Source organism: Ricinus communis, chromosome 6 (genome assembly GCF_019578655.1).
Source record: "Ricinus communis isolate WT05 ecotype wild-type chromosome 6, ASM1957865v1, whole genome shotgun sequence".
In the NCBI taxonomy this organism is placed as follows: domain Eukaryota; kingdom Viridiplantae; phylum Streptophyta; class Magnoliopsida; order Malpighiales; family Euphorbiaceae; genus Ricinus; species Ricinus communis.
The window spans coordinates 9098259-9170347 of record NC_063261.1 but is presented as its reverse complement, the minus strand read 5'-3'; the positions used below and the strand labels follow the sequence as shown (position 1 = coordinate 9170347).

Here is a 72089-nt window from a genome sequence, read left to right as displayed (position 1 = left end):
AGGAGAGTTTAACACTTTGGTATGATACAGGCACTTAGGTTTTTCATTCTAGCCAAATAGCCTTTATTCGTTTATTGATTCTGTAGATAACCCCTTCTTTCACCATTTTTTTATCATATTCCATTACCACTTAGTTTTATTCTGCTTTGGGTTATGATTTTGCACATGAGTTGTTTTTATTGGGAATTTTTATCTTGGGAATAGCTTTGGAATCTTGTAGCAGCTTACTTCAATCCAAAAAGAAATTCACTCTATTATGTGAATGTTCTTCCCTTATGAAAAAAAGAAAAAAAAAGAAAAAAAAAGGAAAGAAGAAAAATATATAAAAAGAAGAATAAGAGGGAAAGGTGATGAAAAGAAAGAAAGTAAGTGAGCTAAACATTTTGACTTGATTCCTATGTCTCACCTTGGACTACTATCCATTGTTTACCCCTTGTGATTATTGTGACTTGTGTGCATGTCATGTATTTCATTACAGAACACCATAGGTTCAACTCTTACCAAATTTACCTACCCCTACCTAATCCCCATTACAACCTTTATAAAGACCTCTTGACATGGTTGTTGACTCTCCATAAGTGGTAGGAGTAGGATTTAAGAGCAAGCATATAGTAAGTAAGGCAGTATTTGATGCATTGAGCGATTAAACACTACCCTTTAAACACTTTGAGTGATTTAGAGTGAATCTGGTGAGGAGTTGGTTCTAAATAATTTTGTTGAGACAGTATTTTATGAATTATTGGCATCTTGGTTGTGATATTTGAATTGATTGCTTCATTTCTTTTTGTTTGACTTACGCTTGTTAAGGATATGTGCAGGAGCGCTCTAGCTTGTCTGTCAGCTTAAGTGTTGTTCCTTAGTGGTTTATTTTTCTTATTTTACTTTTAATTGCTTGAGGACAAGCAATGAGCTAAGTGTGGGGTTATTTGATGTGCGTAGAATACACACATCTAAATAGGGATTTTAAGGCAGAATTTATGTACATTTGGATGTGAATTGGTCCCAACACTCACCCTATGCATTTGTTTGTGTGCTTTAGGTCCAAAAGAAGTCAAAGAGTGATAAAGGGAAGAATTTGACGTCAAAGTTGCCGAAACAAGTCGAGTTTGCGCATCCCTAATCTGAACAAGGCCGTGTTGGTTTCAACACTAGCTGTGTTCCCAACACGTGCACCAACACGGTCGTGTTGGTGCATCAAACATCAAAGAAACAGAAGTTTTAGGGAGCACGGCCATAAAGAGTGACACGGGCATCAACACCAGCCCATGTTGGGAACACGGCCACCAACGCGGCCGTGTTCGCGGCGACAGGGGGGAATTAGTTAAAAGAAAGAAGAGAGGAAAGAAAGAAAGAAGAGCGGCGGAGAAAGTCCCAAACCCTAACTTTTCTCTCCCTAAGGGTTTTCTGAGCTAGAACCAAGGGAAAAGGGGATCAAGGTTTCAATCGGTTTCCCTTTAAGGATTGAAGATTGGGCGAGGTTCGTTGATTGGTTTTTAAATCGAGCAAGAGGAACAAGAATCGATTCAATTCAAGCAAGAGGAATTGGGGCTGTTTACTCTCATCCAAGGGTGTAATCCGGTTTCTCTACCTTTACTCTTTGTTGTAATTGTATTCTTGTGTATTTTGATAATGAACATGATTAGCTAGATTGATTAAATCCATTGGGATTTCTTTACTATGTTGGCTTAGTATTATATTGCTGGATTGCTTGGGTTAGTTTTGTATTCTTCTTGCTTTTAGTATTAATAAGATAATGCATCATTCATGAGACGTTGTGAATTGTGTGTTTAGATTGCTTTGTGTGATTGAGAAGTCCATTTGGAAATTGGAATTTTGAATAGCAAGAACTGGTTAATAATCGCTTAGAGATAAGGATAATTAACTAGCCGAATTAGGAATTAACAAAGCTTAATAGAGGCGGATTAAAGCTTAATGCTAATTTAAGAATCAATCGTTAGGAAGAGATTCCAACTTTAGGTTATTAGGTTTAGGAATTCGGTTGTCTCGAGAGAGAAACCGAATTCGGTTAACTCCACGAGTAGCATAATTAGACTCACCAATCCTTTATCTTTTGTTTGATTGCCAACTAGTTTAGGTTCCCTTTGGGTTTGCTTTCTTGTCGTGGTTATTTTAGTTATCAATTACTCCTGCATCTCCCTTAGAACTTAGCTTGTAGCTATTAGTTAGTTTATAAATTATTCATCACTAATTTTAGGTTAATATAACAAAGAACAAATGAGTAACTCTGGGCTTTTATTTTCCCGAGGAATACGACCTTGATACTCGCCATTAGTGCTAGACTGCATCGATAGGTACACTGCCTTAGATTGTAGCTAACACAAGTAGCACACATAACACAACAACACTTTGAAGAAAGAACATACAAAGGTATTAAACAAAATTCACGTACAAAAAGACTCTAAATAGGTAAGTATAGCATTTATTTATTGATGTTTTATGTTAAAACGACTTAAAACCCAATTTCAGCCTGCGTACAGTCGATTCAGACTGTGTAGAGCTAAATTGACACTACGCGGAGCCGATTGGCTATGCGCACAGTCAAATCGGTTCTATCGGTTAGGGCACACGATTTTCTTCAATTTCTTCATAGTTTTCATGCATTTTGAGTAAATAACACGTTTATCTAATATATATATGACAGGAAACACAGTTTAAAGCTGAAAAAGTACCTCTCTAATGGCTAAAAGTGATCGGTGTGTGTTTAATTTTTCCAAGAGAGGAATTTTTTCTCCTTTTACAAGCCCTAAGTCATTCTAGCGAGAAATCGATGGTTTGAACTCCTAATTGGGCGCAATTGGAGTACGCCTAGAGAATCTAGAAGATGAGGCCACCATTTTAAGACTGGTTTCATAAAATATGGCTAAGCGTTAGCTGAGAAATCAAAAAAAAGGCGAAAGAAGGTTTGAGAGAAAACAAAAAAGGAAATTGGATAAGGTGATGAATGAATAGGAATGAGGGTATATATAGGCCTTAAAAGGGGCAGAAGTGTCATTTAGGCCCTTGGCCCTTTGAAATTATATTTTAGTCCCTAAATGGACTGAAATCCAACACGAGTTCCCAAAAGGCACATGGAGGGTTAGTGTGCATCCCGAGGCAGAAAGTTTTGAAAAATTACAAGTTTGGTCCCTGACCTATCAAAATTATGTTTTAGCCCCTGAGCAAGCCAAGTACCAATACAGCTTTTGAAGGACGTCAATTAAGCCAGATTGCACCCTAGGGCGGGAATTTTTAACCAAAAGCACCCAAAAGTGGAAATTTATTGAATTGACCTATAATGGTAAATTATATCCTAAAATTGAAAAAAACCAAAAAGTAGTCTCTGTAAAAGTAAAACGGTATCGTACCCATATCGAAGGGCGTGGCTCCCATATCAAAGGGGCATGGTACCCATATCAAAGAGCGTGGTTCGCAAGTCAGCAGGCATGGCTCCCACATCAATGGCTGTGGTGCCCAAATCAGCAAGCGTGGTCCCCAAATCTATGGGTGTGGTACCCAAACCAATGGACATAGTGCCCAAATTGACGGGCATAGTTCCCAAATGCAAGCAGGCAAAGTCCTCAAAAGTTAAGCAGGCATGGTCCCCATATTAACCCAAATTCCTTTCTCGACCTTACAGAGTGTGACTTCTACAGCTCACCAAGATATCCTTTTTTAACTATATCCTTGATATTATAAATTTCGACAAACGAGGAGCAACTATCAATACCCATTTCCGAGATCTAGATATGGAAGGAATTACGGAAAATTCGATGATGAAAGTTACTGCCTTTCTCAAGTCTCAGAGATTGAGAAGGCGTATCTTAAAGAAGGCTGGGAACAATTGGACTTAAAATTACTTCTCTAAAATTAATTTGGACCCAATTGATTGGAAAAATAAAATTCGAGTGGTAAAACGGCAGTTTTCACAAGTTCAAGGACTAAATTGTCAAAATTTCTAGAACTTTTGCTTCTTACAGGAAATTGGCTCCATGCACAGTCCAATCAGCTCGAGAGAGAGTCGGTTGGCTTAGCATATAGCCGATTGGCTCTACACTAGGTGATTAGCTATTTTTCGAATTTGACACTGTTTCATGTGTATTTTCGATATAAAACGCTAAAGACTAGTAAAAATAAGTTTCTAGAAGGTATTTATGATAATTATTGGAATTTTTATAAATATTTTTTTATGATAATTGTTTGAAATTAAAAGAATAAATCCCTTTTCATTTGATATTCTCGCAAGGAATCAACAAGCTTTTGACATTTAAAGAGCAGCAACTTCCTGATCAAGAAAGAGTTGAGAGTCGAAGTCCTCCTCGTCTTGAACCCATATATGGACTCATTCCCGAGCAGAGGTAGCCATCCAGATCATTGCAACATCGGAAAGGTCACCAGCCCAGGCAAAAGCAAACCCGGACCAACCAATAAAGGGGAAGAATAATTGCAGCCTATTATTTTCATTGAATAATTATTAATATCTCCTAGGATTTTCTAAGCCTACTCCTATAAATAGAATAGTGTGGTCTAGATCTAGAGTTAGCATATCCGAGCATAATAACTAGAGCAAAAAAATTTCATCAACACATATAAAGAAGAAACCCTTAGCAAGCCACTAGAAAAGAACTTCCAAATTAGGAAACCCATTAAAGAATGACAGAGACTTTCCTCAGATTCCAAAAGTAAAACTGGATTCTCATCCCCTTTTTGATTCAACATCTTCTTTATCTCCCGAGACTCACAAAACGACAACTAAAATTGACAACTTGTGGATTCCCCTACACCAACATCATCAATATCTCTTCTCTTATTGCTTATGTATATCTTTTTATTTATGAGAATATATTAGGAATGTCTTTTATGTGTATTCTACATAATTCACATTATTAGATTAGAATTCTTTTATATTAGCATGTTGATTGTATTGGGTTTTTAAATATGATAATAAGAACACCTAGTGTTTTGAATCTCATTTAATTAGAGTTTTGAATTTGATTAGTTAATAATAGATATAATTAGCTTATATTTCATTTTTTTGTTAATTATAGATTTTCTGACTAAATTTGTTCCCTCTATACATGTAAAAATCGTTTCTAGGTGGAAAAATTGAGGAAAAACCGCAGAAAGCCTCTTGAGCCGATCGGCTCAATGTAGAGTCGATTGACTCTTCACTTTGAGCCGATCGACTGTCTATAATATTAGGTTGATTTTGAGATTTTTGATGTATTTTTGCCAATTTCATGCATTATAACTTACTTTTAGGGTTTTCCTTTTTTTTTTAGTTGTAGGTGAATTGTAATAGCTAGATTTATTTCCTGCCCTTTGTTTTTTGCTTTTATCTTTGATGGATGCCAAATATATATTGTATGATTGCGTAATTAAAACTGGTCAAATAGACTTGGGCTTTAAAATTGGACTTGGCATTAAAACTTTAGTCCATTAGTTTAATTAAGATGGTAATTAGGCTTTAACTTAAAATTCATATAGACTTAACGGCTTTACCATGCTTTAGTTAGCTTAAATTGGACCATATTAGATTTAGGATCATTGAATTAAACCTTTTTATAAGTAGTCAATTAGGCTTAAAGGCTGAAAATTAAAGCATAATCTGTAAGTGGGCTAGACTAGGTAGGGCCCTTGTATATAATTAATTAGTAAGTTATGTTAATAACTTTAATGTATGGGTTGGCTTTAATAAAAATGGGCTAGATTTAGGTGGATCTCACATGTTGTGACACTTAATGTGTAGATATATTTATGTTGCCTTTATAAGGAATAACTTGTTAGACAATAAAATTAAAGACAAATATACAAAAATAAGGAAGTTGGCTTCCCGATCCATTTATGGATTTATGACATAAGCTTCCTTATGGAATCAAGAAATGCCACTTATTAGTAAAAGTGTCCCTTTTACCTGGGTGGCGACTTCCATCTCCATGCTAGTCTCTGTGACTAGTTAGCATATTCCCGATTAGGTTGAAAAAGCCTTACAGTGCCGTAGTCACTAAAAGCACTTGGGTATGCACCCGAAACAGCCACCCATACTCACCCTTTTAGAGACGCATGACAACAATTTGTCTGTTATGCGTACTTTTGTGTTTTAAAAGAAAACATAAGACTTTTTAGAGTTTCCTTAAGTTAGAGAAGATAGAAAAGAAAGGGGGCAACCATCAACAAGAGAGAAAAGTCTGAAGACTCGACTTGGAGATCAATACTCAAGACTTCATCTAGAGTAGAGATTTCAATAGAGAAACATATCAAAAACTTCTTTTTAGATTTTTATACTTTTTACTATAACGATTTTGTTGTTTCTCTATTCTTTTGATTTAAATTTGAATAAAGCCATCAATGGCTTATTTCATTAAGTTCTAGGGAATGGGTGAACCACCCTGAACACAGTTATGATTGTCTTGCAATAAACTATTGATGGATGAGTAAATAAAGTATGATTTAGCAATTTGGTTTTCTATTGTTCTTGTGAGTATTGTGGGTAGATATTTACATGTTTAAGATATTAGGTGATGGATTGAGAATCAAAATCTAGTATTATTTCATGAATTACTCGACTTACGAAAGTAAGAATCAGAGATGATCTCAATCCTATATGACTTTATCATTAACCATAAGGCTTAATGGGTTTTAATTATTTTCATGATCATGAGAGTATGTCTGGAATTAACTTTAATACTTCTATAATATCTTGGGTGTAAACATCATAATATTGAGTCTAAATATCGAGAAAACTTTAAAAAGCCCGATGATAAAAATCGCTATTCCTCTCAGATCTGATAGAAGTGTGGAAGGTCGAACTCTCGGTTAGGGTTACATCCGATTGAGCCAAAATGTTATTTTTCAAAATAAGAATAATCAAAATTGGCCAAAATTGACTGGAAGAGTCAAAATTGATTGAATAGTCAAAATTAGGGACTAAATAGGAAAACTTTAAACTTCTGCTAGCCTCCAGAGTCAACAGCTCTGTACAGTACCGATTGCCTACAAAATTGGGTTTTTACGGTAATTTGTGATAATTTTTATATTTTAAACATCCGTAATTATCAAAATTAATTTTCTAAAGAGACTTTTATAGATATTATCTGAGTTTTTAATCATTTTCGATAATAAAATGGATTTTTATTGATATTATCTCAAGTTTTAAAGCTTTGTATTTATCGCTTGAAAGACGATTTTGATAAAACCAATTAATTATCTTTAATTATTCCTAGAATTTTTTATAATTAGTTGGGTTCATATCCTGGCTCCTAGGGTTTCCTCCCATTTTGGTAAATGCTAGGTAGAAAATACCGAAACGTACTAAGATTTCCAAAACCTAAACATTATAGAACCCTATCTTTAAACCATTTCCCCGTCCTAAAATTCAAAAGACTGCACAATACGGTAACATCCTGAGGGTTTCTCCATCCATCATCTGATCATGTTTACTTTCTTTATTTTGATTACTATTTGCTTATTATTTAAATGTGATATGATATTTTTTACATGCTTGATCTAGTTTTAACATATGCCTTCATATGTTTAGATTCATTGTTCACATGATCTAGATTTGCTAGTTTTATTCACCTGACTAGGTTTTTTCTTCTGAAACTTAATATGATTAGGCTAGATCTACTCGATTTTTCCATAAATATGAATATTTTAATCTAATATATGCATGATTAGGGTTTTCAATCGGATTTTCCATGATAAGGTGTAATACCCGAGATTTTCTTTTAGTAATAATAATATAAGTAATAGTTGATAAATGAGTTTACTTTATTTTTATTTGATTTAATTGGAATGATTTAAATAGAATTTTAATGCTAGACAACATAAGGGAGTTATTTTGTATATCTAATCTGTTTCGTTTTTAAATGAATACATAAATTAATTTCTATATTGAAAGTTATGAAAGAATTAGTAAAGTCATATGTCTGTTTATATGTGTCATGCCAAGATTTTATGAAATAGTTCTGATTACATGATTTCATATTTTTATTATTTATTTATTTACTATTTATATATGTTTCATTTTCTGCATTATGATTTTATTGATTTCATGTTGACTCGGGATGGGACGGCTATAGAGCATGCCACCTGGTGGGTAGCATCAGGACCGCGTGTGCACCGGTAGGAATCTGAGACAGATAATAAAAAAAAGGGTAAATTTAAAAAGGTAAATTTAGGACTTGCCCTGGTAGAGCATTGCTCTCTGGGCGTCAGCTTATTTGGAAACCTAAGTGACCTCTGTTGAGGTACTCCGTCCCGTGGTATGAAATAAAAAAATTATTTTATTTTATTTTGCAGAAGCATAGCATGACATGACATGTATTTTTATTTTAAATTAAGCAAATATTTTATTGAAGTGTTTATATTTGTTTTTGGGATATATGATTTTAACTCACTCTCGAGACTGACAGTCTCAGTTTCACTATTTTTCAGGTGATTGTTAGTCTTCTCGCAGTTCTTATCTAGCAACCCGACTCCTTCATCATCGAGTTGATGTAATTGGTTTTGGTATGTTTGACTTGTAAGATTTTAGATTCTCCACAGTAGAAATTTTTAGACTTAAAAGTTCGTAATTTTATATAAATTCAAGTCTCGCCTAATTATGATGGCGGACCGAATTTAATTTATAGTACCCGTTGATTTAAGATTAATTGTGAAAAAAGTACTTTGGATTGAGTTTCAGATTTTAATTTGATTGAGTTTGTGAATAGTTAGGCTTACTACAGGATTTGGTGGCCTTAGGCCTACCCATTCCTTAGTGCCGGTCACGGGCCCACAGATCAGGTCGTGACAAAGTTGGTATTAGAGCCTAGGTTTAGATTTCCTTCAACCTAGGTTAAGATTCTTGGTACTGCGGAGCTAGGATCAAGTCTATCTTGTTTGTTTCCATTGACTCTAGTGTCTCAGGTTTCACTATTAGAGAGTCTATCATTCTTTTCTTGTGAGCTTGTCTTTGATGCTGTGTTGAGAATGAGAGTTGTAGCGATAGTAAAATCAGAAGCGCGGTAGACTCGTGCCATTTTTTCGAGTGATTAGTGCAGACTGGCCTTGGATGCTTCGATTGTTGTTTCGGTGATGGGCACCACAGTCAAAATTAGTGCAGAGCGTAGTTGTAGTCGTGTCATGAACTGCCTCGTCATCGTATCGGGTATCACCTCAATGAGTAGAATCGAAGTTAGTACATGGAAAGTCGAGTAGAGGTCAGAGCATATATGGTTGAGTTTTGTGGTTATAAGAAGCTCGAAATCTGGAGAAGCTTAAGCAAACACTATTTATTTTTCTAAGTAGAACAAAGTGTTTTAAAATTCAATATTGCGCCCAGTCCCGCAAGAATTTATTATGGCATTTCATTGTTAGGCATGCATAATTCCATAACTCATTTTTAGGGCATGCATCATACATCATGCATTGCAACCCTTGGTGATAGGGGGCATCATCACCCTAGTGCGCGACGTTGTGGAATTTTATATAAAGAAAATGGCTAGAGATTTTATGATTTTATAGAAGTGTTTTTCAAGATAATAATAATTTATATCTGTGTTGATTATAAAGTAAGTAAATAAGTAAATCTTTCAAAGTAAATTGTGTTAGCTTGGAATTCTCTAGATGACAAGTGTAGTTGTTGTGAGAATGGATCTGTGGCGTAGTCGGCTCCATGTTGGACTGTAGAGGAATAAAGAAGATTTTCTAGATTCCATTCGAGGAGGAATTTTATGTCAAGATGGCGTGATTTCAATATCCATTTGGTCTTGTATCAGTTATCGCAACCAGATGGATGATGTGACGTGGATGATGTGGTATGGATGATATGATGTGGATGATGTGTTGTGGATGATGTGATGTGGATGTTAAGGATATTCTGTACGTGCAAGGGACACGTCATTAGGAAAGAAGTTGGCGAGTGGATTTTGGCAAGAACAGAATTAGTACAGATCATTTCAGAGAAGACTCTTTTTCTCGCGAGCAGCTAAAGACAGCTTTCAGAAGGCATAGGAGTTATGCAGGCCCGAAGTAAGAGTGCGTGGAGATTTGTATTAGAAAAGTATGTATTCTTAAGGTCTCTCTTATGCAAGAAGTAATGCGGTGTGGTAAGGAAGGCAAGTTAGCTCTTATTGTGTGGAACCCTTAGAATTATCGGCAGGATTGGTAAGGTGGCATGCAAGTTAGACTTGCCGCCAAATGTATTTTCTAGCAGGTCAATCCAGTATTTTGTAGATCTGTGTTGAGGAAGTGTATTTAAGATCTTTCACTTGTGTTGCAGTTAGTTGGTGATCGCAGATTCTCAGGTTCGCTAGTTTTGATCAAGGGTTTTATCGATGGGTCTTGTGGTTGAATATTTCTGTCAAGGATAGTACCCGTGAAGCTGAGCTGGAGATGAGAGGTTCTTACTCTCATTAGTTTCAGTTTTAGTGTGAACCCCTTTTTTTCTGTTAAAAAATTCGAGGACGAATTTTCTTAAGGGGGAGAGAGTGTAATACTCGAGATTTTCTTTTAGTAATAATAATATTAGTAATAGTTAATAAATGAGTTTTTATTTAAATTTATTTTACTTTATTTTTATTTGATTTAATTGGAATGATTTAAATAGAATTTTAATGCTAGACAACATAAGGCAGTTATTTTGTATATCTAATTTGTTTGATTTTTAAGAAATTAATTAAGTAAATTCTTTAGAAAATGGATTGTATTTTCGGTCATTCAATTTCTTTTCCCCAATATGAATATATAAATTAATTTCTATATTGAAAGTTATGAAAGAATTAGTAAAGAATATTTTATAAAAGAATTATTGAAAAATTACATTTTAATTAGCTAATGGTGTTAATTTTAATTAAAAAATATTTAGCAAATTGATTAATTACTTAAATGTGTGTTAGGATTAAATTGAAAATTTATTTTGGAATAAGGATTAAAAATATAATTTTATTATATGGGATTTTAATGAAAATTTGTATGTTGGGTATTTTTATAATTAAATATGTCGGCAAGGGCATTTTGATAATTTTACATTTAAAAGCAAAGATAAATAAGTAATTCTATATTTTCAATAATTCTATTTTTGGCCTAAATTAAATAGTTAGGGGCTTAATTGAAAAGCTAAAGAAAAGTTTAAGGGTTAATCAGAAATTTTACAGGACGAAATTGTTGTAATTAAAAAAGTTGAATGACTAAATGGTAAAGAAGGAAAGTTCAAGGACTAAAAGTCGATATAGAGAAGAAAGAAAAGAAAAGGAGAAGAAGGAGATTAGGGAGGAAGAAGAAAGGAGAGAGAGGCGCTGCGTCGACGGCGGAAGAGCGAGGGAGGTTCGGCTGAGCATGGTGGCGACGACCGAAGGTGTAGCGAAGGCCGGTGAGTGCACCGGCAGCGGCGGCAGAGGCTCCAGCAGGCGGCGATAACGGGAGAACACGAGGAAGCGGCAACAGCTTTCTTGCCGCCGTTTCGAGCGTCTCCGGCATCCAATGGTGGCCAGAGGAAGGAGTTCCGGCGAGGCGATGGCAACCGAGTCTTCTAACTTTTTTGACAAGTTCCGGCGAGTTTTGGCTGATCTGAGGATATATCCGGACTCCCCCCAGCTCAAGCTTTCTAATGGCACCGGTTTCGCGGCGATCGGGCTCCGTTTGAAAATTGAGATCGTCTGTAAATCTTTCTAGATGATCGGGGGTCAGATTGGAAGATCGGAAGCTGGGATCGTCATCAACGGGTCGTCTCAAGTCTGTAGGCGCGCTCGAATCATTGATCGGACTCTGGCAGCTAGAGGTGAATCGACCAAGTGATCAAGTATCCCGATAATCCGTCAGTTCGACTCGCTCCACCCGAGGCATCGGAACAGAGCTAGGAGGTTGTTAGAACTGTGAGTTAAAGTCATATGTCTATTTATATGTATCATGCCAAGATGTTATCAAATAGTTTTGATTACATATTTAATATTTTAATTATTTATTTATTTACTATTTATATATGTTTCATTTTTTGCATTATGATTTTATTGATTTCATGTTGACTCGGGATGGGACGACTGTAGAGCATGCCACCTCATAGGTTGCATCAGGACCGTGTACGCACCGGTAAGAATATAAGACAAATAGTAAAAAAAAAAGGTAAATTTAAAATGGTAGATTTAGGACTTGCCCTGGTCAAGCATTGCTCTCTTGGCTGAGTAGAATGAGTTTGCCGGAGTAAAGGTCCCTGGTCGAGCATTGCTCTCTGGGCGCCGGCTTATTTGGAAACCTAAGTGACCAGACTGGACTTAAGGACCCTAGTCGAGCTTCGTCTTATTAGAGTAAGAGAGCCGAAAGGCTAAGACTTATGGTGATAATTAAGTGACCGGACTGGAATTAAGGACCCCGGTCGAGCTTTGCTCTTTGGGCGCCAGTTCTGTTAGAATGAGAGAGTCGAGATGTTAGTGTTGGGATTAGCGTTTTGCTGAGGTACTCTGTCCCATGGTATGAAATAAAAATTTATTTTATTTTATTTTGCAGAAGCATAGCATGACATGTATTTTTATTTTAAATTAAGCAAATATTTTATTGAAGTGTTTATATTCATTTTTGGGATATATGATTTTAACTCACTCTTGAGACTAACAGTCTCAATTTCACTATTTTTCAGGTGATTGCTAGTCTTTCTGCAGTTCTTATCTAGCAACCTTACTCCTTCATCATCGAGTTGATTTAATTGATTTTGGTATGTTTGACTTGTAAAATTTTAGATTCTCTACAGTGGATATTTTTAGACTTATCAGTTCGTAATTTTATATAAATTCAAGTCTCGCCTAATTATGCTGGCAGACTGATTTAATTTATAGTACCCGTTGATTTAAGATTAATTGTGAAAAAAGTGCTTTGGATTGAATTCAGATTTTAATTTGATTGAGTTTGTGAATAGTCAGGCTTACTACGGGATTTGGTGACCTTAAGCCTACCCATTCCCTACCGCCGGTCACAGGCCCACAAATCGGGTCGTGACATAAGGTTTGTTGATATTTTAATTATCTATCCAATGAAACTTTTATTATGTTAAATTTTTTTAGAAAGTTTCCTTATTTGCATTTGCCATATGATGGATTTGCCTACTTTTGTTAATTTGTTCACTTGAGATTGCCAATATGTTTAGGATCTATTATTTCCTTTATTTCTTTTTTATTTTCATGATTAATGATTAATTTGGTATGATGATTGATTAAATCTCACATATATTCTTATTTTGCAAAAATCACAATAAGTTTATTTTGAAATGTCTTTTTCTACATGTTTGGACCTAACCTTCCTGTTCTATTATTTCTTGCCTTATCTGCTCTAATTTTAATTGTTGCTAAACTTGGATTGGGTATTAATTTTTTCCTCTTTTTACTAAACTACTTTAAAAGGCCTACCTATACATTGGGAATTCAGCTTGCTTAATTGAATCCATTGAACAAATCACACTCTTCTTGTTTGATTGTGTTCTTTAAGTAACTTATAAAGGCTCAAAAAGAACAATTGAAAGGTAAAAGACAAGAGTGGTGAGATTAGCATCGAGAAAAGCCAAAAAATAGAGCGAAAGACGAGTGTAAGTGATTTCAATTATAGAGTGAAACACGTGAGGGAGTGGTGAGGATTTTCTAATCTTTTCCTTCTTTAAAAGTTCACTTGACTTTGTGATCATGTCTAAAACTACAATCGAAGAAGCTAGCATATTTGGAGGGGGAAATGATGCAAAGCAAGAAGCTTTCAATATGGAAGGACTTAGAGGAACATTTGCAGCCCTAGAAAGAAGATTTAGTGAAGTGGCTAGTAGAATGGAGAGGTATGAGAAACAGAACCATGATAGAGCGCAACCATAACAAAGGAAAGCGCTTAAAGCTCCTAGAGGAATGAACGCATTACTTGAATTTGAGGATGATCATTGGACGAAGATGACGAAAATGAAACTGTCCTTAACTTAAGAAGGCAGAATAATAGGAGATATAATAGAAATGACATGGGGGACTACAACATTGGAACCATTAAGATGAAAATCCCACTGTTCAAAGGAAAGAATGATTCTAATGCTTATTTGGAGTGGGATAGAAAGATGGAAATGTTCTTCGAGTGTCACAACTACTCAAAAGAAAAAAAGATAAAACTAGCTGCTGTTGAATTTACTGACTATGCTATTATGTGGTGGGATCATCTAGTGAAAGAAAGGTACAAAAATAGTGATAAACTAGTGGAGACATGCATAGAAATGAAAAGAATCATGAATCAAAATTTTGTTCCTAATTATTACTACCGGGAACTTCACAATCGCTTATAAAGATTGACCCAAGGAAGCATGTTAGTTAAAGAATATCATAAGGAAATAGAGATGGCCATGATCCATGCAAATGTGGAGGAGGATTTTGAGGCAACCATGGCAAGATTCCTTAGTGGTTTGGACAAGAATATAGCTGACCAAGTGGAGTTATAACACTTTGTTGATGTAGAAGACATGTTGAGTGTAGCCATGAAGATTGAGAAACAACTTAAAAGAAAGGGTTTGTCTAGGTATGATTCAAAACCTTACTTAGGAGGGGCTAATTCAACATGGAAATCTAATTGGAATAAAAAGGATGATAAAACTACACCTAAAGTCAAAGATGAATCTTCTAAGTTTAATAATGATAAAAGTAAAGGTAAAGAACTAGCGGCACTTAGTAGGGAAATCAGATGCTTCAAATGCTTAGAAAGTGGATACATAGCATCTCAATGCCCCAACAAACGGGTAATGGTCATGGTGGATAAGGATATAAAGTCTTTTAGTGAAGGATGAAATAGTAATAGTGATGAGAATAATGATGTGGATTTTGCAAAAGGGGAGGCACTTATTTTGCAGCATACATTAAACGTTCACGTGAAGCATGATGATTATGATGATACTAAGTAATATGAGAATTTATTTCACACACGTTGCCTGATTTCTAATAAACTCGCAATTTAATTGTTGACAACAGTAGTTGTATAAATGTTGCTAGTACACTTCTTGTGGAAAAACTGAAGCTACCGACACAAAAGCATCCTAGGCCATACAAACTACAATGGCTCAATGATACTAGAGTTTAAAAGATAACCAAACCAGCTATGATCTCATTCTCAATGGGGAAAAATAAGGATGAGGTTCTTTGTGATGTGGTACCCATGTTTGCTAGTCATTTGCTTATAAGAAGACCATGGCAGTATGATAGAGGAGTGTTGCATAATGGATACAAGAATAGATATTCCTTAGTGATAAATGGATGCAAGTTCACCTTAGGACCATTATCACCTAAGGCTGTCTTTGAAGATCAAATGTCCATTTGACAACAATATGAGGAGCTTTCTGGAAAAGAAAAAGGCAATTGGGGATTGTAAGTGAGCATGAGAAAAAAGAAAAGGGGGAGATGAGAGATTTCAGTAAAAATGGAAAACACAAGGAGGAAACACGTAAAGAGAGCAAGAGTGACAAACACTTGAGCTTTTATTAAGTGGAAGTGAGGTTAAAAAGAGCTTTAGCTTGTAGGCAGTCGCTACTTGTACTTGTGTACAAGAAATCATTGCTTAATACTAATGACTTAACAGCTTCTGTTCCAAGTGTTGTTTCAAAACTTTTATAGGAATATGAAGACTTGTTTCCTGAGGAGATTCCAAAAGGCTTACCACCAATTCATGGGATAGACATCAAATTGACTTTGTTCCTGAAGTGAGCATTCCTAATAGGCCAACCTATAGGTGCAATCCGGAGGGAATAAAAGAAATTTAAAAACAAGTGCAAGAGTTGATGGAAAAATTTTATGTGAGAGAAAGCATGAGTCCATGTATTGTACCTATACTTCTAGTACCTAAAAAGGATGGGACATGGAGGATGTATATTGACTATTGTGCAATTAACAAGATTATAGTAAAGTATTGGCACCCTATTCCTAGACTAGATGACATATAGATAAGTTACATGGATCGTGTGTATTTTCTAGAATAGATCTTAATTCTGGGTATCATCAAATAAGAATGAGAGAAGGAGATGAATGGAAAACGGCCTTTAAAAATAGTCTTTATGAATGGTTAGTGATGCCTTTTGGCTTTACTAATACACCAAGTGCTTTCATGCGATTAATGAACCATGTTTTACGTGCTTTCATTGGTAAATTCATGGTAGTTTGTTTTGATGATATTCTTGTGTATAGTAAATCTATAGATGAGCATGTTAAACAGTTAAGGATTGTTTCTACTGCACTTAGGACTGAAAGTTTATATTCTAATCTTTAGAAATGCGCATTTTGCACTAATGAAATAATCTTCCTTAGTTATATTGTTAATGAACATGGAATTACTGTGGACCAAGAAAAGATTAAAGTAATTAAGGAGTGACCTACACCTACAACTGTTCATGAATGTGTAGTTTAATGGTTTGGCTAGTTTTTAAGGAGGTTCATTAAAGATTTTTCCACTATAGCCACACCATTAACTGAATGCATAATGAAGAATGTAGGTTTTCGGTGGGATAAAGAACAAGATGAAGCCTTCAAACTGCTAAAGAACAAATTAGTTCTGCACCTTTACTTGCATTACCTGATTCTAATAAAACTTTTAAGATTGTATATGATGCAAGTGGTATAGGTATATGAGTTGTCTTAATGTAGGAGAGAAGACCAATTGTGTTCTTTAAAGTTAAGTGGAACTAGCCTAAAATATCCAATTTATGATAAAGAGTTTTATGCCTTGGTGAGGGTACTTGAAACTTGGCAACATTACTTATGGTGTAAGGAGTTTGTCATCCATACAAATCATGAGTCCTTGAAATACCTCAAAAGATAAGGAAAGTTGAGCAGAAGACATGCCAAGTGGGTAGAGTTCATAGAATCTTTTCCTTATGTGATCAAGTACAAGCAAGGTAAGGAAAATGTGGTAGATGATGCTTTATCGCGCAGGTATACTATAATATCACAACTTGATAAAAAAGTGTTAGGGTTCAAACTTATTAAAGATGTTTATGCTTATGAGCTTGATTTTGCCACTATATATGCTGCATGTGAGAAAGGGGGAGCATATAGGTTTTATAGGTATGATGGATTTCTATTTAAAGAAAATAAACTTTGTGTGCCTCAATGTTCTTTGAGGGAGTTGTTAGTGAATGAGGCACATAGTGGAGGACTAATGGGGCATTTTGGTGTGAAAAAGATTTTAGACATACGAGATGAGCATTTCTTTTGGCCTCACATGAGAAGGGTTGTAGAGAAATTGTGTGAGCAATGCTTAACATGTAGACAAGCCAAGTCTAAGGTAATGGCTCATTGAACGGGTTGTCGAAGCCCTTCAAAATAAATTACTAATTTTCCTAAACTAACTTGTAGAAATAGTGAAACCAAGTCGAATCCCAAGGGAACCAATGTGGATAGCTTCTCAAAGTAAAATAAAAAGGGGGGATTTTGAATGTTTGAATCAAAATTATAAATAAGTAGAAAATAATGAAGGCTGAATATTAAAGTAAATAAAAATCAATCTAAACAAATTTCCAATTCAAGAGTGCTACTTCCATCCAATTGTAATCATGATCATAGGCTAAAATATCAATTCTTCTATTTAAGTACTTAGTCTACTTATTCAAAAAAGCCACAACAAGTGTAATTCTCCTAATATAATTGACTCAAACCTAACATCCAAATAAAAACTTACCATTAGTTAACTGGGCACGATAGCGTTCCATATTAACTTAATGATAGCATTAAGAATAATGAGAATGACTAAACCAACATTAATTAATTGAGATAACTGCAATTGAATTAACCTTGTTCCTTTATTTCCCTAGAGCCTATCATGCAAGCTATGTAATTCGAATAAGCCGCAATCACACACATATGAGCCAGCTCCTTGCTACTTGTGTCAATCGTTCATGACAATTATGGATCACAAACTCAAAATTTAGCAATAAAAAAATCAATATCAAAGTTGAGTCGTCAGTTCAATCAATATCAATAATTTATAAATAATAAGGACAAGAAATAAAGAATACTTGAATTAAAGAAGAATTCTGTTAACTACAAAGCCTCACAAAATCACAATTGGAATTTATTCACTCTTAAATTATAAACTAAAAACTTAGCCACTCATGGTGGAGTAAGAATTCACAAGAATTGTAGAGAATAGAAGAAAAATAAGAACATGAATATCAAGTATCCAGCCCCCTTTACTTGGTACAACTAGCCTTTTCATATAGAAAGTTAAACCTAAACCCTAATAAGAGAATCCTTATTAAAAAGAAATAAACTTCTTATATGATCTTATCCATATAAGGAAGGATAAGATAAAGAGTAATCTAAACAAATTAAAATCCTAAATACATGGGAGAAAGTTCTCTTTATCCAACACTTCCAAAAATAAAGGAAATTAATTAAAGATGGGTCCACCACAAATTTATCTTTGAAAAATTTGAAGCTCTCTTTTGCAACTTTCAGTAGCTCATGGGTTGCAAGGCGTGGTCACGCCTTATTGAAAATGATCTTCTGCCCAAACTTTTGCTCTTCCTTCAAAAAACTTGGTTTTTGACAAGTGATGCTTTAAAAAATATCTTTTGGCTGAATTTCACTCAATCATTGATATTTCATCATCTAGATCAGAATAAACACAGTTTCTACAACTAAGCACATTATCCAATCAAAATGTAAGAGAATTAAACACAATAAGTATAACTATTTATGACCTATCACTCATGGGTTGTATACACCACTTCCTATTCTTATTGAACCATAGGTGGATATATAAATGGACTTTGTTTTGGGTTTACCTAGGTCTAAAAGTGGCAAAGATTCTATGCTTGTTATTCTTGACAGGGTTAGCAAAACGACACATTTTATACATTGTCAGAAAACCAATGATGCAATATATATAACTGATTTGATTTTCAAGGAGATAGTAAGGTTGCATGGCATTCCAAGGACTATTGTTAATGATAGGGATGCCAAATTCTTGAGTTACTTTTGGAAGACTTTTTAGGGGAAGTTAGGAACAAAGCTCTTATTTTCAACCACTTGTCATCCACAAGCTAACGGACAAACTGAAGTGGTGAATAGGACCTTATCTACACTTTTAAAAGTAATCATTCAGAAAAACTTAAAGAATTGGGAGGATGTTTACCTCATGCGGAGTTTGCTTACAATAGGACAATGCATACTACAACTGAACATTCGCCTTTTGAAGTGTTATATGGCTTTAATCTACTCACACCATTAGATTTGTTGCCTTTACCATTGGAAATAAAAAGGCTGAAGCTGTTAAAGCTTACATGAGAAGGTGAAATTGCAAATTGAAAAGAAAACACAACAGTATGCTACTGCACACAACAAGGAGCAAAAGAAGGTGTTATTTGAACCAGGTGATTGGGTTTGGTTGCACCTTAGAAAAGAAAGATCTCCTAATCAACAGAAGTCTAAACTCATGCCTCGTGGAGATGGACCGTTCCAAGTGCTTGAACGGATAAATGACAATGCCTACAAACTTGATTTGCCAAGTTAGTATGGCAATGTATCTGTTACTATTAATGTGTCTGATTTATTTCTTGTTGATACAGGAGATGATTTAAGCATGAATCCATTTGAAGAAAGGGGGAATGGTGAACAATAGGATGGTCCAACTAGCCAAATGGGTCCATTAACAAATTTTGGAGGACCTTTAAATTGAGATAAGGCTAAAAGTGTTAAAGTTTGTCAAGCTTCATCCAAAATATTAGCTCAAAGCTAGCTCATGGAAAAGAACTAGAAGCTCATGATAGTCCAAGCTTGGTTAACTTAGTTCAAGCCATCACAAGTCAAGAGAGAAACTGATATGGAACCTCCACGAATAAGCTTGAGAACACCTTTTGATTTGCGGACCCCCAACACATTAACATGAAAACCCCAAGAACCAATTCGGTTCAACCCCCAAGAAAGATTAGAAGACAGATTTCTTAGAAAGATGATCAAGAATTAGAATCTAAGAAAAACTAAGTCCTCAAACCCCAATCCTAAGTGCGCCACAAGGATAGATTAACTCCTTGATAAGTTTTGTATTCAAACAAGAATACAAGATACAAGCAATTTTGGCTTCAAAGGAAGTAAAAACTTTAATTAATCATAATCTGCCAAAGGCATACGGATTTGACATGTTTTAAGGACATATCCAAAGTCTTAGTAAGAATAGAACTCTTACTTAACTAATAAAGATTTACATCTAATCTAGGATAAAGATAACCTTCCTAACTAAAAGAGATAACTTAAACAAAATCCTAATTAAGTTAAAATACATGTGTGGCCACGCAAAATAAGCCATAAAACCTAATTTACATAAGTCATATAGATGGGCCTCGTAACATAAGCCAAGTTAGGCCCAAAGTCTTGATATGCTCCAATTCAGCTTCTTTGATCTTTTTAAGCCGAATTAAATTCATTCAAGCCCAATAACTGAATTAGATTAATGAGCCTTGAACTTAGATCCAATTCTTTAAGTCTTGATGTGTCCTTAGCCCAAATGTCTTGGATAAGCTCATTGACTTGCAATTTCAATCGAACTATGACTCCCAGTTGAATTAGGATTCCTTTTGTTGCTTGAACTCCTAATATTATCAGGATTTCTTGCAGGATTAGGATTTCCAGTTGAGTCACGACTCCTTATTGGATTAGAATTCCTTGAGCTAGTAGGATTTGCATCATCAAGACTCCTTGTTGGAGTAGGATTTGTTGTGCTAGTTTGGTTCGTATCAGGAACTTGGTTTAAGAGGAGTATTCAGCCATTTTATCCAACACATTTAGATTTAATTTTATTATAACTTTATTTATATCTTTAGTTTTTTTTCTTGATTTTAGGCCTTATATTATGTGTTAGATTTTCTTAATTTGTTTAGTTTATTGGGCTTAAGTTAAAATTATAATAACTAGTTCATCAGTATCATAAAGTTGGGTTTGTAGTAAGATCTAATTAAGTATAGTTAATGGGCTAAAAGTTAAAGTATTTAATTAAGTATTAATTACTTTTATTATTTGTGTTGTTTTTAGGTTTAAATTGAAGAATATAAAAGGATAAAAGGAGCATGATTTTATTCATCCTTTTGAAGGCTTATGATGAAGAAGAATATTATATTCATTATATATGGAAGGTTACATACACGATAATATTGCATTCAATCAAGAAGGTGTTATGCCTTTCCAAACCATTAAAATGAGAGGTTATGCTTATGAAAATGACATTAAACATTAGTGGTTACAATTATAGGAGTTATTTTTTATTTATGCAATTTACTTTTTATTTTATTTTTACTAAATCTCCATTAGCCTCTTCCTATAAATAGGTAAGGTATTTGCATTTGTAAAGACATCATTGAGTTGAATATAAAAGTCTTCTTTTCTCTTAAGTGAGAATTTTTATTTAGAGTTTTTATTTGATATTTAGAAACTTATTAAACTTTTAGTTTGTGGCGTTCAAAATCCAAACACCTTATACTATAGCTCTCTAGCTTCTATAGCTAAAAGGGTTGTAGTTCATATACTTAAAGTCTTTAGCTCTCCTATAGCTAAAAGATTTTATGTCTTTATTTTCTTTAAAATTCAGAATCCTGATTGATATATCCTGCAATTCAAAGAATTGCCATTGGGGTTTTTGGATTATTCATCTTCATTGCTTTTGGTTGAATATAATCATTGGGTTTGTAGTGGCATATTCAAAGGTTTCAATCCAATTCATACCACAAACTATTCATAATAATAGTAAGAGTGTACCTATATCAGAAGTAAAAACAAAACAAATAAAAATCTGTAAACTTATTTTAAGCATCTTGAAATAAGACAAGCATAAAAAATTAGAAAAACCGATCAAAATTTAGAAATGAAATATTTGTACCATATCAAGACACATTAGTTCAAGCATCATAATATATTAATAATAGTTATTTAATAAGAAAAGGCTACTACTTGGCCATGCACTGCCTGGAGCAACCTCATAACAAAAGCCATTTTCTGTATAGTCTCGTGAGCAATTTCATCACCATAAATTGTAGCCTCAAATTTGTCAATTAGCTACTAAAATAGATTTCACCATCACCATATTTATGTCACGACAAAACTACCAACAAGACTCCATTGCTCATCAATAAATCATTTCCAACTTTCAAACTTACTAAGGGGCATTCACGTATCCAATATACATATTCTTATACCAAGACCATTCAGAAATCTGTTGAAAATCATTTGACTAGATAAGTACCTGTTATCTTATTACATGTTCTTGACAAAATTAACAAGCACATGTTCATGGATGAGACTAATACAAGCAAAAGAAGAAGTACCAGAACCTCTTCCAGTAGAGATGGGATTTATGAGTCTCCTCATACTCTTTGGAACTTCTAGAAGCAGGTTCAAGGCCTTTCACAGAATTTAATTCTTCCTGCTCACAATGAAACTTATATTAGTACATTATCTACTTATTCTATTAAGACATTGATCCAGCAATCAAAGGAATGTTTCAAAGTACCAAATTTCAAAAAAGTGACTAATACAAGCTTTCTGAATTCAATAAGAACCAATGTAGGAAAGAATTTTAAAGAAACTTACATATGTAGCCCACTTCAATGTAGGAAATTGAACCAATGTAGCTAGAACTTCTATTGTATTATATCATAATAAAATGGTGTCTAACACACAACTGGCTCTAAGGAGTTTTAGATGAATACGTATAATGTAAAACAAAAGATAGCAGCAATTATAATATAGCAAAACTTGAAAACATATACAGTATCAATAAAGTTCTATCATTATCTTGAGCATTCCTACAACTCAGTTGATAAACACAAGTAGCCAAGTTTTGTTGCAAGAATTAACACCTTAATCAAGACAATATCCATATATATATATATATATATATATATATATATATATATATATATATATATATATATATATATATAAACTATGTATCTGAAAATATCACTATGTACCACAGAGTCAAGTGGTAATCCAGTATCAAAGAAATGACAACAAGAAGAAGCTAAGAAATATAGTCATATAACTCAAGTAATAGTAGAATAAGATTGAAATAAAAAGACGACAAAGAAATATTATATGAAGTATTCTAACACCTGATTAAGATAGCTAACAAATTCTAAATGGTAGAATAATTTTTATAGTGCCCTATACACAACCGATTACACATAAGCCATTTAACAACTAATGTACCTCAAAATTATTATGACTAATCTAACATGTCAATTCCACAATGAACAATGTGTGTATGATAAGCAAACTAACACAATGCAAAATCGAATAACAACAATAAAAGTAATTAAATCACCTTTGCATAAAACAATACATCAGCAAGAAAGGCTTCCTAAGTTTCTTCTTTTACCAATTGTCAATATATCAAGGTGAATAAAACCTTACAATTAGCAAATGAAGTTACAATAGTCTAATTTTCATTTTTTGATTTGACAGAAAATGCAAAAGTAATAACATCATAAGTAAAGTAACAAACACAACAAATACAATCGATCATAAAAACATGCACAGAGCTATAAAAGAATAAAAAGCCATGAATTAAATAATTTCTTTTAGACTTTAGCATATTAACAACAATCAAATACAACAAAATAATATGTCACTTTAAGATATAAAAAAATTAAAATATGAAGCAACCAAAAACCAAAACCTAAATAAAACCAAAAATCGAAAGAAAACCAAAAACTAAATAAAAACAAATAGAGTATTATGAATAAAAAGCAAAAAAATGAATGTTGTCTAATTGAGTAGAAGGAAAAATTGGAGAAAATGAAATTAGAAAAATAAAAGAAACCATTACTAATAAATCATAACGAATAACCATGAAAGAGTTACCATCTTCATAAGTTTTCAAGTATCAAAATTGGGTGATTGATTGATAGAGTTACCAGTTGCACAGATAGGGACAGAGTTAGCCAAGCTTAGGTAAGAGAAAGGAAGAAAAAAGAAGAGAAAGGAAACATAGTTAGCATTAGGAAAAGAATAGGAGTTAAGGTTTCAAAATTGAAGAAAAATGGAGGAGAAGTTGAAAAGAGAAAGGAAGAAGTTAGGGCTCAAGCACTCACTTATATCAAACTTCATTTAGGAAAAAATGAGTTTTTTTTTATTTCATTATAAATTTTTATATATATTTCAGTGGAAAAGTTATATTTTGGCAGTAAAAGTTTAGGCCGAATTCTTTTTACCCAATAATGAGGGGCATATATACTAATTACTACCAAATTAACTCCATCCTTAATAACCATGTTTTTAGTGATAAAAATTTTAAAGCCCTCATTATATGTATTCAAACTGTAATTTTAATAATAGATTTTTTGTACTCTCGTTAAAAATTTGTCATTATAGATTGATTTTCTTGTAGTATAAAGCTGAGTTGAGAGATTTGTGTAACTCCTATGTAAAGCAATACAATTATAATACACATCTCAAAATTTCCATAAAAGATCTAGAGTCCACTAAGCAAAAACCTAATGAGTTGCTCCCTGTATCACATGCAACTGTATCAGAAGAGGGTGGCCAGAGCATTTAACAAAAGAGTAAGGCCATGAAAGATCAGAGTTGGTGATAAGGCCCACAACATCTGATCCTAGAGGTAAATTCAGGCCAAATTAGGAATGCTCATTTCTCCTGTAGAAAATTTTATCCAAGGATGCTGCTAAGATTTCATATCTTGGAAGAAATGAATTCTCCGAGCCCATTAACCTAGATCATCTCAAGAAATACTATATTTAAAAAAAGAAAATAAAAAAAGAGAGAAGAAAAAAAAAAGAAACCTGCTGATCGAGAACTTGTAAAGGCTGGTCAGGTAAAGATAATAGTAATAAAAAGAGAAAATATTCAGCTTGAAAATCTGAAAAGACTGGCTAATAATAAGAGTTATGTCATTAGAAATAAAAAAAATGTACCCATTTAAGCCTTTATTGAATGAATAAAATTTTCTAGAATTTTTATCGAATTTGCATATTAATGCTTATTGTTTCATGCAATACTAAAAGGAAAAACAAAGCTAAATCGATGAGATCTAAAATAGAGGTATTTTTTATTCTCTTCTTTTTGCCCTAATTTTCTTGGACTCAGCAAACACCTTTTGGGTCCTCTTATTCCTTGTAGGATCAAGTGCAATAGTAGTTTGTAGTAAAACCCAAGCTTTGTAACTATCATTAGTGGTCAAGTCACCTTCAGAATTGATGTTGTGCTCTACAGTATGGTAGAGCCATAGTCTCTCAATCTTGTCCAAGAAGTCCTATATCTATGTAAAGCCTTTGAAGTCGGGAGGATATTCTAAAATCATATGCTTCTCCCATATTAATAGCAGAGTTTGAATAGGGTATAGAAAGTGGATTCTCGAAGTCCGAGTAAGAGAACACATGCTCCATATATCAAAAGGGTGATATGCTAAATTTTCCACCATGGGCAGGTCTAACAAATAAGGGCAAATGAGAAAAGGGAGAGAATCAACTCACCGGTCGAGGTATGAATAACTAAGGGTGGTGTCCATCCACCTCTCGAGCAAAGTAAAGACGAAGGTGTGGTCTGTCCTCCTAGTAACTGATGGAAGCGTGGCATTGAAGCGACGAAAGCCAATATCGCCAATCCTAGCCTGAATCGGGCTTAGGAGTTCATTGAACCACTTACAAGCATCCTAGAAGTTTTTGGCGAACCAGATTGACACAATATCACTCAGAAAAGCACAAGCACAAGTATGTAAACACAATGCAAACCACGTAAAGGCCTCAAACAAATAAGTATTACATCAATTTATTGTTATTTTATGCTAAAACCCCCTAAGAATTGCTATTCCGCCCGTGCACAATCAATTCAGATTGTGCAGAGCTCATCGGCATTGCATAGAGCCGATCGGTTGTGCGCATAACTGAATTGGCTCTATGGCTTAGGGCATAGCTTTTTTGCAAAGCTTTTCGCGAAATTACACTTATTTTGAACAAATAATGTGTGTATAGTATATAAATGACAAGATACAAAGTTTAAAGTCGAAAAAATACCTCTTCGATGGTTGAAAATGCCTAATAAGTGTTCAATTTCGCCAAAAGGGCGATCTTCTCTCCTTTCACAAGTCCTAAGTCATTTTGGCGAGAAATTGGTGGTAAAAACTCCCAATTCGGCACGAATAAAGATAGAGTCCCATTCTACATTTCAATATCGACAATAAGGAAATTTATAGTAAGAGTAAAATCCATCGACTTTAGAAATTGTGTGGGTTCAAGTCCCTCTATCCCCAAAACAGGCCTGCTCGACTCCCTAATTGTTTTTATCCTATTCTCTCTTTTCGTTAATGGTTCAAATTTCATTATCCTTCTCATTCATTCAATTCTTTCACAAACATATCTGGGATGGATTTCTTTTTACACGTCTTAGGATAGATATGATATATATAAAAATGAATATCTTTGAGCAAAACAAGAAACCCCCATTCTAGTGGAAAATGGAATGATTAACAATCCAAATATTATTCGAGCTAAAATTTACTTTACAAAGTCATCTTTTTATTAATTTTTATTTATTTAAGTGATGGTTTTCTTTAAATTTATTGTAATACAAATGTTTTGTTTGATTGAAAAAAAAATGTTATAAATTATAAAATAAAAGAATATTTTTCATTTTTTAGGAGGGGTTTCTAACTCAGTGGTAGAGTACTCAATTTTTTTAAGTGTGGGTCATATCTTTTACACATTTGTATGAAGGAAAGGATTTGTCCATACCAAGATATAGTTTGAAAGATCACGACTGGTCCTAAAAGGAATGAATGGAAAAAATAGCATATGTCGTATCAATGGAGAATTATGAGAATACTTCATTTTTGTTGGATCGGGCTAAACCTTATTTGAATTCTTGGAGTGGAACATAATAAATGAATTTAAGGATGGGTCGAGTGAATAAATGGATAGAGGCGTCCTAAGAATCTCGATGATGAGGCCACCATTTCAAGACTGATTTCGCAAGATTTGGTTAAGAAATGAATGAGAAATCGAACAAAAAGTGAGGAAATTTGAGAGAAAATAAAAGATAAATGTGGATATAGTCGATTATAAATGGATGTGAAGGCTTATATAGGTCCCAAAGGGAGGGCAAAAGTGCCATTTAGGCCCTTGACTTATCAAAATTACATTTTAGTCCTTGAATGGACTAAGTACTGATACAAGTCCTCAAAAAAACAGATAAAAGGCCATATTGCATCCCAAGGTGGAAATTCCCAAAAAATTACAAGAAATTATTCATAAAAAATTATATTGGTTATTTATTGGAGAAAAATAATTTAAGGTATATGTGCAAGTATCTTTCAGCAAAAATCGAGCAATATGATAATTTTATATAAGACCTTCTATTTAGTTGCGTTAGAACTATTAATAATATGAAGCTAAATAATTAGAATAAATAAGATAGTAGACCTTAAATCGATAGCTATAAATTTTAGTAATTTAATTAGATATTTGCAATTAAGATTTTGACTAAGTGATTAGCCTATAATTAAGATTGATTTTGTTATTAATGAATATTATAAGTATTTTTGACAGGTCATGGACCCGTTATACGGTGGATAAACGTCCGTATTTTAGGGGAGGTTCAGCCAAATTTTCGGTATAATTTTCGAGTCAAAATTATTAGACAGTCAATTGTAGGATCTAGACCTAGGGTTATTTATTAAGTGTTTTATTTTTATTAATTGAATTGTTCTGGTGAATAGATAATCCATCGTTTCACCCCGCTCCACCCGAGGCTTAGGAGCAGAGCAAGGGAGTCATCACAACTGTGAGTTAAAGTCATACATCTCCTATACATGTGTCATATGCCAAATTTTTATATAGCAATTTTGATTTTACATATATTATTATCATCGTATATTGGTTATGGTAGATTTTGCTGGAAATTTTTATTAATTTTTATTCTAAATTTTTATTAATTTTTATTAATTTATAGATTTAAATTATTTATTTATTTATTATTCATCTAAATAACCATTTTATGGAATTAATTGTCTATTTACTATTTATATATTATTTTCCACATCATCGATATTATGATTGCATATTGACTCGGGATGAGACGGTAGTAGAACATGCCACCTGATGGGTTGCATCAGAACCGCGTGCATATCGGTACAAATCTGAGACAAGTAGTAAAAGAATATTTTAAGACTTGCCCTGGTCGAGTTCAACTCTTTGACATGTGAAGATTTGATTGCCGGATTAAAGGTCCTTAGTCGAGCGTTGCTCTTTAGGCGCCGGCTTTATTGGGAATCAAGTGATTGAACGGGTTGTCGAAGCCCTTCAAAATAAATTACTGATTTTTCTAAAATAACTTGTAAAAATAGTGAAACCAAGTCGAATCCGAAAAGACCAATGTGAATAGCTTCTCAAAGTTAAATAATAAAAATGAGGGGATCTTGAACGTTTGAACCAATATTATAAATAAACAGAAAATAATAAAGGCTGAATATTAAAGTAAATAAAAATCAATCTTACCAAACTTCCAATTCAAAAGTGCAAATTCTATCCAATTTTAATTTTGATCATAGGCTTAAATATCAATTTTTCTATTCAAGTACTTAGTCTACTTATTCGGAAAAGCCGCAACAAGTGTAAATTCTCCTAATTTAATTGACTCAAACCAGCATCCAAATCAAGACTTACCATTAGTCAACTGGGCACGATAGCATTCCATATCAACTCAATGAAAGCAATAAGAATAATGAGAATGACTAAACCAATATTAATTAATCGAGATAGCTGCAATTGAATTAATCTTATTTCTTTGTAAGCTGTGCGGTAAGCCCAAAGACCGAAGGCTCCAATCCTTTCTTCCTGGATTCACCGTTTTCTCCAAGATGGATTTAACTTCTCTATTGGAAACTTCAGCTTCTCCATTGCTTTGAGGATGATATGCGGTGGCTACTCTGTGATTCACTCCATACTTCTTCACCATAGCTGCAACCGATCTATTGAAAAAATGAGTTCCTTGATCACTGACAATTGCTCTTGGAATCCCAAACCTATTAAAGATGTTAGCCTTAATAAAACCTACAGCAGCTTGAGAGTCATCAGTTTTAGTGGCTTTAGCTTCCACCCATTTTGATACATAATCCATAGCCAAAAGTATATATGAAAAACCATAAGAATAGGGTAAAGGACCCATAAAATCGATGCCCCATATACATCAAATATTTCACAAATAAGAATTGGAACTTGAGGCATTTCATTCTTGCAAGTTGGTGCTCCTACTCTTTGACATCTCTCATAACTCTTGCAAAATTGATATGCATCTTTAAATAAAGTTTCCCAATATAAACCACTATCTAAGATTTTCCTAGCGGTCTGTCTAGGTCCAAAGTGTCTTGCACATGCATAATCATGGCAAAAGGCTAAAATAGATTGGAATTCATTCTCAGGCACACATCTCTTAATCACTTGATCGGAATAAAATTTCCATAAGAATGGCTCATCCCAAACATGATACTTAGACTCACTTTTTTTATCTTTGCTTTCCTAGACTTATTGAGACAAGGAGGTAGATTTCTTGTGACTAAATAATTGACCATGTCTGCATACCAAGGAATCATACCTTTGAGTTGGAACAAATGCTCATCCGGAAAGTTGTCATTGAAAGGTAGATCATCTTCTTCCCTTATCAACCTACTTAAGTGGTCTGCAACATAATTCTCCACTCCTTTTCTGTCTCTGATTTCCAAGTTAAACTCTTAAAGAAGCAAAATCCATCGAATTAGCCTTGGTTTTGATTCTTTCTTTGCCAAAAGATACTTCAAAGCTGCATGATCAGAATACACAATAACTTTAGAACTAAGCACATAAGATCAAAATTTATCCAAAGCAAATACAATTGACAAAAGCTCATTTTCTGTAGTGGAATAATTGCATTGGGCGGAGTTTAGGGTCCTGGAAGCATAATAAACGACATGACTTTTCTTCTCAATCCGTTGCCCTAGAACTGCTCCCACTACATAATTGCTTGCATCGCACATGATTTCAAAAGTTAAATCGCATTGAGGTGGTTGAATAATAGGTGCACTTGTCAACAAATCTTTGAGCTTATCAAACACCTCTCTGCATTCTTCCCCAAACTCGAATTGAACTTCCTTTTGCAGTAAATTTGTCAATGGCAAAGTAATATTGAAGAAATCCTTGATAAACCTGCGATAAAACCCTTCATATCCAATAAAAGAAACCACTTCCCTAACATTGGTAGGGTATGGTAAGTTTGCAATTATGTCCACTTTTGCCTTATCAACCTCTATACCCTTGGAAGAGACCACATGCCCTAATATAATGCCTTAGGTAGCCATAAAATGACACTTTTCATAATTTAAAACCAAGTTAGTGTCTATGCATCTTTTCAAAACTTTGGTTAAATTATCTAAGCATTCATCAAATAAATCCCCATACACAATAAAATCATCCATAAATACTTCAATGTATTTCTCAAGATATTCAAAAAAAATACTCATCATGCATCTTTGAAATGTATCTGGGGCATTATAGAGGCCAAAAGGCATTCGCCTATAAGCATAGGTTCTGAAAGGACAAGTAAATATTGTCTTTTCCTAATCTTCTTGTGCAATAGGAACTTGATAAAATCCTAAAAAGCCATCAAGAAAGCAAAAGAAGGATTTGCCAGCCAATTGTTCTAACATTTGGTCAATGAAAGGTAAGGAAAAATGATCTTTTCTAGTCACTTGATTAAGCTTCCTAAGATCTATACACATTCTCCAATCATTTTGCACAGGCATTGGTATTGGTACAAGTTCATTGTTCCAATTCCTTACCACAGTCATTCCAGTTTTCTTTGGGACAACATGAATCGAACTTACCCATTCACCAACTGAGATTGGGTACATTATACTTGCATCCAATAACTTGAGTATCTCTTTCATGACAACTTCTTTCATAGCTGGATTCAACCTCCTTTGTGGTTCCCTTCATGGTTTAGCATCATCCTCTAGCAAAATCCTGTGCATGCAAATTGAAGGACTAATGCCTTTTATGTCAGCCAAAGTCCAACCAATTGCAACTTTGTATTCCCTCAAGGCTTTAACCAACCTTCCTTCCTGTTTCATTGTTAGTCTTTTTGAGATGATGACAGGCAGTGTTTTACCATCACCCAAATACACGTATTTTAGGTGATCCGGTAAAGCTTTTAACTCCAATTTTGGTCCCTAGATAATTGAAGGTAATATCTTATTATTAGTATTAAAAATTTTAATATTGGAATTTAGTGATTCAAATAATGTTGCTGAAAATAATTCTTCTACATCAATCTCATAATCAATTCCTTCTAAATTAGATAGTGCATCTAATTCTTGCTCATCACCGACACTTTCTTTTGTAAATACATCATGTACAATTGAATCAATCACATCAATATGACAAAGAGAATGTACTTCATTAGGATATTTCATTGCACCAAAATATTAAATTTAACAATCTCTCCATCAAACTCTACGGATAGAGTACCCTCATCTACATTAATCTTTGTCTTAGCTGTTTTCATGAATGGTCATCTTAACAAAATCAAAGCTGATTTTTGTGAGGAATTACCATCCATTTCCAAAATGTAAAAGTCGACAGGAAATATGAGCTCATTAACTTGCACCAAAACAGCTTCAACAACTCCAAGGGGTGAATAAAAGAACGATAAGCTAATTGAATCATTACACTGGTCTTTTGCAAGTCATTTAGTTTCAACTCTTGATAAACAGAAAATGGCATGACGTTAATGGAAGCTCCTAAATCTAATATGGCAAGCTCAATTTTCGTATTACCAAGAATACAAGGTAATGTAAACATATTTGGATCTTTGCATTTTTCTGGCATATTTTTTTGCAAGATAGCCGACACATTTTTACTTACCACCACTTTCTCCTTTTCCTTCATCTTTCTTTTGTTTGTGCACAATTCCTTCAAAAACTTTGCATATTTTGGAATTTGCTTGATAGCATCCAATAATAGGATATTTATGTCCACCTTCCTAAATGTATCCAAGATCTCCTTTTCTTACTCATCTTCTTTTGGCTTAGCTAATCTGCTAGGAAAAGGAGGTAATGAAGTGTGAGATGAAAGAGATAGAGGAGGATCAAATTTTACCCCATGTGATGCTTTAAAGGAAGCTTCTTCTTCCTTTCCCTTGCTCGATTCACTTTCCTTAAGTGGAATCGACCCTGAAGGAATCTCCTTTCCACTTCTTAGAGAAATTACACTAACATTCTCCTTTGAATTTATCTATATTTGTGAAGGTAGTTTTCTAGAATTTTGAGCCTCTAATTTACTAACCGACGTAGCCAATTGAGTAATTTGATTGCCTAAATTCTGAATGTTTGACCTTGTGTACTGTTGAAATTGAAGGGCACTATTAGCAAGATTTTTAACAATATCTTCCAAAGACATACCTAAATTTAAAGCTTGAGGTTTTTGGAGAACTTGAGGTGGTCTAATGAAATTCTAGGAAGGATACTTTTGTTGTCCTCCTTGGTTACCATAGCTCAAATTCGGGTGATCTCTCCATCTAGGATTATATTGATTGGAAAAGGTATCATACTTCGTTTGAGGTTAACTAGTAAACTCGCCTACAACATTAGCCTCTTGCATCAAGTCTTGTTGCAATGGTGGGCACATATTAGTGGGATGTCCTTGAACTGAGCATATTCTAAAAAATTTTGCCACTTGCAATTGCTCTACAGCCATTTGATGAACCAAAGCAGTTAAATCAGAAATTTTATTTTTAAGATTTTTAATGCTTACCTCATTAAATCGCCTAGTAGCTCCATCAGCTCTTGTACCAAATTGTTGAGAATTTTCAGCCATGTTTGAAATCAATTGCTTGGCTTCTTCTGATGTCTTGTCTACCAAGGCTCCACCACTTGCTGCATCAATCATACTCCTATCGTTTGGCAATAATCCTTCATAGAAGTATTGGATTAAGAGTTGCTCAGAAATTTGGTGATGGGGGCAACTAGCACACAGTTGCTTGAACCTCTCCCAATAATCATACAATGTTTCTCCAGTGAACTGTGTTATGCCACAAATTTCATTTCTGATGTTGGCAGCTCTTGTTGCAGGGAAAAACTTATTTAAGAATAATCTTTTCATCTCATTCCATGTTGTTATTGAACCGGAGGATAGATAATAGAGCCAATCTTTTGCTTTATCCTTCAAAGCAAAGGAAAAATCTCTAACATTTATTTGCTCTTCGGTCACACAATGTGGCTCCATTCTGGAGCTTAAAATATGGAATTCTTTTAAGTGTTTATGAGGATCTTCACCTGCACATCCACGTAAAGAAGGGAGTAAGTGAATTAAGCCAGATTTTAATTCAAAATCAACCATAATATTAGGAAATGTAATGCATAAAGGTTGTTGATTCAAATCCAGTGCGGCTAGCTCTTTGAGAGTTCTGTTTGCCATATTTTCTACAACTTCTTGAAAAATAGATGTGTCACCAATAGCCAAATATGTCTCCAATTCCTCTATGAGATGACTTTTTCTTTGCCTAGTCTCCTTTCTTAATCGACGCGATGTCTTCTCAATTTCAGGATTATACTACAAATCAATAGCCTGAGAAGAACAAGTCATAAACAAATAAATTAAGCAATGAGAAACTAAAATAGGCTCTCCAGCAACGGTGCCAAATTTTTAACGAGTTGTCGAAGCACTTCAAAATAAATTACTGATTTTTCTAAACTAACTTGTAGAAATAGTGAAACTAGGTCGAATCCCAAGGGAACCAATGTGAATAGCTTCTCAAAGTTAAATAATAAAAATGGGGGTTTTGATTATTTGAACCAATATTATAAATAAACATAAAATAATAAAGGATGAATATTAAAGTAAATAAGAATCAATCTTACCAAACTTCCAATTCAAGAGTGCAAATTCTATCCAATTGTAATTCTGATCATAGGCTTAAATATCAATTTTTCTATTCAAGTACTTAGTCTACTTATTCAGAAAGCCGCAATAAATGTAAATTCTTCTAATTTAATTGACTCATACCCAGCATCCAAATCAAAACTTACCATTAGTCAACTGGGCACGATAGCTTCCATATCAACTCAATGATAGCATTAAGAATAATGAGAATGACTAAACCAACATTAATTAATCGATATAGTTGCAATTGAATTAATCTTGTTCTTTTATTTCCCTAGAGCCTATCATGCAAGCTATGTAATTCGAAAATGCCGTAATCACACACACATAAGCCAGCTCCTTACTACTTGTGTCAATCGTTCATGACAATTACGGATCACAAACTCAAGGTTAGCAATAGAAAAATCAATATCAAATTGAGTCGTCAGTTCAATCAATATGAAAAATTTGTAAATAATAAAAATAAGAAATAAAGAATACTTGAATTAAAGAAGAATTCTGTTAAGCATAAAGCCTCACAAAATCACAATTGGAATTTATTCACTCTTAAGTTAGAAACTAAAAGCTTAGGCACACATGGTGGAGTAAAAATTCATAAAAGTTGTAGGGAATAGAAGAAGAAAAATAATAAAAATATCAAAGCACTCCACCGTCTCTTTATAGAACTAGCCTCCTTATATAGGAAGTCAACCTAAACCCTAATAAGATAATCCTTATCCAAAAAGAAACAAACTTCCTATATAATCTTAATCTTAAAAGGAAGGATAAGATAAAGGGTAATCTAAACAAATAAGATCCTAAATAATATAGTAGTTAGTTTTCTTTATCCAACACTTCCAAAGTAAAGGAAATAACATAAAAGTGCCACCACGAATTTAACTAAAAATTTGAAATTCCCTTCAATAGATTCCAGCAGCTCACAGATTGTAGGGCATGGTCACGCCCTATTGAAAATGACCTTCTGCATAAATTCTTACTCTTCCTCTAAAAGACTTGATTTTTGATAAGTGATGCTTTAAAACATGTCTTTAGGTTGAATTCCACTCAATCCTTGATATTTCACCACCTAGATCAGAACAAACATAATTTCCATAATTAAGCACAATATCCAATCAAAATATAAGGAAATTAAATACAATAAGTATAACTATTTATGACCTATCAGTGAACAGACTAGATTTAAGGATCATGGTCGAGCTCTGCTCTAGGCACCAGTCCTATTGGAGTGAGAGAGCCAAAAGGCTATTAGTTTGGGGTTAGGGTTCTGATGAGGTACTCGTCCCATAACGTTTAAATTATATTTTACTGAATCATGGCATGCCACATGTTTTAATATAATATAATAATTTATTCTGATTAAATAAATATTTATTGAGATGGTTGTATGTATTTTTGGATTATATAATTTTAACTCACTCTCGAGGCTGACAGTCTCAATTTTAATTTTTCAAGTGACAGTTAGGTTCCCCGTCGTCCTGCTTTTGACAACCCGACTTTCTTATTCATCGGGCCTATTGTAAATAATTTATACTTTTATATTTTTAACTTTTAATTATTTAAAATTATAGACTCTCCCGAGTAGTATAACTGATATGTTATGTTTGATCTGGTCTGTAACAAATTATGGAGTGTCGTTAATGTCCAATTAGAGACTTGTGAATGGCATGTTGGACTAGTTTAATGTTATGCTTTTATATGCATATCTGAAATGGTGAATAGTAAGGCTTACTATTGGTCTTGGTGGTCTTAAGCCTACCCATTTTCTAGTGCCGGTCACGAGCCTACAGATCGGGTCGTGACAGCTAATTCCTAAAAATAATAAAAGACTGCTTCAAAGTCGACCGATTCGAAGTAGCAATCGAGCTTCTATACTTGTCGATGTTGACTACTCTCTACATTAGCCAAACGAGGATCAAAGACATCAAGCTATTGGTTAAGGTTGGTGTTCATAGCTTGTAGTTGATTTAAAACTTGTTGCCAACCTTGACTACCTCATTCTTGCCCTCTACTTTCCTCATTATCTGATTCCTCCTCTCTACCATTTCTTGGTGGCTCATCTATAGCCACACTACTACTACATCCACTTGATTCGTGCTTAAAAGTAAGAGGACCACCACGACAATTAACTAAATTAGCCATAATCAACACATTAGTATCTAAATTGCCCGTGGAGGGTAATGCCTCATATGGAGAAGACTCCGGATCAAAACTACAAAGATACATGGCCAAACCAACAACAATATATCCTAATCCAATACAATCCTTACGTCTAGCCGGTGTCTCTAATAAACTTTGCATAATAAAATATGCCAAAGAAATAGATTTATGGGTATCTAAACACCAGAGAATATTTAATTCTTGCATCATCATCTTATTTGTCTCTATCCTACCAAATATGCCTCCACACATAAATTTTGAGATAAGCAAATACAATTATCGTTGAAGACATTATTTGACATTTTATTAACATCATATTTGTCCTGACCTGTGAGTCTTTTCCAAAACTTGCCCAAATCAAACTTATGATGTTGCTCATAAACACCTCCTTTCTTTAACCCAAAAGCTTGGACAATTGTATCAAAAGTAATAGTATAATTATGCGCAAATAATCTTACCCTAAACTCTTTATCATTAAAAGGATCATAATGTAAAGTTGTGAAAAACTCTAAAGTTAATTCATTATATGATGGTAAAGCTTTAAACGCAAAATCCTTCCATCCTACTCTATCCAAAAGGATCATCATTCTCTTAAAAATATTCAACTTAACTAGAGAGGAAGCATCTAAAAATTTACACGAAACCTGCTCTCTCGAAGTAAGACTAAGGAATCGATTGCCCTCTTCATGGGAGTAGAGATCAAAATGAACTCCATAAGTTACCATTAAGCTTGGTTCTTCTTCATGAGAACTTGAGAATATTTCCTTCCTCTTTTCCTTTCTTGTTCTCTTCTTTGAGGATATTATTTACCTTTGGAATAGGTAGAATAGAGAGTAGAGAGTAAAAATCTTAAGGTTTTGGAAGAAAAGTTGAGGTTTTTTATAGAGAGAGAAAGAAAAATGAAAAGAGAGAAAGTAGGAAGTGATGTTAATGGAGGAAGGTGATGTTAGAAAGAGAAAAAAATATATTTATATGTGAGGGTTAAGGTTTTTGGAGGATTGTATTTGAATTGTCATTAGGAACCTTTAAGTTGTTGTTTTTGGTGAGAAATCAACAACTTTTGAGTCCTAATACATTTCAAATTAAAGTTGTGTTTTTTTATAGAAAGTGTGGCACCGCTCGCGCCTGGCAGATGCGCCACGAGGTCGTGGCATGCGCCTTGGTGCTGATGCTGTGCACTTCGCGGTGTCATCCGCGCCTCACGGGTGGCATCCTGCTAGGGGAAGTCGCGGCTTGCAACTAGCCTACGAGGTCACGGCTTGCGACTGGCTCGCGAGGTTGCGGCTTGCTTCGGCCTTGTGCATGCTGCCGCGGCAAGCACCCGCGCCTCGCGGTCTCTCCACAACTGCGCAGTGCTCGTGCAAGTGCTGGTGGTGCCGCAGCTGGCTTTGCTGCTGCTTGACTGCTTTGGGCCCGTGTCGTCCTTGCCGTGCCTCTGCTACAGACCCGTGTGAAAATTTACTGCCGTAACGTGGCTTCCTAAAAAAAAAATTTAAGGCGTTTAATTGTTCCTAAAGATATCATAAGGGTTATTAAGTTGTTAAAATATGTAATTAAGTAGTTGGTAAATGTAAATATACTCAACTAAGTAAGAATAAAGGGCTTAGGCAAATTTTGAATAAAAGTCTTAAATTTTATTAATAAATGATAAAAAATAAATTGCAACTAAAAATTTAAAAAGTAAGCTACCGAGGGGACTTGACTAAAATTAAGACTAAATTCCTAATTAAAGACAAGCATCACAAGGGATGTTTAGATCCTAACTAATTATATTTCCTTGGGCATCCTCAACCGCTTTTGGGTGTTTTTGTTTCGGGTATACCATAGTCATACTTCCTTGGACGTCATCGACCTCTTTTAGGTGTTTTTGCTTCAGGTATGCCATAGTCATACTTCCTTGGACATTCTCTCTCTTTCTTTGAGTGAGTAATGATGTCGCACTCACTTTTACATTCACCCTCACTATCTCCTACCAAGTCGTCACCTCTCGAAGAGATTTCATTAATTAAGTACTTCTCTTGATACTTTCTTTCAGAATTTTCAATTTTTATTATTTCCTCAAGAGTGAATGACCTCTACATTAGCCTTGGATAGGCTCTACGATAGGCATAAAAGGCGGTAATTTCTTCAGGCCTAAGATCATACTTCGTCCTAAGCCTTTTCCTTGGGCGCCAATTTTTGGGAATTTTAGGTAGAGGTGATGGTGTAGGTGCAGGTGTAGGTCTTCTAGCTCTTGAACTAGATGGAATTAATAGTGAATGGAATGGTGTAGGTGCTCTCCTTATAATTTTTGTAGATTTCCTTAAGGCGGGTCATTAGGGATTTAAATCCTTATTTACCCCTTAATTACTTGTCCTATTCCTATAAGGAAGAAAAAATCCTAGTTCTTCATACTTTTCTACATTCACATATTGAATGATTAAAACTAAATGCAATTTATGTAATGCACATAATCTTATAAATACTTGAAGCACAATATTGACTAGTAAATTAAGTGTTGCCACATAAAGTTACTCTGTTGTACTTGATGATCATGTATGTGCTCGGATATTTGAATCTCTTACAGGTTCCTAAAAATAAAGTGAGAAAATACTTTAAATTAAAAACTAAAATAATAAAAATAGAAAATATATAATACACAAGTGGTAAATTTATTGTTTATAGCTAGACATTGACGGAGGTTGTTTCAAATTGGTGGTGCTTCCATCCATTCCACTTCATGTCCATAGGTCATTCCTTCATAATATGGCTTTAAGCGATGGCCATTAACTTTGATCGTTCTTGAGTCTTAATGTTACGTAATTCCACTGCACCATGATTGAAAACCGTTATTACTTCGAAGGGGTCATTCCATCTTGATCTAAACTTTCTTAAAAAAAAGTTTAAAATGTGAGTTAAATAATAATACTTTCATTCCAAGGGTAAAAGATTTACGAAGTAAATTCTTATCATGTTGCTTCTTGGTCCTTTCTTTGTATAGTTTGGCATTCTCATATGCCTTACTATGCAATTCTTCTAGCTCATTTAGGTGCAATAGGCGCTCTTGACCTGCTTTCGTTAAGTCCATATTAAGCTCCTTAATAGCCTAGTATGCTTTATGTTCCAATTCGACCAGTAAATGGCAAGCCTTGCCATATACTAATCTATAAGGACTCATTCCAATCGGTATTTTATAAGCTGTGCGATATGCCCAAAGGGCATTATTCAAGTGTATAGCCCAATCTTTCCTAGATGGGCGCAATGATTTCTCAAGTATTGATTTAATTTGCCTATTGCTAACTTCCACCTGTCCTAACGTTTGTGGGTGGTAAGGGATTGCAACTCTATGAGTTACTCCATATTTCTTTAGTAAGGCGCTAAATGCCTTGCTGCAAAAATATGTTCCCCCGTCACTAATGATTGCTCTAGGCATTCCAAACCTACTAAAAACATTATCCTTTATGAATTTTCATACTATCTTAGTATCATTAGTTCGAGTAACTATTGCTTCTACCCATTTAGACACATAATCAATAGCAATAAGTATATATTCATAACCATGAGAAGGTGAAAATGGTCCCATGAAAATCGATGCTCTACATATTAAACAGCTCAACCACAAGATTAAGAGTTTAAGGCATTTCAATTCATTTGCTAATATTTCCACTTCTTTGGCACCCATATTAGCACAAAAAATATGAACATCTTTAAATAACGAAGGCTAGAAGAAACCTGAATGTAGAACCTTGTAGGCTGTTTTCTTACCACCAAAATGACCTCCGCAATGCATTTAATGGCAAAAAGCCAAAAAACTTTTTTGCTCATCTTCAGGAACATATCTTCTAATCATTTGATCAGAATAATGTTTAAACAAATATGAGTCATCACAATAATAATGGCTACACACGTATAGAAATCGTTTCTTTTCTTGTCATGTTAAGTTAGTTCTCATAATACCACATGCCAAATAGTTTACAATGTCAGCATACCATGGCTCATGATTTACCACAAACAATTGTTCATCAGGGAGAGTCTCATTAATTACTTTTTTAGAACCAAGATTATCAAAATCGGAAATCAACCTCGAAAGATGATCCGCAGCTACATTTTCACTTCCTTTTTTATCTTTTATTTCAATATCAAATTCTTACAATAAGAGCACCCACTTAATAAGCCGTGGTTTAGCATAAGGCTTAGTTAAAAGATATCTCAAAGCTGTATGATCTGAATGAATAATAACTTTAGATCCTACCAAGTAAGATCTGAATTTTTCTAGTGAAAATACAACAACTAGAAATTTTTTTTCAATTATTGAATAGTTTATTTGGGCATCATTAAGAGTTTTGCTAGCATAATATATTACATGTAAAGCTTTATCAACTCTTTGGCCTAGGACTGCTCCTATAGCATAATCAGATGCATCACATATTATTTTAAAGGGAAAAGACCAATCAGGTGCCATAATAACATGTGCACTAGTCAATCTTTCTTTCAAGGCATTAAAAGCAGAAAGGCATGCATCATTAAAATAAAGTTAACACCTTTAGCCAACAGTTCACTTAAAGGACGAGAAATTTTAGAAAAGTCTATAATAAAACGCCTATAAAATCCTGTATGGCTAAGAAAACTTCTAATGCCCTTTACTGAAGTAGGAAAGGCAATTTGGTAATTAAATCAATTTTTGCCTTATCGACTTTAATACCTTTACTATAAACAACATGTCCTAACTCAATACCATGTTTAACCATGAAATGACTCTTTTCCCACCTCAATGTTAAGTTACACTCGATGCATCTCTCGAAAACATGAGTCAAATTACTTAGACATGCATCAAATGAGGAGCCAAAAACTGAAAAATCATCCATAAATACCTCGATGCAGTCTTCTAACATGTCAGAGAAATAGAAAGCATACATCTTTGGAATGTTGCTTGAGCATTACAAAGCCCAAAAAGCATCCTCCTAAACACAAAAGTTTCAAAGGAACATGTAAAATTTATCTTTTCTTGATCTTCAGGTGCAATGAGTACTTGATAATATCCTGAAAGTCCATCAAGAAAACAATAAAATTCATGTCCTGCTAAATGCTTTAATATTTGATCAATAAAAGGAAGAGAAAAATGATCCTTCTTTGTTGTAGCGTTTAAATTTCTATAATCAATACACATTCTCCACCATGTTGTCATTCTTATGGGGACTAATTTTCCTTTTTCATTCTTAACAACTATTGTGCCTGACTTTTTAGGTACTACATGAACAGGGCTACCTAATTACTATCAACTATAGGGTATATAATACACTCATCCAATAATTTTTAGACTTTTTTTTACAACCTCTTTCATGTTAAGATGAAGTCGTCTTTGTGTATCTCTAATCGCTTTAGAATTGTCTCTTAAAATAATTTTATGCATACACATTGTTGGACTAATCCCCTTAATGTCAGAAATTCCCCACCTAATAACTTTTTTAAGCCTTCTTAATTCTCTTATAGTTGCCTCTTCCTCTAAAGGAGAAAGATCATAAGCTATGACCATTGAGCATATATTCCTTTCTCCCAACATGACATATTTGAGTGTGTTAGGCAACCCCTTAAGCTCAACTTTAGGTGGTTCATTAATAATTTCTTATTCAATTTCAATGGGTGAATCTAAATGTTTAATAATGCTTTCATCAAGTAACAATGGAATAGCTTCATCTAACTTATCATGTAAGTCTAAGACTTTTTCATCTAAATTTTCTTCAAGCTTTTCCAATATTAATGCAACTTCTAACTTATCATCCTTACCTGTAAATATGTTTCATAAACAAGATAATCCATGCAAACAATATATGAACATTCATCAAACTGAAGTGTTCGGAGATATAGTTAGAGAATCAAATACTTTAAATTCTATAATCTCTCCCAAGACTATCATAGTCAGCTTCCCATTGTGCATGTCAATAACTGTCTTGGTAGTTTCCATGAAAGGTCCACCAAGGAGTATTGTTTGCTCCTTATCCTTTGCTGATGTACTTTCCATGTCAAAAACCACAAAGTCAGCAGGGATTATCAATTTTCCTATCTAAATCAGCAAATCTTCCACCATACCTCTTGGATACTTAATCGACCGATCAGCTAGTTGTAGAGACATGGTAGTTGGCTTCAATTCTCCTAAGCCAATTGTGCATATGTTAAATATGGTATTAAATTGATGCTTGCTCCCAAATCTAACATGGTTTTAGCAACCTTTTTATCTCCCATTATGGTATTGACGGTAAAGCTCCCAGGATTTTTCATCTTATAAGGTAATTGTTGTTGGAGAACTGCATTTACTATTTCAGATACTATAACTTTTTAATTGTTTCCATATCTTCTCTTGTTGGAATTAAGTTCCTTAAAGAATTTAGCATAATCTGGCAATATTCCTAATCACATGCAGCAAAGGCAAATTAATGTTAACTTTAGAAAGCATATCAAAAATTATAGAAAATTGCTTATCCTATTTGTTTTCTTTCAATCTATTCGGGAACGGAATAGGAGGCTTATAAGACTTAGCTGTCTTATGAAACTCAAGTCCTGAAAATGCCTCCTTGTCTTTCTCTTTCTACCCAATATTGGGCTCTATTCTTCCTTCTTTTTGTAAACCTCCTTCAATTATTTCTATATCAACTAGTCCATCTTCTTTTGATGTCCCTGCATAAGAAGAATTCTTCTCAATTAATTTTTCAATATTATTATCAAATAATTCACCATCTTTAAGAACAATGACTGCTTTAGCTTGCTTAGGTTGACTTGGTAATTTCTCTTTCTTGTTTTCTTGTATAGCTTCAGCAATTTGTCCAATTTGAGTTTCTAATCGCTTCATTGAAGCTTCTATAGAATCAGTTTTCTTCTCATTCCTCTCCATTCTATCATGGGTAGTTGTCATAAAAGATTGGAGTGTGTCCTCCAAACTTGATTTTCTTTGAGGGGCTTGTCCTTGATTAGGGAATGGAGGGTTTTGATTTCTTAGGTATTGAGGCTCTTGATTCTGACACTAGGGCTGGTTTGGTTCCTCAGTATTTGTGGTGGGTTATGATTATTATTTCTCTAGGAAAAATTTGGATGATTCCTCCATCCTAGATTATAAGTGTTGGAGTATGGATTATTCCTAGATTGCCTAGGCTAATAAGATTCTATCAAATTAACATGTTCATAATCATCTCCTGTATAAGACGAGCAAATGTTAGCAGCATGACCATAAACACCAGATATACCACATACCTCATTACTCTGTACATTCTTAGTTGAAGCAAGTATCCTAACTTGTTTAGTTAATTCAGTTATTTGCATAGCCATCTCATTATTAGACACCACTTTATTCACTCATACTCTTTTTGTTCTCACTCTTTTGTTGTGAATTAGCTCCTTACATCTCAAAGATATCATAAATCTCATCAGTAGTTTTCTCTAACATGGCACCCCTAACTGCATTATTAACCATACATTGATATTGTTTTATTAGACCATCATAAAATGATTGGTTGGTCACAGGAAGTGAGTATTCATGGTTTGGGCATTGTAATAAAAGTGATTTGAAGCGATCCCATGCTTCATGAAAGGATTCAATATCTTTTTAATAAAAGTTGGAAATTTCAGCCTTAATTCTTTAGTCTTTTGATGTGAGTAAAATTTGCTTATAAATATTTGATAAACTTCATCTTAAGTTCTCAAAGAATTACGAGGCAAGATCATTAACTAACCCTTTTCTTTCTCTTTTAATGAGTAAGGAAAACATCTCATCCTTAATTGGTCTTTATTGAGTCTAGATAATGGGAATGTATGAACTATAGCATAAAATTCTCTAATGGATATTAATGCATCCTCACTAGGCATACCATAAAATGAAGGAAGTATATTAAAATGGATGTTCTTTAGTTCATAATTTATAGATGCGTCACCTAAAACTATGCATGAAGTAGTGTTACTAATTATATGACGAGTATAATCCTTCATAGCCATTTGCCTTTGAGCTGCAACTTCTCTTTGGTCATTAGCCATTATCTCAATTTCTCCTTCAAACCCTTGTTCTAGCTTTTCTTCAGATTCTTTTTCTCTTGGAGATACAAACTCACTCTCTACCTCTTGGTCTCTTTCTACCTTTTTAACAGCTGATCTTAAGTTGTAGGGATTTTGAGTTGATGAATCACATGATCTTGTTTTTCTACTAGGCATACAAAATTAAAGAAAAATTTTCATATTTAAAAACTTAAAAATAAAATTTAAAGAAAAAATAAAAATAAATAAACATGCAATACACAAAAACACAAGAAATAAAACTCAACAATTAATCAATACAATATTAAAACAACTCCCCGGCAATGGCGCCAAAAACTTTATGTGTCTAAATTAGTACTCGTAAGTGTATGAACCGAATGATAGTACGGGCAAGTTCACCACGAGGTCGATCTTATAAGAAATTGTACAACAAATATTATAAAGACCAATTATCATATTAAATACTAAAACTAAATCTAAAAACTCTAAACCAATATTTTGAGAATGATCTTAAGGTTTATAAAAGAAATTAAATAACTAGAAAATAAATATGCAACTAGAATGATTAATATAAACTATATGATAAAATAGCATTTAGTGTAGCTTATACTTAGTAATCCTCTTATTTTCCTTAAGTCCAAATCTAATAAATGAGACGGTGATGTGTCTTTTCCCTAAGTCACTCAAGTTAATTATGCAACATAGGTTTCTTATACCAACATAGATTAAAGTAAAGATGATATTTCTAATACTTTTAATCTAAAGATTTTCATAACATATATTACTACTAAATTGATATGATAGTCAACCAATAATAATAGATGAAACTAATACATATATGAAAGTAAAGAAATCATTCATTAAACTCATAATATAAAAGGTTCATACATAAGTAAAAATTCAAACTAAACACTTATGGAACTTAGCCTCACATACTTAATCCAATGGTCATTGTAATTAAATAGAAAGACATAAGATACACAAAATAAAAAATTAAAACTCCCTCAAAATCCAAAGACCTTAGAAGATTGATCCTCTCTCTCCACGTCTTTAAAAAGCTTCTTTGATTCTTGAAAGAATAATGCAACAAGACTAACTAGATGTAGAAGATGATAAACTGTAGAAATTCCTGCAGAGCGAATAGTGAAGCCTTTCTCGCAGAGAGAATAGTAGTAAAAAAACCCTCTTTTGTTTAATTAACCTGTACTTTTTATAGAGATTTCCTTTTTAGAGTTATTCTCTAAGCACATAACTACTATAGTTATCTCTTACTGTCCTAAATAAAATAAACAACTTAAAAGATAATTATCCATTAATTACATCATAACTACTGAATTCCGCCTTATTGGGCCTTGATAAATTTGGCTAAGCCTGCGCTATTGGTAGCCCACGTGTCTTATTCCCAAGTCTTTTACAGCCGCAGTCTATTTAAAGCCCATTTATGCATTTTTGGCTCAAATTTTTCTCTGGCGATTATTTCTTGAATTTAGACAAGAAAACTAAAGTGAGGTAAAAATACATATTTTTACTATATTATATATAGAAATATATCATTAAAGCTCTTAATTATCTATATATAATTTGGACCGATCAGTAATCCACACAAGTTTTAAAGTTGGAATCTCTTATGAACAATTTTTCACAAGAGAGAGAATAGAGATGATTAGGAATGAATGCTAGTTCCTAGTTAGGCTAAGTCTTAATTAATCAAATTAATTAAGTGTTGACAGAAACAACCTTAACCTTAGCCGCCTATTATGTCCTTTATATATATATACATTGCATTTAACTTAGTCCCTTAATAACAAATATTCCTAACAAGGGCTTACTTACTCTTAAGTTGGGTCTTAGTTGGACTTGTTAAACTAAATTAACTTAATAAATACATGAGCATAGTAAAAAGGTCATTCATAGTCGAATACCATAGCTCAATAAGTATTAATATAATTAAAACTTAATTAGGCCAAATGTATATAAGTTTAAGTCAAATCTTAATCTAACGTTCAGTATATTTGTGTGTGATCCAAAAAGTTCTTAACATGTTGGCAATAAATTATATATTAAACTCTTTTAGTTCATTGTTAATTCTCTAATTAACTTAATTCATATCTTATACATCAAAATTGATATCTAGCAATGCATCATGACCACCCAAATGTGTAGGAAGGATTAGTGTCAACTAATCAATCTTGTTGTAAATGATTTGTTCAATGTAATTCAATCTTTTCATTATCCTTATATCCTAGTTACTCACAGAGTATGGATTGAAGTATCAACTCTATGTTTGATCCAATCATATTTATTATTTGATATAATTCCACTAACTAATGAACTTAATCTACAAATCTCAATTCATAATCAATATGTTCAACTACCTTGCACGAGGATTTGTATTAGTTAATGCACTATCAAAAAACTCTAGGATATAGTCCCATGTAATAATTACTTTGGGTAGTAAGTCATTTGTGGATAATCTCATTCTTTCTATGTGACTCTTTTTATACCCAATTACTATCCCTTGAGCACCTCATGGTTAGAATGACATAAGATAGTGTCAAAGATCGATTCCTTACTTCCAAAGTAAGATGATAAACCCATTGTGGTAGTCTCAAGTATTTTATCAATATCCATATGATGAGAATCAATCTTTTGATTAAACTTCGACTATGAACTAGTTTAGGAATAATACTTTATTGTGAGGAGAATCTCATAATCACAACCTCTTTATGATTTCTCGCACAATGCACTATACATTATATGTAATTCATATATATTAGTTTAAATATACAAATATAAAGAATTTATAAACTTGAACAAATATTTTTTAATAAATAGATGATATGCCAACACAAATTGTATAAACTATCATAGATAAATTAGAACAATACATATAGCTCTCTTCCGCTATACTATGTTAGTACAAGACTATGTTATGAAGTTGAATTTTGGAATAATTGGTTTTTAGTTATGTCATACAAAGCCACGGCATTAGTAGTCATATGAAACAGAGATAGAAATTGATCCAAATAAACATGAATTATATGAGGAAGACATTTTGACAACATGTTCTGAGTTTGTGGTGTATAGGTCGGGTGATTGCTTAGTCTGCAAGCAAAGTGATCATGGATTATATCTCAAAGTAGTACTTAATGTGTTAAGAAAACTCTCAAAGCATCACATACAAGTAACAAGTGAAGAGACATATTTTCATTATTAAATAAAAGCCCAACTACATGGAGCAAAACCTGGCCATCATTTAAACATACGCAACATAACTCAAAGAGAGAAACAGAATTGATGGATTGGCCTCAAAAACAAACTCTCACTTGCTATCCTCACACCCTCGTAGCGAAGAAGAAGAAAACAAAACAGAGAGGTAGAGATAGATGGCCAGGGTGAATCACCACTTAGTGCAGAAGGAACATCTTGAACCAGTAAGCTGAATATTTCATATATCTCTTCAACTTGTTCTTGTAGTCAACATAAATCATGCCAAATCGAACGGTAAATCCAGCATCCCATTCAAAGTCGTCCATAAATGACCATGCATAATATCCCTTCACATTAGCTCCCTCCCTGATCAAAATTTCATGTCAAGCTTACAAGATAGAAATGAACTTATATGGGCTCCGCATGAATCTCATCATAAATGATATGTATAAGTCCATTTCGTCCATTTTGAATTTTTATCAAAAAAACATTTAATAATTGTTTGAAATCAAAAATTGTTATTTTATTAAATATTTTACAGTTGGTTTATGATGTAGCTGTGTTGTTTTAGCCCCTCGATTTTATTTCTTTGAAGTAAGACGCGAAGTTTAAGTGGTAGAAGCCTTTGAAATGTCAAAAATGCACTTTTTATCTATTATATTAATGAGTTCTTAGGTTTGTCTTATCAAATTAGTAATTTCCTATTCGTTTTGTGATATTCAAATATGTTGATTGTTTGTCCCAGTGTCTAACAGAAGTAATAAATAATAATAATAATATTTATAATAAAACATTTAGTGAATCAAAAAAATAATAAAACATTTAAAATTAATTGTTCGCACTCACTTGATTGCTTGTAAGAGATATGTCAAATGGGAGTGGAAGTATCTAATCCTCAAGCCATCCTTGCGAGCTTCTTCAATTGATATTGATGCGTTATTCGCATCGGCAAGTCCTGGGAAAGGAACAAATCTTAGTATGGGAAGTAGTTAAATACAGTTTTATCAAGAAATACCCACAGTAACTTTTAAGCTGCTTTTTTACCATTCTCTGTGATGAAAATGGGCGGATTCTTGTACTTATCCCTAACATGAAGCATGAGATAGTAAATTCCCTTTGGTTAGACGTATAGCCAATTCAACGGTGTCTGCAACACAGAAATTAACATTGTACTTAGTAAATGTCTTTAGACCATGCATGCAAACAAACATACTTATCACTTCTTGACCATTCAAAATCAATTGCTACATTTCTTTTGCAATGTACATTGCAATCCCTACATGTTTTATATAATATAATTATTTTATACATATCGCTAAAGTTGGAACTATGTTAAGACATAGGGGAATCATAGTCCAAAATTTAAAAAACAAAAAATTAAAAATACACGGGTTAGTTTTAGCATAGTTCTCAAAAATATCACATTTAGACCTCCTAAGACTTTTTGTAAATTATACACATAACCCACTAGTTTGTACTAACTTCTAGTGATATTCTCACATTATTTGTATTGTGGCCACTTCCAATTTAACGGAATTCTGCCCTTGCATGTCACTCATTTAGCACTAGAATGTAATGTACCGGGAGTAGCCAAGACAGTTCCTTGCAAAATATACTTGATAATTTTATTGCTAATGCTACTATAAACTTAATCAGAATATGAGATTGAGAAAATACCGGTGTACCGATAGGAACTCCAGCTTTCGTGACTGCACCCATTAATATAGATTGTGTAAGATAACGAAACTAGAGAAATTATAAAAAGAAGAAAAAGCGCTAAGCAAAGAATTTGAGCTTACCGGAGAGAATGGTCTGGCTATCAGTGGTCCAGCTATGATTGGAAGTGGTGGTTGGGTTGTTTGCTACGAAGTTTGTGGTGTAATAATTTACTCCCATATAATCCAGAGACCCTTTCAGCAATTCGGATTGTTCTATTGTGAACTTCGGCAATCGATTTCCCACGTAAGTTTTCATTGTCTCAGGATAATCTCCATATGTAATGGGATGGGCAAACCTACAGAAATTAGCTTTCAGAACTACCATGGAGTTGATACTGAAATGCGTTGGGACCCTAAGAAATGTTTTGACACTTACCAACCGAACAAAAAATCAACTTCTCTCATGGCTGCTTTCCTGTCAGCCTCTGATGCTGGTGACTTTGGTATAAACCAGTTGGTCACTAATGTGATGCCGATTTGTCCCTTTTGAATAGCCTACAGTTAATCAGTGTTCATTCAGATGAACCATTGCTTACATTATATTCCGAGACAACTGAATTAAAAGGATGACTGCGATAGTAATAATCTGAAAGTTTGTTGTACTACGAGACAGTCATTAAACAATTGAATTACCGAATCGATAGCATTAAATCTACAATTCAGTTTAATTGGAAGTATGTTTTAAAATTATTAATTCTAACTACTACAGATAATTCGAAAGGAGTAGTGCTCTCAAGTAGCCTAACAAAGTCATGACCAATTAGGCATTGCTTGATTGGTATAATTGAGAAAATATTAAGAGGAATGGTGATAGATTCAACATTAGAAGTAGCTACCATGTACAAACCTGATATTTTGCCTTGTACAATTGAACAGCACTAGCATGAGAAAGAAGCAAGTGATGAGCCACAAGATAGGGCTCTGTGGAAGAGTCACCAGCAGTGCAGTTCCCCATATACTTAGAACATCGACCGGGGGCAAATGTACCACCATTATAGCCATTGATACTAAATGAGTAAGGCTCATTCAATGTGCACCAATGCTTGACTCGGTCACCAAATGTTTTGAAACAAAAATTGGCATAATCTCGAAAATCATTTCTAACATATTCATAAACATACTCAATCAATTTTATCATAAATACTTATAAAAAGAATATGAAAATCTTGAGTTAGAGGTTCAGTATCGAATTTGGAGCTTACACTACTTTAGGGCTCAAAAACCCATTATATTCATCTTCAAGTGCTTGTGGGAGATCCCAATGGAACAATGTTACAAATGGTGTTAGACCTATAAGCATAATGGAGAAAATATTGTTAGTGATGAAATAAAACATAGAGATGGCAAAGATCTTTTTAAATTGGAGAAAGATTGGATCCTCAATATATACCATTGGCAATAAGCTCATTAATGAGATCGTTGTAGAATTTGACTCCTTTTGGATTCACTCCTCCACTGACTTTTCCCTCTGCAAATAAAAAAAGTGGCAGAAAAGAAAAGAAAAAAGATAAAGATAAAGATAAAGATAAATTCAAGTCAAGTAGCTCAGAATTAATATTTTACTAGCAACAGTAAATATTGAAAAGTGCAACAATAAATAACATATCTTACTGGGCAGTATTCTAGACCATGAGATGGAGAATTTAAAGGAGTCAAATCCAATTTTTTTCATCAAGTGAATGTCCTCCTGCAGGTAAATTTGTCAAATTAATACTTTCTAAAAGAAAGATCTTCAAGAAAACGAAAATGACTATCCTTTTTATCTCGATCAATATTAGTGTATATAGTAGGCCGTAAACCTTGTAACGGTGATAAAAGTCATCAGCTACATCTCCAGTGCTGTGGTCCCAAATTTTCTCTGCAAAACCACCATTTTGGGTTACCCAGAAGTACCCAAATATAACTCTTTCATTATGGCCTTCAATAAATTCTGAAAATGATTGGAGGAAATGTTTCAGACCAAACTCGATCTAATGCAACTGTTTTTTATTTGCACAATATGTGTACTATTTTTTTAATTTAGTAAATGCAAAAAAAAAATATTTCAAAAACCAAAAGAAAAGTACAGGAGAATGACCATAACCAAGTAAACGAGCCAGTTTCAGACTGGCCCATAGAACACTGAACATGATAGAACCGTTTTACGGCTCTGGTTCCGTTCTCGTGACTTGATGGTATACGTCTTTTGATATATACAATATTTAATAAATTAATAATTCTAAGTCCGTGCAAATTATTCCCCAACAAAAAGACCTTGAATGTATTGCCACACATGAAATTGAGCACAAAAGAAATAGCCCACTTTTTCCTCTGAGAGATGAAAAAAATACTCAATATCATTTGAATAATTAGTAAATTTTAAGAATCTTAATTTCATTTAACATTAGATAATTAATAATTCTATATTCAATAATTATTAGAGAGTTGATTATATAACTAAATAAAGAAATAATGTCATAAAAAGATATACTACTCCCTTGTTTGTTAACAAAATGGATCCGGGCTTTGAGAGAGAGAGAGAGAGAGAGAGAGAGACCGAGATGCTGCTTTGTAAAGTTATCCCAAATACTCGGTCCCTTGCCATCTATGTGGCCAGCTCCTTCAGACTTTATGAAAAAATAAAAAGACAAGAGAAACAAAAATAAAGTCAGCACAGTTATTTAAATAGGCAAACATAAAAATATAGTCAAGAAATCACTAAGCTGGTGAATATTATGCCTAATAATATTATCCGCATTCTATGATAATGCACAATCTTATACATAATCAAACTAGTTTTTAGGTCTTCTTTTTTATTCTCTTCATTTTTTAGAGTATTTTTTAAGAAAATAAACTTTTGGGAATTACTAGAATCTTCAATTTCTTATAAAAGTTATTCAAAAATCATCACTTTTGCAACAAAAAGCTGTACAAAGCGTTGGATGAAATAAAATTAGGCAATTCTCACATATATACTGTATATAGTGTTAAAATAAATACTCAACTAAAGAGGTACTGACATTAGAAAACAATGCCCAGCCTTTTCTTTTTGACTTTAAATAAACTAATATAATCAACTCTTCATCTCTTCTAAGTTCTTGCCAAAGAACTGAAGATTTGTAGTGAAATCAAAATGCTAAAATAAACATAGGAACGTAGATACCTGGTAAGCAGCAGAACCAGCTCCAAAGATGAAACCAGAAGGATAACTACTCCTATTGAATGGCATTGTGTAATGACCTGGTTTTGTGGCAGAGGTGTTACCCAGAAACCCACCGATCATCACTAGGCAACACAGAAGAAAGGCACCTTGAGTTGCCATTGCTTACTGTTCTTTTTCTATATTTTTCTTTTTCTCTTTCGCTGCCTTGCCCTTCACTTCAAGCCCCTATTTATAATAAAATATGCAAAGGCATCTTTTGGTTTTGGTGTTTTAGATTTTTTTTCTCTTTCAGTGTAAGATTAAATTAAAGTATATCATGTACTAACGTATGCCAATTTTACTTCTTTTTTTTCTCAATGATTGGGAGTGAGATATTTTAGAATAGTGTGAGATATTTATAATTATACTATTAATCTCAGAGCATTTCAAACAGTACTTTTTATGTTTTTTTATTTAATTATAAATAATTATTTATTTATTTTAATTTATTTTAAAATATATGTATGTTTCAATAATATTTCTTGTTTTACTTTTTGAATATTTTTTATTAATAAAGAAAAATGAGAAAAAAAAGAATAAAGAATATAATCTTTAAAAAAAAGAGAAAAATATAAGAAAAAGATACAGTAAAATGTTATTCTCTTGATGATGCTTCTGAAAGGTTTCATCTTTTTATTTTCACTCTTTTTCTTAAGAAATTTGTAATTTGGCTTTTTTCTTTTTTTGAGTTTCAGTAAGAAAGAGATAAACAAAAAAAAAAAAAAAGTAAAATTAACAGGTAGATTCAAAGGCTTAATTTTACTAGGTTTGGGAATGTGCTTTTTAAGCTAATGAGGTGTGATGAGGCCAAAATATTATTTCAAGAGTATAGCAGTGATGTTTATAGCATTAAGCTAGAAAATGGTGAGGAAATGAAAGGAAAAGTTTATCCTTTTTGAAAGAAAGAAAAATATTATTTTGAAAGTTTAAAAATGAGAAAATGAGTATTTTCAATTTATTTTTTATCTAATTAATAATATGGAATATATTAAATAAAATTTAGAAATATTATTTTTATTATATGTGGCATACAATATCAATTTTCTGGTATTTTTTTATACCGAAAAATAATATAACAAACTTTTATAATGGTCAAATTGAAATTTAAAAAGTTTAGTATTATAAATTAAAAATTAAAAATTTTAGTGACATTAGTCCAAATAGTGAGTATAATTTAGCTCACCTTATCCATTTACCGACACTCATATCAAAAATTTGTCTTCATTTTTGGCTAGATGACTAAAATAACCCTTGCTCTTTGTTTTTCTTTTTGCTCTTTTAATAGAACTTATACTATTTAGATACCTATATTTTATTTAGGAACAGTACTATATATATATATATATATATATATATATATATATATATATATATGTGTACTTTTTCAATTTTAAGTATGTATCTCTTAATAAATAATATAATATACTATAAATATATGTATTTTTTAATAAATAATATAATATACTTCATATCTATTATAATTTTTAATTATACATTTAATATGGTTATTTTATATTTGTAATATATTTTTTATACCGCCATGTTACGCTTAGCCACGTCAGCATAATATTTGTAATATAATAAGCATTGTGTTAGCATTAGTTAATAATATTAAGTATATGTACTAAAAGATTGACGGTGGTGAAAGCACTTACTACTATTTTGTCAAAAATAATTACATAATTTCTTAAAAAAATTAATAAAACCATATATATGTTTAAAAGAAAAGTTAAACAGACAAATATATGGTTTTATGATTTTTTTTTTAGAATGAGAGATTTGGCAAAGCTAAAGAGGGGCACTTTGCCTTTCACTTGTCTTGGAGTCCCACTTTTTGCAGGAGCACCTAAAAAGAAATGGCTTAAACCGATTGCTGATAAAAATTATTAGCAAGTTTGCTAAATGGAAAGGGACCTCGCTTTCTATGGTGGGTCACCTGACCTTGATTTAATCGGTGATATTAAGCTGTATTTATGATATTTTGCATTCATATGCTTAATTTTCTTTGGTTGGGCTCAATCAATGATAGAAAGCTTGTTTCAATTTCTTGGAAAAATTGTTGCTTGCCTTTCAAATAAGGGGGTGTGGGTTTAAAGAACCTAGAGAGTCTTAAAATGGCGATACTCAGTAAAAAATTTTGGAAATCTTTTCCTATTAGTAACCGGTTTTTATACTGCTCTGGCATTGCTCGTAATGCTCCTCTTGGCTCTTCCATTTGGTCTTCTATTAAAGGCGTTTATGGCTCTATCCGCGATGAGGTGCGATGAATTATTGGGGAGCACAACAAGCTAAATTTTCAGACAGATGAGTGGATTGTCTCTCCCTTGGCAACTCGGCTTGCCCTTACAATTAGTGTTACAGGCAAACTCACCGTTTCCATTAAACAATACTTATCTAATAAATTGTTGACTTCTTCCTCCTCCATTGAATGTTGATATGCAGGGTTTGATTTAAGATATTAAGCACGGTTATGATGACCCTGATATCTGTCTCTGGACAGTTGTTAAGAATGGTTTTCTCTCGGTTAAGAGATTTTACAATCACATTAGATTTAGTCGGCCTCATGTTCCCTGGCACTCTTTTATTTGGAGGAGTTTCCTTCCTCCATTGAGGTCTTTTGTTTGCTGGCGTGCTTTGCTTGATTATCTGCCAACTGATTATATTCTATGTCAAAAAGGATTTATTATGGCTTCCGGATGTTGTCTTTGTTTGGAAATAAATGAGACTGCAAATCATCTTTTTGTTCGGTGCAGGTTTAAAAATTCTATTTGGCATGTTGTTTACTTTTATTTGGCAAGCATTTCCCATCTCCACATCAGGTTATGGACTTGATTAGAAATGCTAGCTTGCCACAATTTTGATACATTTCTCTCTATCTAGAGATCTCCAAAATATATCAAGTAAATAACTCTTTATTAGTAGCATATAAATATTTATGAGACACAAAGGAATAGAATGTAAAGATATCAATATATTCTAGGAATGGCTAAGAGATCACCATAATCAATCAAGTAGAGACATGGTCCAACTCACGACTTTTGAAAGAATAGGAGAATATGCTCCATTCTGCCTTAACAGGAGACCGCTCTCTATAACTGGCTTCCCCCTCAAGCCGCCAGTACTATAAATTGAGTCCTATTCACCAGGTAATGTGTTCTTATCCCTTTATACATTTTATCCAAGCCTTTGCTCAAAGTATTAACTTGAGCATCAGAGTGGTTTTTCAGGTACTACACTCTAACTTGCCTTATTGCAAATATCCAGGAGATTTTGCAAGTCAGTTTTACAGCTGTCGTTCTAATCAATTCAGAAGATCTCCAAGTCAGTTCTAAAGTTATCGATCTAATCCAAACTGTATCATTTAGTGCAGTGACTATGGACACACCTTTAGTGATTTAGTCTAACACTCTTAATGGATCCATCCTCAAGTGGAAACATGTCCTCCTTGAACCATTTTCCCCCTAGAGTTGTCAACAGAGGGTGCAGAACATTTAAGACCTTACTGTAGATAACTCAACATTTGACCTCAACAATCCATCACTATTCAATCTCTCCATTACCAGCTCGTTGAGTTCAACGCTCTCCTTTGTGACATCATCGTTAGCCAGAAATAATCTAATGCTACCCAGACACTTCTAGTCCCTCCGTTCCCGACAACCAAAAAGGTAATGATAAAGGAAAACAACCCATGCACCTTGAAAATCCGAAGAAGAACACCAACAACCTTAACTCATCGCCTGTAAGAATTGACGTAGATGAGGAAGATAGTCCGTGGTCAGATGGAGGGCTCGAAGAAATACCCCCTCCGCAGAGCTTTGAAAGGAGAGTCAGGGAAGTCATGAACCAGATTGGTGTACATCTGGATGAAGTTGACTCTCCCCCATCTGATGAACTAATAATAATTGAGTTCCCATTAAAGTTTAAGCACCCTCCTAACTTGAAGTCATATGATAGCAGCTCATGTCCAAAGAGCCACATCCATAAATATCGAGCTGTCATTAACATCCAAACCTACCAAGACCATATTTTATGCAAGCTTTTCCCAACAACACTCAAATAAATCACCCAAGAATGGTATCAGAGTTTACCTTTAAAATGTATTGTGTCATTTGCCCAGCTGTCAAACTTATTTCAAGCTCACTTCATAGCATCAATACCATCAAAGAAGACCTCAACTAACTTGCTAAGGATCACCTAGAGAGAAGAGGAGAGCCTATGGAAGTTCATTAAATATTTCAACAAGGAGGCCATCCAAATTGAAGATCTGAACATGGAGATTGCCTATACTGCCATATTATTCGGCACATCCAATGGAGATCTGAGGAAAGAACTGTTGTCAAACCCTAAAGACAATCTTTTCCTTGATGATGATAACCCAAACACACATTCGCATAGATGATAGGATGAGAGAGTTTTCCATGAAGTCTCAAGGAAGTAAACAAGAGCAAGACATAGAGTATTATAGGAGACCAAAGCCTGCCCACATATAAATATCTTATTCGTCAATAAAACCTCCACCGGAGGGTAATGAGGCCTCATGCTTCTTCAACAAACATCTTTCTTTACTTTTAAGTGCTTCATCATAGTTCGCCATTTGTAATTTTATTGAAGTGCTCGAGCATAACCGTTGTTTTATAATGTTATTGAAGTTCTTGAGGATAGTTTCTTATTTAATTGAAGTGCTCGAGCATAGCTGGCCTTTTTATTTAAGTGTTTGAGCATAGCTCGCCATTTTATAATGTTATTGAAGTTCTTGAGGATAATTTCATATTTAATTGAAGTGATTGAGCATAGCTCGCCATTTGATAATGTTATTAAAGTGCTCAAGAATAACTTGCCATTGCAATGTAATTGAATTGCTTGAGCATAGTTTCCCATTTTGCGATGTTATCAAAGCGCTCGAGCATAACTCGCCATTTTGCAATGTTATTGAAGTGCTTCAGCATAGCTCTCCATTTAATTGAAGTGCTTGAACATAGCTTGCCATTTTGTAATATTATTAGGTGCTCAAGCATAGCTCGCTATTTAATTGAAGTGTCTGGGCATAGCTCGCCATTTTACAATATTATTGAAGTGCTTGAGCATAGCTCACCATTTTACAATATTATTGAAGTACTCGTGCATAGCTCACCTCATTTAATTTAGTGCTTAAGCATAGCTCGCCATTCATAATTGAAAGTATAATTAAAGTGCTTGAGCTTAGCTCATAAATTATAATTTTCATGAAGTGCCTGAGCATAAGTCGCCGTTAATGATAACGAAGAAGAGCTCAGTAATGATCTCCAAATGCTCTATAAAAAAGAAGAGCCCGATAGTGATCTCTTAAAGCTTTCTAAAAGAGAAGTTAATACAGTTAAGTTTTTTTGAAAGAAAGCTAAAATGTCTAAATCTTTAAGTCTAATTTGGCTAAAGTCTGAGGCAAATTTATGCAAAGAATAACTTAAGGTCAAATTGTTCTTCTAATAAGACTTCATGCCTCTATCATGTAAACTTATGGGATTATCTTGACATTTTGCAATAAGCTCATACTCAAACTCCTGTTACGAGTCCTTAACTCGAAACTTATTGGAAGGACATATGATACATTCTTGTCTATCTAGAGATCTCCAAAATAGGTCAAGTAAACAATTCTCTATTAGTAGCATATAAGTATTTATCACAAACAAAGGAACAAAATGTAAAAAGATCGATTCATTTTAGAAATGGTTAAGAGATTGCCATAATTAGATAGAGCCATGGTCCAACCATGACTTCTGAAAGAATAGGAGAACATGCTCCATTTCGCCTTAACAGGAGACCACTCTCCATAACTGGCTTCCCTTTTAAGCCCGCACTATAGATACTCAATCGAATTCCATTTACCAGGTAATGCGCTTTTTTAACTTTTTATATGTTTTATCCAAGCCTTTACTCAAGGTACTAACTTAAGTATCAGAGTGGTTTTCTAGGTACCATACCTAGGCACTCTAACTTGCCTTATTGCATATACCCAGGAGATCTCCAAGTTAGTTCTACAGTTGCTGATCTAACCAATTCAGGAGATCTTTAAGTCAGTTCTAAAGTTGTCGATCTAATCCAGACTGTATCAAGTTTAGTTCTCAAATTTCAACTCTTTTGGTGCATTGTAGTAATTCATTCTATTTGGATTATTGGAAGACTAAAAATCTAATGATCTTTCAGTATCTCTCCACTTCTCATACCTTGAGATTGATTTGTGCAACAATATAATAGTGTGATTATTTTCGTATCAATTTGCATGAGAAATTCAGTTGATGAGTTTTCAACCTTGTAGCATTTAAACATCACAAGAAATCTGAGTTGTGCATTTACTATTGTTGCCGTAGTTTAGCAGCCTTTTGCTCCACCTTAGACTAAAGTGAATAAAAATGCTTCGGTATTGGGTGCACCCAGACTTGCAGATGTTGGTTTTTATAATGCAAGAGGTTACGCCATATGTGATTTTACATTCAGATTTGGTTATCAATGTGCTTTCTTCGTTGAACTCAATGTGACAATTATTTATGCTTTGTAAAGCTTGGGACCTTGGTTGGCATGACCTATGGTTGGAATCTGACTCAATGTGTATTGTCAATCTTTTTCGAACTACAGGGATTTCGGTTCCATCGGAGCTTCGCTTGGATTGGTCACGATGTTTGTAGTATGTGCAACAAATGAATTTTTATATTACTAATATTCTTAGATAAGAGAATAAACCGGCTAACATTTTAGCTAGTCATGGTGTTTCTTTTGCAACTCCATCTTGGTGGGAGATTTTCCAAATATTTGTACTTGAGAGGTTTATGATGATTTTAGGAGGGAGAATTATCGAGTTAGCTAGTTCTTTATTTTGCTTGTTGGCTTGTATTGATGAACACTTATTTTCTTTTTCATTTATATTAGTATGGGCTTCAGTTATATAATAAGGATGCTACAGATTAATGAACCAAGTTAGGATATCTTGGTGCGTCTACCGATTTCTAGCTCCTAGCTTTTATGTTGACAAAGTTTTCCTTTTTTTAAATATCCCTTGCATTCACCTCTTTTTCACTCTACCTTTTTGTTTAGAAAAAAAAAGAGAAATACAAATAAGGGGAGAAAATAAAAAATATTTTTTTCCACTTCTTTGGAATGAGAGAAGGTTAAATTATTCTCTCTTGTCCATTATTTATTATATTTTTTGTCCTTTACATGTGAGAATAAAATTGAGTAATTAGAATATTGTTAGGTATGGCTCATATACCAGTTTAAGGGACAAATCCTTGTGTTCTTATTTTTCTTGCTTGTTTGTTCACATTCTTGTGATTATTAGCCTTATTTCTCAACAAGTGGAATCAAAGCCTGGTTGAGATGGCTATGTCAGGTGCAAAATTCAAAGTGGTGAAGTTTGATGGACATGGTAACTTCGAATTGTGGCAAACAAGGGTAAAGGATCTATTGGCACAGCAAGGGATTCTGAAGGCTTTGTAACCACAGAAACTAGAAACTATAGAAGATGAAGTTTGGGAAGAATTGTAGCAGCGAGCGGCAGGAACCATAGGGTTATGTCTGGCAGATGAGATTATGTATCACGTTATGAATCTGACATCTCCATGAGAAATATGAAAGAAATTGGAAAGTCAATTTATGTCCAAATCCCTAACGAATAAATCAAGCAAAGGTCAAGGGTCAAGATGCAGGAAGGTTCTGATTTGGAGCAGCACATGAATGTCTTCAATCAAATAATCACAGATTTAGCTCGACTTGATGTGAGTTGTGAGAATGAAGACAGAGCAATGATTTTGTTGTGTTCACTGCCTTCCTCTTATGAACCTCTAGTAACTACTCTTACATATGGGAAAGAAACAATCAAAGTTGAAGAGATTATTGCATCCTTGTTAGCTCACAACCAGCGGAAGAAGAATGCAAGGGAAAGCTGTCATGGCGATAGTTTGTATGTTAAGGGTAATCAAGATTGTGGAAGGAAGTTAGAGAAGGAGGGTTCTGGAAAACGAAATTTCATATCAAAGTCTAAGGGCAAAAAGACGATTCATTGCTACAAGTGCAAGGAGCAGGGACATATGAAGAGAGACTGTCCAAAATTGAAAAAGCAGACTGATGAGAAACTCGATGAATCATCCAAGCCTGTGAATGTGGTGCAGAGTGAAAATTCAGATTGCAGTGATGGTGATATGCTTTCAGTTTCAACGACTCAGTTCATGGATGCATGGATTCTTGATTCCGGATGCTCTTATCGAATAACACCTAATAAGGAGTGGTTCACGTCATACAGGTCAGCTAATTTTGGTTCTATCTATTTGGGTGATGATAGATGTTGCAATATTATTGGTATTAGTGAAGTCAGAATTAAGATGTATGATGGTACTGTTAGAACATTATGTGATGTTAGGCATGTACTAGATTTGAAAAAGAATCTAATTTCCTTAGGCACTTTGCATAAGAATGGTTTTATTCCTAAATCAGATGAGGATAGGGAAACCATTAGAGTTGTTAAGGGTGCATTGACTGTGATGAAAGGAAAGATAACTGCATGGAATATCTATAAACTATTAGGTAGTATAGTTGTAAGTGGAGTTCATTTTGTTGAGTCATATGATGATAATACAAAATTATGGCACATGCGTCTTGGTCATCTTAGTGAACATGGAATGATTGAATTGCATAAAAGAAATTTGTTGCATAGTGTTAAAAGCTGCAAGCTCGATTTTTGTAAGTTTTGTGTTCTTGGAAAACAGACTAGAGTGAGTTTCACGATTAGAAAGCACAAAACTGAAGGGATTCTTGATTATGTGCATTCTGATATGTGGGGCCCTACCAGGAAATTGTCATTGGGTGGATCTCTGTATTATGTTATTTTTACTGACGATTTTTCTAAGAAAGTTTGGGTGTATTTCTTGAAACAGAAATCTGAAGTTTTTGCCAAATTCAAGCTTTGGAAAGCTGAGGTGGAGAACCAAACTGGTAGAAACATCAAGTATTTGAGGTCCGATAATGGCACTGAGTACACAGATTCACAATTTCAGAAATTTTATGAGGAGCATAAGATTCATAGGCATTTTTTAGTGCGCAAGACACCATAGCAGAATGGTGTTATAGAAAGGATGAACAAGTCCTTAATTGAAAGGGCAAGATGCTTGAGACTGAATGCAGGGCTTCCTAAAAGCTTCTAGGCAGAGGCTGTAAGTATGGCGTGCTACCTTATCAACAAATCACCATGGGCATCATTGGGTGGCAAGGTTGCAGAAGAAGTATTGACAAGTAATGCAGTTGACTTACGGATTTTTGGTTGTCCTGCTTATGTGCATGTACCTGGTAATGAAAGATCAAAACTTGATCCAAAGTCCAAAAAGTGCATCTTTATGGCTATAAGAAAGGTGTCAAAGGATACAAGTTTTGGGATCCGAATGCAAAGAAAGTGGTGATCAGTAGAGATGCAGTCTTTGATGAATAGTTCATGTTGCAACAGCACCAAGACAAGGTGCCAGAAAATAGTTCCAGTTCAGATACATTGCAGATGGATTTAGAACAACATCTAGTAGTAGCTGAGAGTGTTAAAAGTTCAGCTCCAACATTTGGTGGTTCTAATACAGTTGATCTGCAAAATTATAATCTAGCCAGAGATAGAGAAAGACGCACTAATGTAAAGCCTCCAAGCAGATTAGGTTTTGAAGATATGGTCTCTTTTGCACTTCTCATTAGTAGTGATGATCTAGCTACCTTCCAAGGAGCTATCACTAGCCAGGAGAAAGAGAAATGGATGGGTGCAATGGTTGAGGAGATGGAGTCTTTGTAGAAAAATTATACATAGGAGCTAGTTCGGCTTCCTAAGAGAAAGAAGGCTATTGGGTGCAAATGGGTGTACAAAGAGAAATCAACAATATTAGAAAAAGAAGGGGAAAAGTTCAAGGCTCGATTGGTAGCAAAGGGTTTTTCACAGCAGAAGAGGATAGATTATGATGAAACTTTTTTCTCCTATAGTTAGGCATACTTCAATCAGGGCAGTACTTGCATTAGTAGCTAGTTAGGATTTGCATTTAGAGCAGATGGATGTTAAAACTGCTTTTTTGCATGGTGATCTAGAGGAGCAAATTTACATGCAGTAGCCAGAAAGGTTCATTCAACCTGGACATGAGCATCTAGTTTGCAGGTTATAGAAATCATTGTATGGGTTAAAACAGTCTCCAAGACAATGGTACAAGCGGTTCGACTCCTACATGATTCAGATTGCCTACATGCGATGTGAGTATGATTGTTGTGTCTATGTTAAGAGCCTTGATGATGGTTCTTTTATTTATTTTGTTACTGTATGTTGATGATATGTTGATTGCTGCAAAGAATATGCTTGATGTCCTTGGTTTGAAAGCTCTATTAAGCTAGGAATTTGATATAAAAGACTTAGGTGCTACAAAGAAAATTCTTGAAATGGAGATTCACAGAGATATAGGCTCAAGGAAACTGTGGTTATCTCAATAAGGCTATGTTGAGAAAGTGTTAGAGAGGTTTGGGAAAAGTGAATGAGCATTCCATTGGCAAATCATTTTAAGCTTTCTTTAGAACAATGTCCTAAGACTGATAGGGAGATTGAAGACATGGCAAAGGTTCCATATGCCAGTGCAGTTGGCTGCTTGATGTATACAATGGTATGTACTCGCCCTGACTTGGCTCATGCTGTTAGTCAAGTTTGTAAATACATGTCTAAACTAGGTAGGCGACATTAGGAAGTAGTCAAGTGGATTTTTAAGTATTTGAAGGGTACTATAGGGCATGGAATTATTTTCGGTAGTCAGCAGGATGACCCTTTAGTTGTAGGGTATGTGGATTCAGACTATACTGGTGATTTGGATGATAGAAGGTCTACAACTGGGTATGTGTTTACTCTTGGTGGAGGACCTATTTGCTGGAAATCAACAGTTCAGTCCATTGTGGCATTATCTACAACTGAAGCTAAGTACATGGCAGTAGTTGAAGCTGTTAAAGAAGCTTTATGGCTTACTAGGCTAGTAAAAGAACTGGGTGTTCAGTAAGGTGGAGTTCAGTTGCATTGCCATAGTCAAAATGCTATTCATTTGGCTAAAACCCAGGTGTACCATGCTAGAATTAAGCATATTGACATGAGGTATCACAAGATTAGGGAGTTAATTACATCTGGTGAGATACTGTTGCAGAAGGTTCATACTAGTAAGAATGTAGCTAATATGTTGACTAAGCCGGTTACTACCAACAAGTTCATGCATTGCTTGGACTTGTTGAACGTTTATATTTGTTAGACAAGCATAGTAGCTCAACCCACTTTGGTGTATGAGAAACTCCATTGTTTCATCTCCTAAGGGGCTTGATATTTGCTAAGGTGGAGATTTGTTAGGTATGGCTCATATACCAGTTGGGAGATTTGTTAGGTATGGCTCATATACCAGTTGGGAGATTTGTTAGGTATGGCTCATATACCAGTTTAAGGGACAGATGCTGGAGCAAAGCAGAGTGAGCGAGTGGAGCGCAACGCAACGAGCGAGAGGAGCGGATCATTATAAAATAACCTAATTGGTGGATCATTATAAAATAATAACAGATACAGCCACTTATCGCTCCCGAGGACGTAGGCACATTGCCGAACCTCGTTAAATCCTTGTGTTCTTATTTTTCTTGCTTGTTTGTTCATATTCCTATGATTATTAGCCTTATTTCTCAACAAATCTGAATCATTATTAAAGATTTGTACCATTCCAACTTCTAATTAAGATTTTGTACCAAATGATCTAAAGGGGCCTAATGTAACCTATATTCTTAACTCTACTAAAAAATTTGATAAATCAAAATAAATGCATAATTATATAAGACATGAATTTCTATAGTGATTTGAGCTAAAAAAAACTAATGTACATTGTTAAAGAATGGAAAATAATAGTTGCAGAATTGAAAATAGTAAAAGTAAAGAGATTACAAACTACTGAAATTGGTGTCTATAAGCTACTCTAACACTAAATAAGCTAAGGCCTCTTTCAGATTCATAGATTTAGCCTACTGTCAATATTTTTTAAATTTTTATGAGTTTTATCTTATGTTTAGTTGAAATTTATTAAAAATTTATTTTATTAAAGAAAAATATATGAGAGAGAAAATAAAATAAAAATAATAAATTTGAAGGAGATATTTTGATTTTATGATACTAATCGCAAGTGCATGAACCGTTCTTATAGTAAAAATGATAAAACACCTCAAGATCAATCTCTCAAAAAACTATAAGGCTACTTGTCACGACCCAATCTGTGAGCCCATGACCGACACTAGGGAATGGGTAGACGTAAGGCCACCAAATCTAGTAGTAAATCTGATCATTCTCTAACTCAAACAAAATGTAATCCGGACTCTGTCCATTGGCACTTTTCCACAATTAACCTTAAATTATCAGGTACTATATATGAACTTTGGCCTGCCAGCATAATTAGGCATGACCTGAATTTATATAAAATTATAAAATAATAAGTTTGAAATTTCTATTGCGAAGGTTCTAGAATTTTAAGAGTCAACATACTAATAAAATATAAGTTACATAAACTTGAAGATGAAGGAATCGGGTTACTAGATGAAAAGAACTACAGAAAAGCTAACAACACCTGAAAAACAGTGAAATTGAGACTGTCAGTCTCGAGAGTGAGTTAAAATCATATATCCAAAAATAAATACAAACACTTCAATAAAATATTTTTTTAATTTAAAATAAAATATTAAGCTATGCAAAAACACATATCATGCCATGCTTCTTATAAAATGAATTTTACATACTACAGGACGGAGTACCTCATTAGAACCCTAATCCCCATTACTAAACAGTCTTAGCCTTTCGGCTCTATCGTTCCAACAGAACTGGCGCCCAGAGAGTGAAGTTCGACCAGGGTCCTTAAATCCAGTCTGGTCACTTAAATTTCCAACAAAGCCAGTGCCGAGAGAACGATGCTCGACTAGGGACCTTTACTTCGGAAAACTCACTCTACTCAGCCCAGAGAGTTAAACTCTACCAGGGCAAGTCCTAAATTTACCTTTTACTATCTGTCTCAGATTCATACCGATATGTATGCGGTCCTGATGCAATCCATCAAGTGGCATGTTCTACTGCCGTCTCATCCCGAGTCAACATACATTCACAATAGCCATAATGTAGAAAATGATACATATATAAATAGTAATTAAATAAATAATTAAAGTCTTAATTCATTTAATCATAATTGCCATGTAAAACTTTAGCATGACACACATGTGAAGCAGATATATGACTTTAACTCACAGTTCTGACAACCTCATAGCTCTGCTCCGATGCCTCGGATGGAGCGAGTCGAACTGACGGATTATCTAATCATAGAAATAATTCAATCAGTAAATATAAAACCTTTGGCAATTAACCCTAAACCTAGACTTCTAGAATCAACTGTCTAAGATTCTCGACTCAGAAGATTTCTACCAAAAATTCAGTAGAACTTCCCCAAAATACAAACGTCTCCCCCCTGTATAACAGGTCCAGGACCTGCAAGAAAAACACTTCAAATTTCCAATAATTTATTTACGGGAGTCGGGTCACCAAGACTTCATTATTTTTTTCGACTCCACCACACATCACAAATCACAATTATTGACAGACTGTCCGAAATTTATTATTTCAACAAACAAATGTCACATAATTTTTCTAATGCTCAACACAATAATTAATCACATAATTTTTAACAACAAACTCTAAAATCAATGGTTAGAGAATTACCGAGACGCTTGATCACTCAGTCGACTCACCTCCAGCCATCGGAGTCTGATCGACAATCCAAGTGTGCCTACAGACTCGAGACAATGCGTTGATGATGATCCCAGTACCCGATCCTCCGATCTGACCTCCGATCATCTAGAGAAACTCACGAACGATCTTAGCCATCGATTTTCAAACAGAGTCTGATCGCTGCGAAACTAGTGCCATTGAAAAGCTTGGGCTGAGGAGAGTCTGGATATGTCCTCTGATCGGCCATCCCTCGCCGGAACTTGCTAGAAAATGCCCAAAATTCTGGCTGCCCCTACTAAATTTCTTTGCCAGATCACGCTCTTCCGACAACCACAAGGGGAGATAATGGGCAAAAATGAAAACTCACTGGTTGCTAGTCATTTTGAGACTAGAACCACCCAAAATGGTTGTCGGCATTGACCTAAACGAAGGCGAGAAGCTACTGCCCCTTTTTATCTATTTGCTGTCGCCTCTTCCATCGAGCTCGCCGGCCTCCGCTGCACCTCCGGCCAACTTCGTCGTGTCCTAGACAGACGCAACTCCCGTCTGCCATGAAAGCCGACCTAAGCTCCCCCTCTTCCATTTTATTCTTCCTCTTCCTTCTTTTCTTCTTTTCTTTTCTTTCTTTCTTTATCGACATTTAGTCCTTGAATTTTTCTTCTTCACCATTTAGTCCCTCAACTTTATTAATTACTAATAATTTCGCCTTACAAAATTTCTGTTTAACCCTCCAGCTTTTCTTTAGCTTTTCAATTAAGCCCCTAACTACTTAATTTGGGCCAAATTGAAATTATTGAAAATAGAGAATTACTTATTTACCCTTGCTTTTAAATGTGAAATTACTAAAATACCCTTAACGACACATTAATTATAAAAAATACCAACCATACAAATTTTCATTTAAAACCCCAAATTAAAGCAATTATATTTTTAATCCTTATTTCAAAATTAATTTTCAATTTAATCCTAACACTTAATTAACTTAATTAATCAATTTACAAACTACTTCCCAATTAAAATCAACACCATTAGCTAAATTAGAATTTGCTATTCCCCAATAAATTCTTTTATAAAAATATTATTTATCAATTCTTTCATAACTTTCAAATATAGAATTTAATTCACATATTCATATGGGGAGAAGATCAAGTGACCAAAAATATAATTTATTGCCCAAGAAATTTACTTAATTAATTTCTTGAAAAATCAAACTAATTAGATATAGAAAAATAACTCCCTTATTTTATCTAGCATTGAAATTCTATTTTAAATCATCCCAATTAAATTAATTAAAAACAAAGTAATATTAAATAAAAACTCGTTATTAGTTATTACTAATATTATTATTATAAAAAGGAAAATTCAGGGTATTACACTACTTATTATAAAAAATAATTATCAATACAAAACAATGAAAATAAATCTAGACACTATAAACCAATATTTTGAGAGAATATGATGTTCATAAAATAATAAAAATAAACTAGTAAAGTAAATATACAATGAGATAATTTAAGAAAACTATATGATAAAAGCAATATCTAGCATAGCCAATTACTCAGTAGTCCTCTTGTTTTAACCATAAGTATAGATCTAATGAATGAGATGGTGATGTTTCTTTTCTTTTAATCACTAAAGCTAATGGCGCAATTAAAATTCTTTATATCAACATAGATTGAAGCAAAGATGGTGCCTTTAATACACTCAACCTAAATGTTTATATAACAGTAAATATTACTAAATTAATATGATGGTTAATCAATAAAAAAACTAAAACTAATAAAAATATGTTGATAAAGAAATCATTTATTAAATAAAAATTACAACGTTCATACAAAGTAAATAGGCTAAATTAAATACTTAAAGAAAACTAGCATAACATATATAATACTATGGTCATAGTAATTAAATAGTTAAACATAAAAAAAAATAAAAATAAAAGCTTTCTTTAGGCCATAATGTCTTCAAGGTAGGAAGATGATTGATCATCACTCTTCACTTCTTGGAAACCTTCTTGATCTTTGAAGAATAACAAAAACCTAAAAACTAAATGTTTGATGAAGAACTGTAGGAAAAACTACAAAGAAAAAATAATGGACAGATGCAGAATGAGTAATGAGTTGTCTATCTAGTCTCCCATACTTATCTAGACCTGTAGAGATTCATTTTACATAGTACTCCTCTACATACAAAATCTTTAAAAGTTATCTTCTAATAACTCTTAATTAAATAACTAAGAATAGTCCATAATTACAAAAATGCTAATTTTTCTCCTCTAGGCCTTGTAAATTTCGACTAGACTTTGTAAAATAGTTGGTCCATGCATCTCATTTTTGAGTCTTGACACAAACATGTCTAATTAAGCTCATTTAGTATTTTTCTCCATATTTCTCTCTTTGACTAATATTATCTGAAAATAGACAATGCAACTTAAGTGAGATATAAACACTTATTTTTATGATATATAATATCATTAAAAGTCTATAATACCCTAAATAACTATATATAATTTGAACCTATCAAAATATATTTACAAGCTAATGTGAAGTTTATTTGAAATTCTACCTACTTTAGTAAAATTTAGTTTAGATGCAATCAGTTCCATACAAATTTGAATATATAGAATTTTAAATTACCTTTCACTTAATTTAAAGTACATAAGCTTTGGATTTACGAATAAATTTCATAAATTTTATAAATTTTAACCAAACATAGTAATAAAAACTTTAACATTTGAATTAAACATAAAAGCAACATATTGATGGTTCAATTTCTCTTCAAGGAGCCGTTTTTATTTTTTTATTTATTTTTACTTCCTCAACTTCTACGACTTTCAGAAATGTGTATAAATTTCTTATGAGCTTTTCATTATTAGTACAAACTCCTCAAAAATCGTCATTCTCAGTTATATCAACTGCTAAAATGTGTCCTTAACTTTTTTTCCCTTATTATTTTGTCAATTAAATAATTATCTTAATAACCACCATACTACTTCACATATATTTTATCACATATTTAACTTCAATCAAATATTCAGATTGATCTTTGGATTATGAGTAATAAATATGGGTGATAGATTATAAATTTAGGTCATGATAATGTTCTTCTTAGATTATGTCATGTAATTTAATTAGATTAAGCTAAAATTCAATTTCGGTGGAAACATCTATAGTTGTGCTCAGTGAGTCGTAATCTCACTTTATTAATTAAAAAATGCTAAAAAAAGGGATAGGTACAAAAGAACTATTATTTTGTTTTATACATTTGCAATTTTGTGACAAAAGACTATCCCATGGTTTACTCTGTTAATAAATTAATGATAAACATGCTAACACTATTTATTAGTTATGATGTGGTTTTATATTTTTGGAAGTTCATACCCTTTGATTTTATGACTCTTTTATTTTGCGTGTCACTTTTTTTAATATTTTACTTACTAAATCAAATTAATGTGATAAGTATTTTATAAGGTATCTCTCAAATTAAATTTGATTTTAATACAATAATTGTTTTTAAGTAATTTGACAGCTAACTAATTAATTTCATCTTCAAATACTTTATAGTTAAATTAAAAGAATAGTTTTTAATAGATTTTAAGCATATTAAAAACATTTTGAGGAATTCAACTATATAATATTATTATAAAGTTATATATTATTGATGGTTCATGTTATATTAATATCAAACTTTAAATACTAATTATATAAATTGATTGAGATATGTAAGATAAATTAAATAAAATATAGAGTATGAAATTGTTATAAAGAAAAACCACATAGTATGAAACTGTAAGAATATGAAACCAAGTTTTCAACCAATCAATACTGTGTAGAGCCGACCGGCTCTAGGTACAGTCGATTGGTTTTGAAGGTTGTGGTTATGGAAAAATTTATAATTTAGCTCCCAAACTTGGTCATTTGACTGATTTTGACATTAAAACTGACTATTATAGTCAATTTAGTTCAATTTTGACCTTTTTGATTTCAAAAAATAATTACTTGTAACCTTAATTGGGATCTTGACTTTTCTCAGCTCTGTGAGACTCACGAGGAATAACAACTTTTATCATCGAATTTTTCATAATTCTCTCGATATTTAGATTCAAAAAATATATGCTTATATTATCAATTGAAAATTGTTGTATATTTCAATTACCTCGTTTAGGACATGGTGAAATATTTATTCGTTAGAACTCTAAGAATAGTTAGACATAGATTACATGGATTATAGCATGATGAAGAATTTATTAGTAAAAATTTAATCAATTTAGATTAGTTATATATTACAATTATCTCGATTAAGACATAGTTGTTCTGAGGGTTAGTTTAATTGAGAGTGATTAGATATAGATTACATCGATTAGAGCATGATATAGAATTTATTCATGGGAATTGAAAGAATTGAAAATGCAATAGAATTGAAGTTATATTGATAGTTAGATTAAAACAAAATATTCTGTTAATTAATCAAGAATAATAAAATTAAAAGAAATATAATACTAACTAACAAAGCAGAAAAGAATGTGTTTTGCATTAAATGCAGGTTGAACCATAGTCTCTAGATCTTATCAATAGTCGCTTTAACACCAAACTAATGCCTAATCTTTTCTTTAGACACATTCGTTTATTTTAAATATTAGATAAATTTGGAGAACCTACTTTTAGTAAAAAACCAAATGGTAGTAAATGAGATCCGGACCAAAGTGTTCAAATTTGTTAATCTTCTTCTTAATTTCTATTGATTCGAACAAAGAAAGAAGAAAATAAACAACAATTGTCATATAGCCATAACTTTCAAGCTATAGAATACAAAATTATAGTTAAATAATTACATTAGTTACAAAAACTAACTCTTTATAATTATATATAATTTTAATAAATTGCTCGGTCACATAAACTAATCATATATAGTAAATGTATCAAATTTTTTATAATATCTTAATTTTGTGGAAATAATCACCTACGGTAAATATATTATAGCTAATTAATTTAATTAGCTCTAAATATTAAAAGGTAATAGAAAATAGTAATTATATTATTACAATATTAGTCAAACAAAGTAATTAGTGACTAAATTTAATATATAGCTAATGCATATTTATAAAGAAAATTGAAATATTGAGAATTTAAATTTTTATGAGATATATATAGAAATGCGTAAATATAGTCAGTATTATATTTTTCGTAGCTACATTTATAAATTTTAAAGTCATAAATAAAATTAAAAATACGGCAAGGTCATAATTTTTATTTTTCTTTTATTATTTTTAGTTAAATTTTTATTTGATATTTTAATAAATTTAAGAACTCTCTCTCTCTCTCTCTATATATATATATATATATATATATATATATATATGATAATTGTTTTTAAAAATAAAAATTACTTGTGCAAAACCTAATAATATATCGATGTTATACATAGGATTGATTGCAAAATTTTTGTTTCAATTTTTATTAATTCTAATTTCATATAAGTATTATAATAAATTTGAAGGAACTAACATTAATTTATTCAAATAATTAAATACAAATTTGAACTTTATATAAATGACTTTTTAAAGAATTCTTTTATTGAAAATTGAATTGTTAGTTAAATAAATTCTCTTAGAAATACAATATGTGTCAAATAAAATGAGAAAGTAAATTATGTATTTTAATTAAATTTATTGAATAAGGTAAATAGTATAATAATTCTTATAAAATATAATAAATAATAAATAATAAATAATATCACTATTCTTACTAATAAATCAAAAAGGATAAAAAAATATCGAAAAAGATAAAAAGATACTTCTAACTGGCTAGATTGTGGCCATCCAGATTTATCCTTTTTCTAGATCTTTCATATTTTGTATGCAACACATGAATCATGTGTCGAGACATGTTTATTATGATTTTCAGTGAGCAATAATTTAAAAAGACTCGAGTGATGGTGGCAGCGTGATAAAGGGTCACAGCTCAGCTTTTCTCGACTGCTCCAAAATAGTTAGGTTATGCTGAACCCCTCTGTAAGCAATTAATACAGGCCCACATATTGACCTGCTATTTGACAAAAAATATTCAGCAAACTGGAAAATAATTTTTTTATTTGATTAAATTTGTATTTTTAATACTAGATAAGTTCAAAAGATTTTAAAGAAATCTCGTCTTCTTTTTATATCAATTTTCCTTTTAGCCCTTTATTTATTTC

The 72089-nt window shown here is 33.2% G+C and overlaps 2 protein-coding genes and 1 non-coding gene across 3 annotated transcripts; 1 reads left to right on the top strand and 2 right to left on the bottom strand.

Moving 5' to 3' along the window:
* Positions 1-21667: 21667 nt before the first annotated feature.
* LOC112533713 (uncharacterized protein K02A2.6-like) lies at positions 21668-29090 on the bottom strand. The gene is made up of 3 exons (XM_025156102.1): positions 28818-29090; positions 22283-22380; positions 21668-21716 (listed from the first exon to the last, which is right to left on the bottom strand). Exons 1-3 carry the CDS (start codon positions 29088-29090, stop codon positions 21668-21670), a joined length of 420 nt encoding a protein of 139 aa, XP_025011870.1.
* Positions 29091-43539: 14449 nt separating this feature from the next.
* LOC112533736 lies at positions 43540-43646 on the top strand. The gene has a single exon (XR_003078071.1). It is a non-coding gene; the product is annotated as a small nucleolar RNA R71 (small nucleolar RNA).
* A 3568-nt stretch (positions 43647-47214) lies between these two features.
* Positions 47215-52572, bottom strand: LOC8289194 (vicianin hydrolase). The gene is given in 13 exon segments (XM_025156110.2): positions 47215-47611; positions 48092-48200; positions 48290-48392; positions 48923-48954; positions 49045-49259; positions 49340-49458; positions 49811-50063; positions 50166-50253; positions 50354-50431; positions 50575-50650; positions 50763-50893; positions 51500-51569; positions 52106-52572. Coding segments are annotated over 13 exon segments (1602 nt in total). The 5' UTR covers positions 52265-52572; the 3' UTR covers positions 47215-47442.
* Between the last annotated feature and the right edge of the window lie 19517 nt (positions 52573-72089).

What these genes read in the sequence shown, in the direction of transcription:
- LOC112533713 (XM_025156102.1), bottom strand. Translation starts at nt 29,090, where the DNA reads ATGGATTATGTATCAAAATGGGTGGAAGCTAAAGCCACTAAAACTGAT. An exon ending in AATCCATCTTGGAGAAAACG is followed by an intron (nt 22,381 to 28,817) that starts GTGAATCCAGGA and finishes CATTGTGAGCAG; the next exon opens with GAAGAATTAAATTCTGTGAA. An exon ending in CTCTACTGGAAGAGGTTCTG is followed by an intron (nt 21,717 to 22,282) that starts GTACTTCTTCTT and finishes CTTCTGATATAG; the next exon opens with GTACACTCTTACTATTATTA.